Genomic DNA, 72,089 nt, shown 5'->3' on the forward strand with positions numbered 1-72,089 from the left:
ATTCGGGAAGGAGAAATGCACATTTCTACTTGTGGGGAAGTAATTATATACGTTCTAGAGGAACACTTCAAAAATGTAAACACACATAGTCAAATCGATGTACACAACTCATTATCTACAATTCAATGTAAAAAAATATATGCTATTAGTTCTTCACTTGACAGAGTATATATTGTGAATTATAGAGGAAAAATATTAACATGAAAACAGCACAAAATATATCGGTCAACGGAATGGTTCATTCTGGCTTCTACATTTTTCAGCATACTTTTCTTCATGTTCATACAAAATGGTTGATGAAAAAATATCTTTCACTCCTCAGACAATCAATCTGTGCAAAACTTTGGATAACGTGTTGACATGACTTTCATTGTAATGATGTGTATACATAAAATATTTTTTCTAACATTTCCTAAGCCATTTAAGTGATCGGCAAGTAAATTGGGTGAATCCATTTAATGTTTTAATAAATTACCATGTATAATATACTTCAAAGACATATTTGCAACAGAACGAGATTGTATTACTTCTACCCTGATTACCTCAAAGAGTCATAAAAATGATATTATGTAATTCAGGTAACAAAATATGTTTGGGCTGGTTCCTGACATTTTATGAAAACCATTTCCCCTCTGCACTACTTTCGAGTAATTTTACAGCAAGAAAAAATGCCTGGTGCAAATGTAAAGTATCCAGAGATTGATTAATGTGTTGAATTTTAGTAATCATTAACTCAAAATGGAAGATATATCATATTTGCCTACACACCAACTTGAATGCATTTACCATTCCTACTTTAAAGCACCTTCTTGATTCAGGGATAGGTTTAATAACACCCAAAACACATGACGTCCATTCGGGAAGGAGAAATGCACATTTCTACTTGTGGGGAAGTAATTATATACGTTCTAGAGGAACACTTCAAAAATGTAAACACACAGAGTCAAATCGATGTACACAACTCATTATCTACAATTCAATGTAAAAAAATATATGCTATTAGTTCTTCACTTGACAGAGTATATATTGTGAATTATAGAGGAAAAATATTAACATGAAAACAGCACAAAATATATCGGTCAACGGAATGGTTCATTCTGGCTTCTACATTTTTCAGCATACTTTTCTTCATGTTCATACAAAATGGTTGATGAAAAAATATCTTTCACTCCTCAGACAATCAATCTGTGCAAAACTTTGGATAACGTGTTGACATGACTTTCATTGTAATGATGTGTATACATAAAATATTTTTTCTAACATTTCCTAAGCCATTTAAGTGATCGGCAAGTAAATTGGGTGAATCCATTTAATGTTTTAATAAATTACCATGTATAATATACTTCAAAGACATATTTGCAACAGAACGAGATTGTATTACTTCTACCCTGATTACCTCAAAGAGTCATAAAAATGATATTATGTAATTCAGGTAACAAAATATGTTTGGGCTGGTTCCTGACATTTTATGAAAACCATTTCCCCTCTGCACTACTTTCGAGTCCATTCCCTCCTTCATTAATTTTACCTTAAAACCAATATTTAGGAGAATTAAACTAAAATGCAAAGTATTGTATTAATAATGAACAAACGTGAATTTTTCAAATCCAACGGACAAAATTAAATATTATAAAATGAGGGATTATGCCTTGTTATAAGAGAGACATATGCTAGGCACATCATAGCAGGGACATTTCAGAACTAACATCCTCCACTTACAATTAGAAACTAAATACATATTTTTTGACATTTTCAATGCGCTTTCCAAGCATGGTTCCACCCAAAACATCGATCCTGCTCACAAAAACAAGCAAGCGTGACCAATAAAAACCCATTTTTCACCTCACTGTCAATCATTCATTTACCCTCCCCCTCAAAGGATTACCCAGGATACCCTTCACTGCCAATGGACATCCAGAACTTGAAGAAATTATCAATCCGTACATGCAGATTACACTAGGCATCAAAATGTATCTTGACTAAACAGAATATTTTAAGGTAAAAAAGGTAATAGTGTTTCATATCATTTACTATTAAATTTAAAGATGAATTATATTGTGTTATTTTCAATTTGCTCAATGAAGCATGACATGAAACATGATTGTATATTCTAATGAGGTGATAATGATTGATCATTATCAATGATTTTTCTGAATTGATATTTCATGCGCATGTTACAGCCAATGTTCATGGGTTTGTAACAAACATTTATGTAACTATGAGCATCATTTCTTTTATGTATCTTAACTGAGCCTGTGTCTTTGCTCCTCTTTGACGTGCCTTATATCATGTACATACACCACCCACCTGGTATTTTTGTATTGTGATCTATGGGCAAATAAAAAGTAATAATAATATTAGCCACTTGAGGGGTGTTCTAAATTAACTGAGAAAGGAATATGATTCGGTAAAATTCCACACATTTTTACAACATTCAGGACTTTCCTACTAGTTGAAATTTTGGTTGTGAGTTAAACAAATAAAAAGGATTCAGCTAATTATCACATATTTTAAAAAGGACCCATCTGAGATATATAAGTGCAAAACCAATCAACATAGCACAAATGGCATTTTTAAGATAGACTGAAATAATATCTCCTTCTAAGCAAAAGATTTTTTATTTGCAGATGTGAAAAAATCCATATTTACTTGCCAAACACACTTGAATGTCTTCAAATTAATTAAATTTTGCCTATGGTAGAAGTGAAGTGGTTTCCAACTTTTTTTGCTTCAAAATTGTTACCACATATTTTAAAGGTTTAATTGTAATTAGGTCATTCCAACATTAAAATTACTCATCATTCCAATATTAAAATTACTCTCCATATTCTTAAGCATTGATTTCTCATCTACCAGCAAAAATTTCATATTGGAGGGTTAGCATCACCCATCACAAATTAAATTTTTTTCAAATTCAATTTAAAATGATCATGAAATGAGATCATTTAATGAAGGTGAATAATCACAATGATCATGAATAAAACATTGCTCCCAAAATGTGGGATACTAACCCATTACTTTTTACTCCATAGTTTCTAAAGATTTTTTTAAAATTAGCATATAGATGAAAAAATCAATTCTGAATGAATTATTGTTCCTCAAATTGGTCCAGGGATTTAAAATGATTCAATGAGATTTTTGGAGTCAATCTGCCCATTTAGCCACCACACAATCTATGGCTGCTAAATACTTACACCAAATTTTGGCAATTGATAAATGCCTAGAGATGGAAGTGAATTTAACCTTATTTTTCGCTCGGTAATACATAGTACTGAATTTTGTCTAAACTGATCAGCTTCTTACAAATATGCTCATTATTGTGAAAAACTGAAACTCATTTGGAAATGAAGAGTTAAAAGTTTAGTCGAAAACCATACACTCCTCCAGCAAGTAAATAACATACTTAAGCTTCTAGAAAAATACAAGGCATTCAAACATGGTTCTGAGTGTAATTTTGAAATGACTCAAGCCTTAGTGTAGGCTACAAATGCAAAGGGCTGTGATCCTTCTGCATAGAATGTGATTACTTTTGTTAAGATCACAAGTACTCAGATATATAATGTACTCCTTAAACAAGGGTATTATCATATCCTAAGTGAACTTACCATGGCAACATAATGGTATTTTTGGACGACTTGACGGAGGGTACGGAATTCCTCCTCCAAATTGTGAGCCCAAACGTCCCGGATACCACACTCCTCGTTGTTGGGGATGCCTCCACTACTAGCTCCACCTGTAGCCGTGGGCATGGCCGATCTTTCCCCACCTTCCCAAACACCGCCACCGTCACAATCCACCACTTCACTAAAACTAGACTTTTTTCACAGACTGGAGAATGGATCCCCTACAGCAGTTCACCCGTAGTTCAAAAGATTGGCTAAATGCGAGTCTGTTGGTTCAAAACGCACAATATAACCAATTACAGTTTCAAATACTGGCACTTATTTGTAAACCACTGACACACCTTTAAATGTCCAAATGTTTACATGAACATGTGTTAGTCTTAAGTACATAATACATCACAATTTTATGCTTCTCTGAAGTGGAAAGTCCTTATACCGCGTCACTTGGCTAAGTAACAAACATATGTTACTTGATTCCTGAAAAATAATCCTATCATTAGTACAGTGACCATTTTCAAAGCGGAGATTTTACATAAAAGTACTTAACATTACCAAATTGGATTTGATGTCAACACAATAACAACGAAGTGTCTTCTTTCACATATATAAACATCTCCAATTCAGGAGGCATTAAGTGTAACCATGCGATACTTAGCATGTTCTCTTTCTGCAAATGATTTTTACAGCGATATTCTGTTAAACTTAACATCACCAAAACGATAGTCAAAGCAATAAACTTCATTGAACTTCATATATTCTGCATTTGTTCAATGTAAACTGGTGGTATGCAAGGAGTAGTGGTACAGAGACTGCACAAAACCTATGGCATTGAACATGGACCATCATGCATGAAAACTAGCCTACAATTATAGCTGTAAAGCTTGTGTTGTTGCCATGTTGGGGATGGAAGCTGAACAGAATGTCAAGTTTTGTGGGCTAAAATAAGCATCAAAATGCAAACCTAAGTAAAAGAATACATTACAAATACATAAAAATGATAATCTCTTTACCTTTCATGGTTATTGTGGTTTTTCCTATCCCTCTGAAAACACAAACAGCACAGTTTCTTGAAAGACTGTGCACAAATTCGCAAAAGCAACCATCGAAATTCTTCCCATGACTATCGAAAACCGCTATCGTTCCAGGTCGCTACCCTTGTATCGAATGTAGTCACGATGTGAATCATGTGAATGCTATGTATTTTTTATGTTTTTATAATATTTGGGACAGTAAATGTTTGTAATAACCGGTGGAAATATGTAAAGTTAAAAAATATTTTTAAAGATTTTGATTTTTAGGATAATTTCTCCTAATCAAGGTACGTATTATAAACGAAAACTTGTAGTCTGATAATTACGCGGGATGTTTGTATTTAGAGCATTTCTGGTGTAGATTTCCCAAAAATATATTTTCAAACAGGAGACACTTTTTTGGATTAATTAAATGCACGAGGTTCTTTAATGTTAAGTAGTACCGTTTTTATATCCTTAAATGCCAAGGAGACAACCAGCATTAACCGCTGCTGCTAAAGTTATTGTAATACAATTGTAAAGCATTGGGATGAGCTAGACTTTCCCACGGTCGGAAAGTCCGTAATATATTACACGTCAAACTCAACTGTCCCTTTCTAAAAGAGTAAATTTTATCTAATAAGACAATAACTACATAATATTATAATAATTCGAACTTAATTTCCATGGAATTTTTATTTGATTTAGAATACTGTCAGTCTCACTGCTTGTTCAATTCCCTTAAAAACCGTATAATCACATAATATATTGATAAAAATTTATATAAGAGTATCAGCTATAAGATATGTTCAGCTTTGAAATAAGAGGAAATTAACGAGAGAGTATGGAACAGTTTGCGTATTTGAATAACAATTTAAAGGAAAATGGACATAGTAGAGGGGATAATAGAAGAAGAATTGAACTGGGGAAAGAAGTATTTACAAAAGGAAGAGAATTGATGACTAGTAGACAAAGTAAATATGTAAAGAAAAAATTGGTTAACACTTAATTATGGAGTATAGTCCATCATGGATGAGAGACTTGCTCTTCAAGGAAAAAGGATGAGAATAGACTGGAGGTTTTGGGGATATGAATCTGTCAAAGAATGGAGAAAATAAGTACGACAGAGTGGGAGACAATTGATTAACTTTTAAATGTGGTGGGTGAGAAGAGGAAGTTGCTCTGGAAATTCATGAAAAGGCAGGGAAAGTCCAAAGGTAGGGGAATGTTGTAGGGTGCGACATAAGATAGAAAGTAATATAATCAATGAATAAAAAGGAAGTTAATAGAATTTCTAGACAATAAAAACAGGTACAATTTTCAAATAACTGAAGAAGGAATTAGTGTGAGGGCAAACAATTTATTATCATGTTACATAAAAGAAAAGAGCCATTAGGGGTCATCCAAAATATATCTTTAATACACAGAATATTTTGAGAAAAACAGATTCGCCAGTATTACCTGCAAATTGACTTGCTGATGCTCACTCTTCACATCTTCGATCACAATCTCTTCACATTTTCGATCCAATTTTCTGACCATGCTAATTTGGCCAATAATTTCCCTATAATGTACCAAAATTGACATGATATGTCAGATTTCTGAGTTATCTTTATTGGTCAATTGTTGAGTCTACATTGATAACCCATGTTCAATGGAAGTCAATGTAGAACTTGGGCTCTGTAATGGGCATTATGTACCTGATATCATGGGCTAATTGTGATTATATGAAGAATTTGCATGCTTTTTAATGAAAATGTGGTACCTAGAAAGGTTTGAGAACAAGTAGGAGGGAACAAAGTGCCAGGCAGGTCTGAAACTGACCTTTGAATTTTCGCCAATTATTTTCAACCTATTTTCAAACCCTACCTTAGCTGGATTAGAATATTATTGGTAAATAGATTACAAATAATAATAACAATAATTTCCAACCTTGCACATACCTCAGCAAAATATTTATTAGAATGAAAGGCTGAGAAGGTAGGTGGATACCAAGGATATAATACTTGGCACAAGTGAGGAAGAATTAAAAAAAACATCTCATGAAAGGGTACAAAAGCAGTACGTTATGGAGAACTTAAAATTTCCATCAATGAAAGTATGCACTAATCTTAGGATAGGTAATTTCAAATAAAGATCAACTTAAAATTAAGTGAACTTTGTTCAAATCAATACCAAAATGAAGAATACTTTGTTAGACTCTCTTAATACTTTGTGCACAATGCATATGGATAGGTATCAAAATAATCTGACCGCTGAATTTCAATAATCCTCTTTCCTTCAATCCATCTGCACTTCATAAATAGGCCTATGCCAAAATAGTGGAATGGCTGACCAACCCTAAGAATACTTCCACTGCACTCTGTATTAGAACTCTATGTAAGTTGCTCAACTCCATATAGAACTACATTACCCTCCAATTCATTCGTTAAAATCAATGCACAATTAAAGTCCTCTAAAATATATCACTTATATTACAGACCATTATATGCTGCAAAACTGAAAATACGACTCAACATTACATATGAAAAGCTGTCCGATCTTAGAGGAGGTAATGAGATACGACTATAATTTAAAAATGCAAACAAACAAAATTTACAGATACAAAAATTACAATTTCTGAAGATCTCATTACATGCATTTCACTCGTTCTGTATTTCTCTTCACTATATGCTGATAAAAATGAGTCATGGGAGTTGATGAAGTTAAGTAATGTCAAAGGAGACGTTATAAAATTTATCTACTGCGTGTGATATCAAAAGAGGGATGGTTCTTGAAAAGAAAAAATCATGACACAAGAGGTATGGCATCATTTGGAGCCAATACATTTTATTTCAAGTAATGAAATAATATGTCACTCAAATGTATTCCTAGAGCAACTTGGATTCAAATTGTTGAAGAAGAGAAGAAGGAGGTTGATGTTATGCAGCGGTACAAAAAAATACCATCAACTAATCATGCTGCAAGTAGAGCGGCTAATCATTTTCACGTATGAGCGGGAAGGGATAAAATAATAACGAATTAAAATACATGCTCAATGCACTTTTTACCATGCTGATATTTCAATTTAAGTGCTTTCCGTCCGACTAATAGATTAAATTTCGGTTTTCATAATATGGAGATTTTAATAGAGAAGAATAATTGCTCTAATATATCAAAAGGCGAAGCCCTCTCTTTTTCACACGTTACTACACCGACGCCACAATTACGACATTTCGCCGCAATGGTATTATGCTAATCGTCTCCTCGCATCTATATTCTGTGCTGCTCATGATTGGTAATCTTGGTGCGGTGTTCATTAAGTTTTAAATGCGTGCTGCGAAAGTGACGCATGTAATGTTATAATATACATTACATCCATAGTACATATCAGTTCAGTCTGTGGTTGTAGTTTGCACATTTTAAAATGGTCAGCTTAGCTGCCAAAAGGACATTCATGCTCTTGGGAGAGTGTGTTCCCACATTAATCCCAGGAACTTCGAAAATTCGTGTTAAGCGATTGGAATTAGATACAAATCTTTTAATGGTATGTTTATTGATGTTCTTTTTAGATCGACATTGAAAACCCTGCACATGCTACCTAATATTTATTTTCAGTATTTTAAGAAGGACGAGTTTTATTACGTACAAGACGCAGAGAAGAAATGTAAAACTGGAGATGTGGTATTAATTCAAGAGCTTCCCCAAAAACTGACAACGGCCATAACTCACAAAATATTAGAAGTGGTCTATCCATTAGGTGACGTTACTGACCCAATAACTAATCGTAAAGTTGTGGTGAACAAATACAGGTATGTCTGCGGTAAAATATTGTCACCCTTTTCATGCTAATGCCTATTAGATTTCGTTATCATATTTTGAACTTATATTTGTAGGGATGTCATGGAAGAGCAGACCAAACTCTATGGCGAATCAAAAACCAGGTTCGAGTACGAAAAAGCAAAAAAGAGAGGATGGTTGGAAGATGTTAAAGATTTCTCCCATGAAGAAAGCTACATTAAGTATCACGAATCCGAAAACGAAGATCAACCGTATGCAATTTGAAGTTAGTTGTAAAATTTAACAGCGGTTATTTGTTTCGAAGGAAATTGTATAATATGCCCACCATGCCTAAAATAATGTGCATAACTGTGGTGGTCATTAAAAGTTATGTATTCAGAGAATACGCTATAAAATAGTGCTTTAAAAATATATAGATCGTTTATTTATCAAATATTGTCTTTCAATTCAAACTTCCCAATCTTACATGTAACATAGTGAGGAAAATATCCTTATTCCATTTGAAATGCAAACTGTTACCACTGCTTTATCGGTATTTTGGGCCTCTATCATACAGATACGGTGTTGAGGAAATGGTAATCCAAATGTATGAATTATTGTGGGTCATACCTGTGCAATAATGTCTTAGCAATTTTATGCAGGCAACTCTACATTATTCATAATCTCTCCCACACGTTTGTTGGCTCACAAGTTCTGTATCCAGGTAGGTACTCCTTTGAATCTTGAATGAGGGAAATTTGACAATTCGTTCAGAAATTCGAAAGTTCTTTCTCTGGTTTGTGTGCCTGAAATACATACCATAACTCACCGTTTCGTATACTGCAAAATACGTAGGCACTTATGAAAAAAATGATGCCTCATTACTGATAGTCAAATCAAATAATGTGAAAGCGCGAAGTAGTTTAATGTTACACATGAGTTTAAAGTTTTTGTTATTTCACTGTTGTGAAAAAGATTAAAAAGTAAGCGTAAAAATGACGAGGTTCTATTGGAAGCCTGTATATTTGGAACTAATGAATAGGATGTTAAACATGAAACACTATTATGCTGTTCTCGAACTTTTGTACCATTAAAATGCAAATAATAAATTTGCATTTTAATGGTACAAAAGCTCGAGAACAATTAAATAAATATAACTTAGGAATATGTCCACAGATAGCATAGGCAGGAATTTCTCCACCACCCTCCAAAGTCTAATCCTATGCATATCTCCAGTACTAAAATCTACCAATGTATCTTGTATTCCTTTCCACATCTAACCCGTGCCATAACCACTCTCCTTTCTCTAGATTTTCTACCTGTTTACTGCTTGCCACCCCTCCAAATTTTCATTAGTTTTGATAGCCTATCATTTAAGGTTGCTTTTGGATGGACACTTTATGCAATGGTTCAACAGTTGATTTCTTTACTGCTCCTTAAAAACCACAATCTGACATCCCATACTACACTAAACCCTTCAATTCTGCTTACTACGTTCTTCCTTTCTCGCTCGTCTAACATTCTTCCCTTTATCACAGTCTTAAACATCCATTTTCCTATCAAAATGCTCTACATCCATCTTTCCCAACTCCTTTGGATTTCTCCCAACAATCCCCTCTCATCTCACCATGCCTTGTACTTATCTGAATGAAATGGGTAACTTGGGGATTCCTCACAAACTTAATTTAAATACGACATAGGTTTCCATGTCATCATCAACCAAGGTCATATTTTAATAGTTTTTATGGAATTACTAAGTTACTTCGTTTCATTTAAATATGTCGTGTAAATTTCATAAAGTTGCGCTGGAGTCAACAATTTTCAAATGCCTTGTACTTCCTTGTTTGCTTTGTCAGTTTCACTTTTTCCATCCTTCTCGGCCATTCACATTACAAAAGCCTACACCTATCATCTTGATTCAGTGCCATTCAAAACCATGTCTTAAGTTTTGAAAATCTTCTCTTAATACTTTAATTACTCAACTTCCTACTGCTTTCACCATGTTGGTCCAAAACACTGCAGAGATGGCAAGCTATCGAAAGTAAAAATAGAGGAAATCTGGTGGTTAAGAAAATTAGTATCTTTGCGTTGTGGTTATGAAGGTTGTATGAGGGGGAAAAATGAATCTCTGAATCCACTTGCTTTGCAGTTTTTAATTTTTTTTTATTTCTGCCCAACCCGGTAAAATAAATTATTAAGATTATTTCATATTAATGAAAAAACAATATTTTTAAACTATTGATGCAGGGTTATTTGTCCCAAATTACGCATCTTAGGTACACCAACAAAGTTGGCGTATGCCTAAAAGTAAATCCTTTCTTTTATATTTATATCAATATATACATGAAGAAAAAATACCCTTGGGTTTTACCTGGTCAAAAAACCCTAAACCATTAAAAAGTACATATATTCATATAAATTGCCATTTTTATGATTAACTCATTTTAAAAAAGCCTTAGCCCTGAAATGTCCTTTTTATAAAGGCAGATTTATAATCAATATCGGTATAAATTGCTCATTGCAGAATTTTTTCTCATCAGCGCTGATGGAAGAATTACTTTATCATGCTAATTTTAATTACTTGAATACATGATGAAAAAAAATCTCTTTCCATTCCATTTAGTTCCTTTGTTTTCTAGCATAATTTTAACTTTGGAAAAATCCATTTAATTTAGGAGTATTGTGAATTTTGTTATTTCCTCGATTTGGTTTCACGCAGGGTCCTACATAATATAATCAAATTTTAATTTCTAGATGCAGTAAAAAAAACCTGATTTTAGCATAAACAATTTTATTTTCTTCATAAAATGAAGAAATGTTTGACATTACCGAAGTATTTATTATTAACTTATCAATAGTATCAAATAACACCGGTAACTATGGTCTGGTTCAAATTTAGCAATGTTCCCATTTAGCTTTAACCATTTTTAATTGGATCCAATGAAAATAAAAATGCATTAACTCTTTTTAAGGTGAGGAAACTTAAATGTTTTTTATCCTTGGGGCCATCACCTAAGATGCAGCCAAACTTCACTCATAATAGTCATGTAATAGCTATGTGTTATGTTTCGTTTATGTTGAAATATGTTTTTACTCTTGAAAAACGAAATGCAAAATCCAATGTCATTATGCAGTATCAACATGGATCTGTAGACATGTCTTAAGATTACACATAACTTACACTGGATCCACAGTAGGATGGAATTTATTGAGAAAAGTGAAATCAAGACAAGTAAACAACTGTAAAAAATTGAAATAGTAGCTCATTCTAATATTTAAATATCTCTTTAAGATGTGGGCCAACATTTTTTCAATAACATTGAGCAACTTCGTTGCATCAGATGACAGAGGAGGGACATCCCAAACACTTAATCAGGGAATTCGTGCTCTATATTGGCACAACACAAAATTTGGAAAAAAATAATCCATTGCTGAAAAAAAGCTCCTAGTTATTATTTCATGATTTACCTCAAAGAGTAGGGGAGGATAGATGTTCTAACAGAGAAGGTGAGTGGAAAAGAAATGTTCAGTTTTTAACTGCTCCCTGAATGGCTGCTCAATCCGACAACTATTGAGCTTTGCTCTTTATTCTGGTGTTCAAGAAGACACTTGGAAAATGAGCCAGCACTCTTCAACCTTTCCCACGACGGATAAAAATCATTTCATTCCATGACAGGTTTGTTTAACTATCTCCTCCCTTCTCTATCTTGGTGCAAGAGTTTAATTCAAAGACAATCATTTTTTGAAAATAATTTATTAAATTTCATAAAAAACAACTTATTCATCTGCATCCACTGAGTAAGCACAAGGGATTAGAACATCATCTTCATCGTCAATATTTGATTCCATTTCCACGTCACTATCTGCTTCTTCGATCTTTACTTTGCTGTCATGCAACTCTCCCAGTCGTTGCACATACTTCAGAGTGTACTTGTTAAAATCACATCTGAAAAAAAGAGGAATAAATAGAATCAATCAAAGAAACACAACTAAAATAATGGGTGTTTACCATCAAAGGGTAGCCAATTCATCACAAATCTGCTCAATCTATCATTATTTTTCTAAATATCACAGCTAAAATGAAAATTGTTCTCATCAGCAAATTCAGATTCCCATATCATATACACATAAACAAAAAAACACAGTAATCAACCCGAAGGTCTGTTTGGTAGGTGATGGCAGAGTTCACCCAGTACTAAGCCCGACAGCGTGTGAAATTCACACATCAGGGTAGGGGGGCCAGTTCCTTTCCCTGTGCTGGTTATGGTTTCCCAGGAAGACCTGGTACCCGAAAAATCACATAGCTTGGGTGGAGCTGCAGGTGCCCAGAGTGCCTTGCCCGGAAATTGAACCAGGGACCCTCTGGTCAGTAGCCCAACGCTCTACCCCCTGGACTACCATGACTCACACCATATACACATATAAGCATGGAAATCGCAAATTGAATTTCAGGCTTTATCATAACCATTTGGCTCTTTTCCAATGTTTTTCCAGAATTTTTAAAGACATTTTCTGTCAAAATCCTGATTTTTATTGTTGAGCGATCACTCTATACTACTGAAACATACAAAGAACAACTGCTGGTGAGATCACTGTAAGCATTCAGAGCTTAAATAGGATTTTCTTTAGTATTCTAAGAATATTCTTCAGAGAAAGGCTACGCTAAACTAAATTCTGCCTGGAATGCAGAGACACATTAACAGATGGAAGAAGCTAAAATGAAATTGTCACCCTAATCTGCTGTCCTTAAGAGTGTTCTCTTTCTGGGGTACTAGAAAGAAGCATTTTTAGGGACCATTTGACAAGAGATGACTGCAGCAAATGCCTTAATGTTTTGATGACCTGGAAATTATTTCCTCAATCTAGTACTGATGAGGATCTCAACCTTAGAGACCATTGGGACTGAGATATTTGCTTATGTGGACAACTGACATATTTCTCCATCTGTGCATTTCCAAATTCATCTCATTAAGCATACATTTAGGGAAAAAAATGTTGTCTTACTCTTTTGGAAGCCCTCCATAAATACCACTATAATTTAAATTTATAGCTGATTAATTTACCTTGATGTAAATAAACCCTCTCAACTTAACTGGTACTTACAATTTCTGCAAATGCTCTGTTTTTCTTGTAATATTCTTCTGAAGGGTGAGCAGGGTTGGACTGAGGAGAGGGGAGCCCGTCTTGAGCTTCGTGCCATGTACCAACAGCATGTGTCGTACCCAATCCAAGTAGAATTCCAAGTGTGGAGTGGATTCCATGCTAGTGGCAATGAACTTCAGAATTCTTTCAACGTACATGTCTGGCAGAGACTTGACACACAACTCGACTGAAAAGTTCAAAACAAAACCACACTTTAAGAAGGCCAGATATTATAATGTCTCATGAAACTGAAGGTTAACTTCAAAACCAAATGCTAAAGAGCTCAATAACTGTCAGAAGATGTTATTATGATTACAATGCTCACAGTCACATAGGAGCAATCTTATTTGTTTTAGAAAGTTGGATTTATCAGCAATCTCCATGTTAAGTTAACGTTCACATTAACTAACGATTGGAATTAATGAGACATTAAAAAACCAGGCCTTTTCGCAAAGACATGCTCATGAACAACAACTTTTATCTCATAAATAAATCATTACAAAAATAAATTATGCACGCATAAATCAATTATTAATACGACAAAGTTTAGCTATTTAGGCAGCGAGATCACTAATGCTGAAAGAACTGACAGAGATGTAGCATACTACACTAGGAATAGCAAAGGTTTTCTATCAGAAGAAACAACTACTACCTGGAAATAGCACTACCACAGAAAGTGATCTTTTCAAACTTACATGTTAAGTGAAGTATATTTTGCTATGGATTGTGAGATGTTGACTATAGGATCAGCAGAGAAAAGAATATTGGAGAAAATGGAAATGTGGTGCAACAAAAGAATGCTGACAAAGTAAATAGATGGGAATAACAAAAGGTGAACATAGAAGAATGGGTGAAGAGGATAAGTAGGAGAGGAAGGGGGAATTGATTGGACACATCCTCAGACACAGTTGCTTACTGTAGACCATAAGCGAAGGAGAGACAGAAAGGGGAAGCATTATAAAGGATGAACTACAGTAGCCAGACAATTGAAGATGTCATTGCGAGGAGCTATGAGGGAATGAAGAGATTGGCACGGAACAATATACAGATTGATAACATGTGATGATGCAATTATGAATTTTATTTTAGTGAGATGATTTATTTCATTATGGAGGCAAGGCTTCACTATCACTTGAACCTGTCAATATGTAATCTACCTGCAATCCAATGTGAACAATCATTGAGGAAAAGCAATCAAACACTGATGAAATGTTTTCTCCTTCAATGCAAGCAGAATTATATCTTGGGGGAAAATTCATGAGAGAATACCCACTGCTAATTTTTGGAAACAACGAAAATTAAAGAACACTGGTACATTAGTCTTAAATAGTGAATACATAACAAAATATGAAGGACTAAAGATAAAGACGGGTAACAAAATAGCTTAGAGGGCTGCTACAACCCAATCCATGGACGTCGGGGAAGCCTTAGGTTTAATTTACGAGTTTCCTAATCTAAGTCTTTTGTTTTGTTTCCAAATATTTTGATTAATACGATTTGAATCCGTATCATCACGACCATATTTTGGTTATCTGTGTTTTTCAATGATCTGAGCTTCATCATGCATTCATAAGCAAAGACAATCAAGAGTTTACTGCATCATTAAAATTAAGGTAGAATGATGTCTTACTTTCATCAGGTGGTACACCCTCCAAAACCTCCATGGTAATGTTCTGCTCATTCAGCTTCACTGCCATCATTAATGCTGAAAGGATAAAAAAATATCAAGTGAATGAATTAAAACTGAAAAAGCAATGATGAACATAGCAGAAATCACTTTCTAGATCGCACCCACATACGTGCATTTAATGCCCGAACCATAGCTTGTGAGTAGATGAATGAGGTGATTCGTATTCAGGCTGTAGAGGAAATTATGGTCATGTGCCTCAAATTTTGATGCTGAGACACATTCAAGATCATTTGTATGCACCTCATATAAAATATGAAATCTCTTGACTGTTCCCAAATTCCCTAGTCAGGGGTTGACAACTGGGAGGATAGACAATGAGAAAATTGAAAAACACCATCTATCTGGGCAGTGCCTCTTCACTTAGTTCACTAGATAATTTTCAACGAGAAATACACAACAAAATTAAATAGCTTCTTCATCAAAAGGCAAAAGAAAAGCTTTTTCTTAACTGCATACATCAAGACTCCACAAACAAAAAAATAATTTATTTCCACCAGATCTCCTAGGGACAAAAAAAAAGTTCTTTAACAGATGGGATACCAGCTTTTTCTTTCTAAAAGACGATATTTTAAAATTCTATTTCCTTACAAATTAACACTTTCATCTACGTTGGGACAAATTTGGTAGACCTTGAATGAGCAGTTGAGCCTTTACAGAGATTTAAACTCGAACTTGATAGGAGAAGTGAAAAACTCACTTTTTTCCCATCCACTTCTCAATAGCACTAATAAATGGAATAGCAAATTTAAATGTTATTTGTATTCATCTAATGAAAGAGATGTAAGGTAAATAATTATGCAAATTATATTAAGAATTGGTCCAAGCATATTATGTCTGCAGTTGTCAAAACTTGAGCACATATACTAAAAAACTCTAATATTATTTAGAGATTGTGAGAAGAATTGCACTTGATAATGTAGCTTTAAGAAATATGAGGGAGTTTGAAGTTAAGGACTAGAAGTAAAAATGAAAAGATAAGTGACAAATTTAACACGGGACATATTTTTGTATGGTTCTTAAATGGGTACTTGAGGCAAAAGTTTAACTGAAGACTAAGGCTTCTGAGACCATTCAGCATGTGTGATAAGAGTTGCAATTTTGTTCATCAACCATGATCCTAGTTGTACTACAGTATTTCTAAGCCAAAGCAATACTCCAGTGGTCAGTGTGCTTCCAATGTTTCTTCACCAATTCTACCACTTGAATGCTTTGCCAATGTTTGGTTGTACTTGAGATTAGGGTGTGGGTAAAACACGCAAAGCAGGTGAAGTTTAAATCATGTGAGTAAAACATTTATACCCTGTGAAGTGTATCAATTTTACAGTGGCTGATTCCTTTTGGAATCATTTGGTGAGAAACACCAATGGCTGGGTAGTCAGTGGGTTAAATGGATATCCAGGAATTATAACATCTTTTTTTAAACAGGAGAGTATGGCACTTTTCAGTTGTTTTTTGGCAAAATTATGTTTGAATTTGTTAATGGTCCCTTGTTGCCAAATAATCTGTGATTAGAGCGAAGGACATGAAAAGCTATAGAAATTACATTCACAAACATGATTTTTCAATATTTTTTTGCAGATCTTAAACATGTCAGGACGAATCAGGAGCTTCAAATATTTTTTGCACCAATTAAGCATTTAAAAAAAATTTTTTACTGCAATTTCTTTCCTCTGTGATGATAAAATTTCAACAAATTGAGCCTAACATGCTGGGAGTACATTAAAATTTACCTTGTTCATGATAAATGTTAAGTCTTCAAAGCAAAAAAAGTAGTAAACCATTGTTCATCAAGTGAAAGATGTTCATGACTAGAAATTTATTTTTGAATTTTCATTGATATTTATTGGGTAATGATAAACGTGGTGTCGTGGAAATAATATGAGTGGTGACACAGAAATTTTTTATGAGTCCAAGGATGAAAGCCTTTCAACACTAAGCCAGTGCATTAAACTTATAATGGCTCGGAGAGCTTGAGTATGGATGACCACAAAAAAACCCACCTTTAGAGTATTCCCTCTTCTTAAGTGTGCCCTTCACTGTCTCAGGAGTGATGCCTATGTCAAGAAAGAATGGGTCAAACACCAATCCCTGATCAAGTGAGTATATCAGGAGGCCTTCAGTGGTTGCAGCAGCCCATGCTAGACCTAAATGGAAATACAAAAATACAATGGATCAATATCGACTGGCACACTCTTGGACATGTTCAGAGCTTTGAGACATTTATCATAATGATGGATGAAACAGGGACAGACTTAAGAATTACTGAACTCCCAACACTTTTAGACCAATTGACAAGAACTAGCGAAACAAACCAATGCTAATATTTAGAAATCTACACCTGCAACCGCAGATAGTCTCATTCGAAATGATGAAGACAGGCAGGAAATTTTAAGATACTACTTCCGTTGGAAAAAACAAATTTTAACTATGGATTAATATATCAGAAAACTAATATTCATCAGATCACAAACTAAATGAGGCTTAGTATTAAATTTCAAAGGTATTTCCACTGCATCAGGAAGATCAGTTAACTATTAACTAACCTGGCACAAACTTATTTGAAGTCTTTACAGCGTTAAGGATTAGTTGGTATCTTACAATGGAAATTGACAAATGCTTCAGGCTATGGACACATCGGGCTTAGTTGTCAGAGACAAAATACATGGACGATCCTGGAAATTTTAGGAAGGAGTTCAAATTTGGGTTTAATTGAAGAACCCATGAATCATAAGACTTGGCACCCGAAACGGCTGTAACATTATGCGATCAGTTAATGTATTTGTGGATGACAAGACTTTGAAAGTGGACTCATATACTCAAAATGATTTATGTAAATAATTTATAATTAGTGCCACCTCTTCAATTGTACTCCTCACTTGTACGTAACATCTCAGCTATTTTGAGGTTATGACTGTTTACTAGATGCCTATAGCTTTCAAGAACACTAAACGCAACCTCCAGTGGAACCACAACAGGGCAGAAAATTCACATTGAAATTTGTCCGGATTTAAGCGCTGCACCCTGTACATAACTGTTCTCTTGTACCCTAAATGATGCCAATTTTAGTATTGAGAACATTTCTCACTCTAGTGGCAGCTATATGAACCCTGTACATTTAAAGGTGTAGCCACCTATGTCTTCTATTCATGATGAGTGCCCACATTTTTTTTAAATTAAACCTCCGGGACTGATCAAAAGAAGGGAGCTTTGAAAACTTGACCACACTTTGTACTGCACGGGGGGATTGATAGCCATTAAAGTGAAGAGAATTGATTGCTATACGGAGTCGTGGTAGGATTCAGATTTGTCGTTTGGATTAAGATTATAAAATCAAATATGAAATAATGGCAGAGAAAGTAGATCATAAGCAACATATTTACTTCTCATGAACAATACGTGGTAGTAAAAGTTTGTAACTCCTCAACCCCAAAACCTGTTCCTTTACCCCAATATGCTTCTAATGCGACAACTGCATCCCTTTCATGCATATTCAGATGGCTTCCAGGATAGCTTACATTGATTAAATTACAGAATCCTTTATTCTAATCCACAATCCGTTTTCATTATCAGTCAATTGAAAGAGCTTTCAAAAAACAAGGCATAATCCAACAGCAACATGTTAGAATGGCATCCAAAAGTTTGATCTAAATTTGTTACTTTGGTTCTGTCCTTGGCACAATAATCCAAATAGGCCTTAACATTACTCGTCTGGTTTAAAACATACATATCCATACAGAGATGATACAATTCCTTACCTGTTGGAGAGAATTGGAGGGAAAATACTCGCACTTCAGGTTTGAATGACCGAGATGCCATGTCGCCACTCCTCACCCCTGGCAATCGAATTGCCATGGGCCCTCTTGTGTCCTCTTCTCGCTCCTCAACCAGCGCCAGGTTTCCAAATTCAGTCATATTCCTACGATTGATAAAATCCTGCAAATAAATACGCACATCTTAGTAGCCAACCAAAATACATGGATGCATGCCACAAAGATCTATCAGGGCAAGAGAAATATGTATATTCAGAGTACTTTAAATGAATTAAATAAAGCAATGATTTCTTTTTACTATGGGGTCTAACAGAATTTGATTTCCTATACATAACTATGAGCACATTACCCACTGAGTTGTGAAATATAAGAATATTGAATTATTGCTAGTTATGAGTGGTCAATTTCACATTTTTTGGTTCTACTGACAGTTTGGTTTTCAGTTCCAATAATTCTATGAATGTAATGGTATTGAGCCATTGAGTTGTAACAGTAAATAAAAGCTCGATCACATTAATATTGCCACCTCATTAAATGTTTTATGTATGTCTATCACAAGTTTTACAGGCAGCCTCAATCATTTTTTTACAATCAAAGGTAAAGGTATTAAAAAGTAGATTCCAATACTTATAGATGGCTAAATTGCTATGAAAAGTATTATGTTCATGAAAATGTTTTGGGAGACAAACCCTTAGGTTTAGTATTTTACTGCTTCTGAATAAACTGAATCGAGTAATTTTATCTCCAAGTTGTGGATTCCACCGAACATCTCACTTGATTTTAAAGGCACTCTTCAAAAGTTATATAATACCAACCATTATGCACATAAATACTCATTCATTAGCATGAGCATAAGGGTTTTTAAGTAGCATTTCTTCACATAATAAGAAGCCACTGATATCAATTGGCGATATCTCACATGGGAGTTGTGATTCCAAGGTTCCATTGAACTACTGACCCAAGGGCCGTGGTTTGATTGGGTTTGATTCCTGGGCAAGCCTCCCTGGGCACAATCAATTTCATCTGAGCTTAATGATTTCAGGTACCAGATCTTCCTGAGAAACCATAACCGACACAGGTAAAGGAGCTGGCCCCCCTACTCTAAAGTATGAATTCCACATGCCATTGGGCTCAGTACTGGGTGAACTCTACGATCAACAACCAAACTGACCTTTGGGTTTATTACTGTGTTTATTGGTTCTTTACATTGCATGGGTACATTTAGTGAATGAAATGTTCCATATAGATTTTTTTTTTTTAAGTCCCTAGTTACATTTAGGTATGAATCTAGAAAGATTAAAACTATTCAAAGTTTTGAGACAACCCAGAGCTCCAAGAGTTTTGCCGTAGTAAGGGACATGCCAGTATGGTCACTTGTTTAGTTATTTTGCAAGGAGCTGGACTAGAAGTGGCATGATTCCTCCTTCTCATACATCCTAAACAACTATTATTTTACCAGTAGTCGGCCAAAATTGAACATGATAGCTGGCCAGTATTTTACATTACAAGTATGTGGCTGAATTTCTACACCTTGCACTGGCTGCTACGTATACTAAAATATTTTTTGATTTGCATTCTTTTGTACAAATACTTGTATGCTTTAACTAACACCCAAAAGCATTTCACTTCACAGCACATTTTACAGTGATTAATGCGATATTATTGATAAAACCTCATTTCCCTCTTTTATCCAAAGACTTAACCCATTTCAGGGGAATTTCATCTCAAGTTTATCTCAGACTGTAAATGATAAAAATAGCCCATTTATGCTATTATGAATAAAAAACTGAAATCCTACAGTGGAGATACTACAGCACTGGCTCACAAGATTATTGCCAATCTGGATTGAGTTTAAAGGAACAGATGAGGGTAGAGAAAGAAACTTTACACTGCCACATTAAGATTTTATACTTCAAATGACCATGGTTTTGATGCCGAGCATCAGCATCAGGTGATGATAATGCCCAGCATCAACACCATGGTCGTGTGAAGTAATAAATCTTTATGCGGAAGGGCAAAGTTTCTTTCTCTACCCTTATCATGAAGGAATTCCAAAAACTTAAGCCTGAAACAGTTATGTTTAAAGGAACAGAATCAAAGAGAACAAGAACAGCATTAACGTGGGCCTGCGAAGGTAAAGCAAAAGAGTCCATCTAAGTTTAGCCAAATTACTGAGTATAATACTTACATCAACTGCATCAAAAGATCTGTTCTGTGTAATTTCAAACTTTTTCAGTAGTAGAGATTCATTAACACTATAGATGCACACATTTTTGGACATCCCACCAGCCAAGATACACTGCCCATCGGCCGAATAACACAAAGAGTTAAATGCCCTGAAAGAGAGAAAACAAATACGTCAAAGATTTCATACAATGGCCACCTGACAACGGCATAAACATAAAAAATTTGACTGAGTGGCAATCCTCTAGATTGCACTTAGAAATTTTAATATTGGTGTTACCCGGAGAGAATGGAAACACATGAACTGACTTTCAAAAATATTTCTACTCTGTTAAATTCATACAACAACAATTGTATAGGCATTGATGCATAGTTTCTTGACATGTCCGATATTTGCAAGTGGAAACATCCCTGGACAAATAAATGATTATAATAATAATTTGACTACAGTACAGTAAAATCTGGATTAGTCATGCGAATCTCTTCCCAGCAAATCAAAATTTTAATAAAAATACAATTGTAAAGAAAATTAAAATCTTTGAAACACTTTTTTAAAAACACAAGTTTGAAATAAGAGGGGTTCCTTAGAAGTTTTTAATTTCACAAAATCAAAAGTTGTCAATAGTATTTAATGCTTTAATTTCAACATTTTTTTACTACCCGTACTTCTCCGTCATCAGTTTCGTTGCATTCATTAGCCCAGAGAATTCCATATTCTCCTTCAAGGTCAGTATATACTTTGTTTTACTATCCAACAAATAAGTCAATAATTGCAACAGTGGTCAGAAAGGTTATCAGAATCACCACTAGACGTTAGCACTTGCACATTGAGTTCCCCACACAATAATAGGTAATCCTTTATGAGTAAACAAGCTATGTGTCACCACTATGGGGAAAGATCTGTGGTATGGAAGCCTCTTTGTTGTTGTTCCTGTGCAATGATTTGTGAGAATGGAAAAAATTGAGATTCGAGCAGTGATTGAATACTTAGTAAAGAAAGGTGTGAAAGCAAAGGAAATCCATGCTGCCTTTCAAAGCACTCCAGGAGACTCTGCTCCTTCATATTTAACTGTTGCCAAGGAGACAAATGAGTTCAAGTTTGGCCAGGACAGCTTAGATGATGATATGCGTGGTTGTTGGCCATGATGTGCCACTACCCCAGAAATTATGGCAAAACTGCATAAAATGGACTTGGAGGATCGAAGATTGAGAGCTCAAGAAATGGCTGAAGCTGTAAGAATGTCATCTGAACAGGCATATCACATTTTAACAGTGGAATTGGATATGAGAAAATTATCTGCTAGATGGGTGCCGTGACTCTTGACACAGGATCACAGACGAATCAGAATGGAAATTTCTGAATAATATTTCACCCTTTTTAAGAGCAACAAACAATTTTCTGGGCCAGTTTGTGACCACAGATGAAACTTGGGTCCACTAATATACCTTAAAGAACAAAGAGCAGTCAAAGGAGGGGAAACATACTGATTCACCACAAAAGAAAGCAAAGGAAACATAGTCGGCCGGAAATTTGATGGCTTCAGTTTTCTGGGATGCGAAAGGGATTCTGCAGATAGATTATCTTCTAACCGGTCAAACAATAACTAGAAAATACTACGCTAACCTCCTGGACCAGCTACATGAAAAAATGCCAGGTTTGACAAGGAAGAAAGTCATCTTTCATCAAGACAATGCATGCCCACACGCAAGTGTCATTACCATGACAAAAATATGAGAACTAAGATACGAATTGTTGCCACAACTGCCTCATTTGGCTCCATCAGATTTCCATCTCTTCCCCAAGCTCAAAATTTTCCTCAGTGGACGGAGATTCTTGTCACACCAACAGCCAAAGTAGATGGGTATTTTGCAGCCCCCAAGGAATCTAATTTTCGAGATGGAACCAAGACATTGGAACATCACTGGACCAAGTACATTAGTGTACAGGGAGATTATATTGAAAAATAAAAAAGCGCCACTGAGGTTCGTCATTTATTTCTATTCCATTCCAAGAAATTTTCTAATTACCCTCGTATCTATACACTGCATTATTTTAATCGGCATATCATATGATGAATAAGATTCCTATGCTAGTCCATCTGATGCCAATTCATCCTATGCCTGTCATTAGTGTTTTCCTGGGTATTTGAGGAAAATATGTTCCGTTATTCACCATCTAATTCTCTGCTCTAGTAAATCTATAATGCTACTCACATAAAATGGCTGAGAATAGAAAAATATGTACCTTTAATTGCTAAAAAAAAACTCAAACCAATCACAAATGAATGAAAAAGGATGGTTACCAAATATATTCACTGATATAACGACTACATATTTTGGGTGTCCATATTTTTAGATTATCTGTGCTTCATCATGTATCCATTACACCTACACCAGCCATTTGTGAGAACACACAAACTGCAATCCAAAGCAATGGGTTTATGGCTATTCAATACACTTCTCCATGAAATCAAATATGAAACGAAAGTACCTGATTTCAAGAAAAAGCTGTTCAACCAATTAAAAAATAGTATGTTCTATTGTGCAAACGAATTACTGGAATTGTCACTGCACATCAATTCTGACTAAACCAAATAATATGTAAATATTACAGTACAGTGGTATGTGTACATATGTATGTATATAATGTATTTTTTCTGAAATTGTGCAGCTGATATCTGACGTGTCCTATATTTGTGTATGTGTGAATATGCACCAAATCTCAGGACAAATAAATGCATTAGTATTATTGGCATGGATAATGATGGGTTTACTGTTATTGACAAAATTACATTGGTGATGGGATTAAAAACATACTAGCAAACTAGTGTCCACTTACTTTCCTTCAAGATTTTTTCTTGCACTTATCAAGTCTGTGTCCGACACACCACTTCCTAAATCTTTACGCCCTTCAATACAACCAGTCTGCTCAGAAGTACGGACATTAAAAAATGAAATCTGAGCATCCAATGTCGCAACTGCAACTTCTTCACCATCAGGTCTATACACCACCCTAAGGCCTATGAAAATATAAAGAGAATTTATGAACATTCTTTTCATTATTTATTAGTTTGTGTGATGCAAATGTATACCGGCTATGAGAGGCAACTCGTCACAATTAAAATAAGTAAATATTAACAAAGGGTAGAGCTGAACAGAATTTCAGTTTTAATTTATAACTTTGATGTTTAATTCTTACGAATGGAATATTTAAAAGGTAAATGGGTCAAAATACCACTTTTGCATACTTATTCTTGATTATTATTATTATTATTATTATTAAAAATACACATGTGCTGATAGACATTGTCAGGTGGCACACAAGTCCCAAATAATTGCAAAAGATAATACATAAAACTAGACTTCAAAACACAAATCTCTTTAACAAAACAAGTGAATCCCCATCCCATTTACAACCATTTATCAGCAAGAAAAAAAAAAGATAAATTAAAAAAAAAATTAAGCTATTACATATAATACCATACACCACATATCAATCAAATTATTACATATATGCCTTACATCTATTCTTAAAAGTATACACTCTGTTAGGAAAGGGCTCGAATATTTTAGCAGGTAAAGTGTTCCACTCAACAATTGTTCTATTTAGAAAAGAAAATTTTTTTTTATTTGTTCTCTGTGCCCGGCATTTTATCTTAAATTTGTGATCATTTCTGCCTATAAAATTTGGGTTCCCCGCCTCTTTCCTAAGATCTGCCCAAGCTTTCTCCCCCTTCAAAATTCGGAACATCCCACAAAGTCTGCTTACTTTTCTTCTAGATTCTAGAGGTTCCCAGCCCAGCATTTCTAGCATGTCAGACACACTCTCCATCCTCCCATGCTTCCCCAGTACATATCGGGCAGCCTTTCTTTGCACCTTTTCCAGTTTTTTAATATGACCTTCTTCATGAGGGTCCCATACAAGAGAAGCGTACTCTAAAATTGGCCTTACTAGGGTCTGATAAGCCTTCTCCTTGGTTGCTCTAACGCTCCCTTTGAGGTTTCTCATTACCCAATGAAGAGTTTTGAAAGCTTTCTTATAGATGCACTCCACATTTAGCCCCCACCCTAAGTCCTTAGTTAAATATACACCTAAGTATTTGACAGTATCACTTCTAGGAATGACATTTTCTGAGAATTTATATTCCCTATTGTTTCCAATTACCTTATTGCTAAAAGTGATTGATTTGCATTTGTTAACATTAATATCCATCCCATTTTTTGTCACCCAATCTGCCATTTTATTAATGTCCCTTTGAAGTTTGTCACGGTCTCTGTCATTTTCGACTTTCCTGTAGATAATACAGTCGTCTGCAAAAAGTCTTATCTGAGAATTAATATTTATTGTGAGATCATTTATATATATTAAAAACAAGAGCGGGCCAAGTACGCTTCCTTGTGGGACTCCCGATGTTACCCTTGCTTTTTCAGAATACACTTCTCCTAATTTGACCCTTTGTGTTCGACCTTCCATGAAATTTCTGACCCAAGAGATTACTCTTCCATCTGTGTGTAGTGGCAATTGGCCCATCTTAAGCATTAAGAGATCGTGGTCAACTTTGTCAAAGGCTTTTGACAGGTCGACTATTATAGCATCCACCTCTATTCCCGCATCCATAGAGTCGAACATTTCTTGGCAGAACCCTAATAGCTGAGTTTCGCAAGAGTGCCCTTTTCTAAAACCGTATTGGCGACTATACAACCAATTCTCACTCTCCCACAAGTCCCAGAGATAATCAGCCATTATCTTTTCTAATAGCTTGCATACAACTGATGTCAAGCTTACCGGTCTATAATTATCAACTAGTGCCTTATCTCCTCCTTTGAAAATTGGCGTAACATATGCCTCCTTCCAATCATTTGGCAGGGCATTATTGTTTAAGGTAACATTGAATAAATGATTTATATAATTTGAAACTACACTACCGCCCAATTTAAGCAAGTCAATTGAGATACCATCTGGCCCTTTTGATTTATTTGCCCTTTTTTGATTTTTTTATAAATTTCTGCGCTGGTCGTTTTAATACTTTTGGTATTTAATATTTTTTCGCCTCCTTGTTGACTCAGAGATGAATCTACAGGATCCTTTTTATTTACCATAACCTTAAATACACTTGCATACCAATTGTTAAACGTATTAGCCTTTTCCTTATCGTCAACGATTAGTGTTCCATCCTCTTTTTTTAAAGCTATTATGTTTTCCCTGTTGCCTTTCCTCCTCCGGAGGTACTTGTAAAATTTATTTCTATTATCTATCCCGATTATTTTCTGTAGAAAACTTTCTTTGGCTATTTTCTTTTCTCTATTCAATTCACGAACTAATTTTTTGTAAATTATGAGCCATTCCGAGCTCTCGTTCCGTTTTTTGTGAATCACTCTCAGTTTTTTCTCCAAGGATTTAAATTTGCGGTTGTAGAACTCTGGATCAGTATTTTCTTTAAGAATTTTTTTTGGGACAAATTTATTTAATCCCTCCTCCATTATCCCCTTAAATGTTTTCCAGATTTCTTCTACATTCTGCCCACCACTTACCCATTGCGAATACTTTTCCCTTAAAAAGGTCTGGAACCCTTCCCTATCACCCCGTTTATATTGCCAAACTATCTTTTTGTTTACTAGCCCCTTATACTGAGCCCTCTCCCAGTTTAGATACATACGCACAGCTGAATGGTCACTTATTCCCGGAAGGACATCGACTTCCCCTACCCACTTTTTCGGTCTCACAAGTATGACGTCGAGGATGTTTCCCCCGCGTGTGGGTTTTTCCACCATCTGTACAAAACCCTCCTCGTTTATAAGACGACTAACGATTTCTTGGGCCTTCCCACCCCCCACCGTGACCTCGTCTGCCGACCATTGAATACCTGGAAGGTTCAAGTCCCCCGCTATGAGGGTGTGATCCTCAGGGTTAGCCGAGCATATGTCTGCTAATACCTCGACTGCGTACATCCCTTCGTTGGGGCTTCTGTACATAGCAACTATTTTTAAAATTTTCCCTCCATTCCTACCTTTAACATGAACACACATCATCTCACAATCATTTCTTACCCATTCCAATGTACTTATTAGGTTTTTATCTACACATATGAATATCCCCCCTCCACGACCATCCCTATCCCTTCTGTAAACTGCCAAATTTTGAGGAAAAATTTCGTTTGACATAATATGATCACTTAGCCACGACTCCGTACCTATCACAATATCCGGATTACATGCATCAACTAACGTCTCGAAATGGCATACTTTATTTAGAATACTTCGGCAGTTTACCTGCAAAACTACTAAGCCCTTACCTTTCTTTCCTTCGGTATTGCGAGGTCCACCTCTTGTGCCCATTACAGGTTTCCCTGCTCACTGAGCTTTAGTGCGACATTTTTAAACAGATTTGACAAAACCAGATTAAAGTTGCAAGGAGAGTTTATTTTGAAATTTGAGAAGCACAGCAGAATGAAATATTACCTGTTTTAATTCATGACTAATTACATCTACTTGATTTGGGATTAAATAAATTAAGCAGAACTTCAAAAAAGAACAATAAGTATCTCATATTATTACATTAAATACAAATAATTGATAAAATATAGTATTGTTTGGGAATTTTGATAAAAACTAGAATACAGAACAAAACCATTATTTTAAAATCGAGGGAGTGAATAAATTGGAACCTTGAAATACCCTGATTTACAATGAATAAACTCACAAAAAATATTCACACCACCTTGTATTTGGCAAGTGAAACAATAATGCCAGTTTATCTGCGTAAGGAAGTTTGCAATTTAATGCTTTTGATATAATTATGAAGGAATGCTGCTGTGAATATTTGGTCAAAAAATACCAGACAATGCCTAAAAGCAGGCACGAACTGGGAACTTCTGCCAGCCGGCTCATTACCACAAAATCAGCATAAGTAATGTTTTTGGAGCAGATAGAATTTGTCAAATTGTTATATAAATGTTCCAAGTCCAATGCAAAGGTCGAAGGGCTGTTTTTGGACTAATGCAAATTAAATAAATAAGGGTATCCTTTCTCAGTATTACTTTTCTCCACTTTGCTTGGTTCTGTAGGAGGAGGCCATGAGGTTCACTAGCCTTCTTGAGCTGCAGTGAGAGTGTCTTTCATGACCACTAATTCCATTGAGTCAGCAGTACACTGGCACTTTCATAATGCTTTTAGAATTCTCCAACATTGTGTATGCATAATTTTATTAGGTAGTCTACCAATACAGGTACGTTTTCAATGGAGATAAGACTGCGAACCCCTACACTTCTTAGCCTCATCTAACAAAACAGACCCTGACACGGCACACTAAAATAAACTGTTCTTCAATTCCTTGCAATACTAAATCCTTTTCCTACCCCTACCTTGCTTGTATAGGCATCTTCTTTTGTTCAACTCAATAATACTGTCTCTTTTTTTAAATAGCAAATTACATTTTTCGTCCTCCATACTTTTCTCCGAGGTGAATTTTACCAAAAAAAAAGAAGAGACGTTTCAGGCGTGATGTGGTGGAATATCATAATCAATTAATGATGGCGATGATGTAGTTACATTGAAACCAGTCGAATTGATAAATTTTATTTTGTGGAAAATTGCCAATTTCAAATTAATTTACCAGTAAAATAAAAAATATCACCAATAAAAGCAAACAATAAGTATTGATTAACATTCAAATCAACACATAAGTTTCTCAGATTTACAATATGTGTGCTTACTTGGGCGTACCAGGTAAATCAAAGGTAGCACTGGGAAAAAAAACTGGATCCCCATATTACACAAATTGTGGTATTCACCACTATGGGACCAGGTCTAAAAATGATCTGCACCGAACTTATGTAAGAACTAGAACCACCGCACTAGGCCCTAAATCTATGGGTCTCCTTATGTTTAATAAGCTAAATGAGGACCTGAAATCCAGCACAAACATTTATCTATTTAAAAGAAAATTGAGAGCTTTTCTTCAAAGGAATTTGTTCTATTCTATTAGGAATTTCATGGAACATGAAACTTAGAATAGGCATATGTATTTACATTGTGTATTATTGTATATATTGACGTGTCCTATACTATGTGTACAATTTTTTTTTGTATGATGCAGTCTCTGGACAAATAAAAATTATTATTATTATTATTATCCTGTTGATGCATGAATTTCACACACCATATAGATGAACTCTACAGTCACTTATCAAACTTAACTTCAGGTTGATCAGCGTGATGAATTAGTAAAAAAGGGTGATGTTAAGAAAAATGGGTCATCTTATAAAATATTAGGCAAAAGATAACCTTTGGAACTAGATGCTGGGATTGTTACTAGTTGATTATGAAACTTACCATCTGAAGTGAGGAGAACTGTTTCATGCTGAGATCCAGTTTCTATAGCATTCCACAACTTAAGGGTTTTGTCCCAGCTAACAGAAGCAAGGGCAGTGCTGGCAGGACTAGGACTGAATGCTATACTGGCAACTGGGCCCTCGTGGCCACTCATTACCTACAAGGAAAGAGGAACAGTTAAATTTTTATCCATCTCTCATTGGCTCATGAGAGAAAAACATCCCTGCAATTATAACTGTGGAAGTTGACACCTTTTATTGCCATCCAAAGAGCACTTATCAAATTACAGTGCAATGCAAATAGTTCAACATGTCCTTTTCCACAGAGTTTTGACAATCAAGTCCTGGGAACATCAGAATGCTGATGGCAAAAAGTTGAAGTGATATTTGATTCAAAAGTTTCCTTGCTGGTCAACATTTTTTGTAAAATCAAAAAGCGATTGCAGCTGTAGATGTGCACTTTGGAGCACTTACGGAAGAAAACTACAGAGATAAGATAATGACATTCGAACACTGCTGGATGAAATGTATTAAAATAAAAAGTGATTATGCTGAAAAATAAATTTCATATCCTTTTCATCATCAGGTAGAGAACTTTTCAGATTGCCCTCATATCTAAATAAGGTTTCGAACACAAGTCCGGTGGTCAGGGTCTAATTTTTGCATCAAGCAGTCTGATACCACTGCAACCACTGATTCGGACGCAGTGTGACAAGGTTGCCAAAACACTGGTGAAGCAGGCATGCTGAGTGGGTTGCCATCAGAAAGTGTTAAGATTTTCTTCGGGTAAGATTATTCAACTCTTAATCCAATGAAGGTGGAGAAAATATTCACAATGAAAATGATTTGTAACCTCAAAAAAATTAGGATAAAAGCTGAAGTATGCAGACAAGCCATTAGTCCTGAGAAAAGTCAAAAAACAATATCATAATATTTTTGGAGAGATTTCAACAGTCAATGATAATGAATTAGGGAAGAAGAATGGTAGGATAGGGGAAATGGTGACACATGGGATTCGTTTGATATCAAAAGAATACTTCTACAATTGGTGCCAGCTGGACACCCTCTGGATTTTGGTGGCATTTTTACTGTACCAGAGCAGTATGATAACAGGTGTAGTCACCAGGGTAGGGCTGTGAGGTAGTGGAGAGTAAGGGAAGGTTATGAGGAAGAAGACGTATTTAATGAAGGACCAATGGAAAATGGAGAGGAGAGAGTAACATAAGGGAGATGAAATACTGTTTGATGGCAAGGCCAACTTCACAAGGCAAAGAATGATTATCAAAATACTACACAACAGATTGCAGGGAAGTAAGACGGAAGAAGGAATAATATGGAGGGTATGGATGGATCTGTGCGAGCATAAAAAGAAGAGGGAGGGAGAAAATGGGGTCAAGGTCTGGATTTTTGGACGAAAATTCACTTCTGAGGATCAAGGAGATGGTCAATGGACTCTTAAGGAGGTGTAAATTTAGAGAGCATATGGAGTGCTTGGAGTCAATTGAATGCTTGGCAATGCAGGATTCTTCTAATGTGATTCTAGTCTAATATATTTAAAATGAACTAAATATTCCTTGAGTTTAATGGGGAGTTAATGCTAGGTTTGTCCGGTGAATGTTTTGCTGCAGAGGGAAACAGCTACAACATTAAACAGTGGAAACTTAAGCAATGAATCAAGTGTTTGAAGAGTACTGACTGTCTCATGAAAATTATCTTTTATACATCATCAGTTACCAGTACTTTTGGACATAAAAAATTACAATCAATGCATGCATGAACATTGAAATGTATGAAGGAACAAATAATGAGATCCAACTATAGGAAATTTCAAAACTATTTACTACCATGGTTGGTGCATGTCTCAAGAGATGAGTAGGAAGAGACCCTTCCAAATGTTACTTGGATTGAAAAAATCATGAATGTACAACGCTAGCCACTTTAAACACCTAGAGCCAAATGATGTTCTGTCCTTCTCATTAGTTAGGTCACTCTATGAATACTGCTCTACTGTTTGGTCACCTTACTACAAACTACATTTTCATACCATTGAATGTGTCAAAAGAAAATGTGTGCAAAATTGCATTCAAATTCAATTTTCACAAAGATCTTTACAGTTACCATGAAATGTTATCTCCACTCAATTTTCCCTCCTTGCATTAATGTAGAAAAATTAATGACAAAACTTTTCTTTATAAATTACTGCATAACAAGATTGATTCCTTAGAACTCCTAAGGGCAATATCTTTCCGAGTACCATCACATAACAAAAGGTATGAAGCACTTTTTGAAATTAGACACCGTGCACAAAACTACACTAACTACTTGCCTATTTACCCGATTATGAGAGATGCCAACAGTTGTGATAATATTGACCTACTTTCTACCTCACCAGGGTTGCCTAAAAAAATGTTATTAAAAATATCCGTAGAATTTTAGAATGCTAATTATTGCTATGTGGATATCTGTATGTGTCAATATCAACTTTATGTAATTTGTACCCAATTGTAATAGATTTTTTTTGTTTTGTAATTGTGGAACCAATTAATATTTTTTGCCTTTCTTTATGTAAAGGGTTATTCCCATTAAATAAATAAATACATTTATTTCATGGATACCTTTTTTAGACTTTTCCCGAGGAATATACCACTCATTCCTTAACCCAAATGTCCTCCACAGTTTTTAGAATCAGATTATGTATTTTTAGGGTGGATCATCCCTCAACACTTAACATGGCAATTGTATCAATGAAGTAAGTACAGATAGGATTTAGGAGTTTCCAGGATACGGATGCAATATGACCAACTGAAAAGATGAAGCTGATCTCACAAACTAAGAGGAAAGCCCTGATTCCTACATCATATTCATGATTTTCCAGACGGAATGGCTTGGAGTGATGAATAGAATGGATGCATGAAAGTGTTTATATCATTCACATTGAACTTGATTAGGGTGATATGCAAGCAAAAATATATTTAAATTATTGATTCACTTTAAAAATGACTTCACATCATCTACATAGTACATACCAAATTCCAATTTTGTTTTCCCAGAAAACACTTTACCAAAGCCTCGGATTCAGTTCCTTGTCTGCTGTCCAAAGATCACATAATCGACTATTTACAGATAAGGAATAAATTCTCTTAACTCATTGAAAATAGAAAATATTTTTCCTCATCCTTTGAAGAAGTTAATTCCACAATTATGCAACAGGAATAGTTGAGAAAAATAAGTGTTAAAAATCTCAGCATGGGGAGCCTTTGAAGAGCAAGTGGGCTTGAGAGGGAAGAGCTTTTGGTTAAGGCACTTAACATACAAACAAAGACACAAAATATGTATTGTATTAAATTATTCTTGGGGTATTTGCCAAGTCAGGAATGTCAAAATACACCAACATCCTGTGTGAGCATACTTCCATTTTTGAATTTAACTACCAAAAGTAACTTACTATTATTCTACTATATTATTAATTAATTGTGATACCCTGAATATTCAAACACTTACCTCCAACAGTCTTCCCACTTTTAATGACCAGAGATATATTTCAAACACGTCCTGTCCTCCTGCTGCCACAAACTCACTGCTTGAATCCATGGCAACACAGGAAAATTGAACCGGCCGGGGAGACGTGAATGTTCTAAAGTTACGGTATCTGAAAAAAGAAGCAGAGAGGTAGAGGTTTATATAAATGGGACCCATATGATGAGTGTCTCTATTTATGACACAACTGATGCAAAGTCCCATACTTTGAGCAGTTAAAATACTTCCACCAACCATTATCCATGACTTACAAGATGCCGTATCTCCTGACTCATAGGATGCCCTGGCACATAAGATACACTGTGATTTTTCAAAATAGAATGTATACTTGGATCCAATAGAGGAGAATCAAAGTATTTTAATTTGAACACTTCATATTAAGAAAATAAAACCGTGACATTAAAAAGAATAGCAGCTGGATCAACGTTTATTCATTGTGATATCCCAAAAATTTGTAACCACTGCTAAATCATTTCCGCAGTTATTTTTACTGAGGTTGGCACTTTCCTCACACACAATGTCATCTTTACTTCCACATCTTCTCCTGCTGTATCTAGCACATTGCTAATTTCACATTTTAAAAAAGACGTTATGATAGTTTCACTCATTAGTTTCTGCCAGGACTTTTTCAACCAATCACAAAAACTAGAAATCGACAGCCATTACATTCATCCTGTTGGCATGACATTATGAGTTGATGCCTTACACTCTTTCATATTGAAATGGCATTTTTTGTGATATTGCAGTACTAGTATGTATGTACAGACCATTTCTCTTCATAAATCACTCGCAACATGACAATGTCCCAGAAAATATTGTCTATAGTCATACCTATTGCTAATTTTCTTTCTTCAATTAGAATCATTCATTGAAACAGTAATCCCGTTCTTCCCATACTTAATCACCCAGCTCTTAAAATATTCCTCATAATTTGAAAATTTATGAGCACACGAACGTAAAGTTTTTCACTCGTAACTGGATTTACTTAATCCACTTCTTTCCCTAAATTTTTATTTCATTTTCTCAGTTAGAGTTGGGCCTTAACTTCTTTCAACTAATTAGTTTCTGTGTTCTGAAGGGTAATTCACAATTTCAAATTTAAATGCAAAGTTGAATGACAATCTTCAATCTTAAGATCCCACAAGTTTCCCTAATATAATATTTATCGGTCCCAGGACTTCACAAATTTAAAATATATGACAAGTCAGACAATAAAAAATCAGCTGCTTCAGTGTCCTGAAGACTCAAGAAACTCTTCCACCCTAAAATAGCATTTATCTATCAGAAAATGCTTGAGATATTTCTTAAATGTACCCCTAAAAGAGGCTGATTTTAAGCCTGGTGGCAGATACATGAAAATTTTGATGGCATCATCAAAGACTCTTACTATACACAGCAGAAGAGTGGCAGAACAAATGTCCATCAACTCTCTATGCCGAGTATTATGCTGATATACTTGAGCATTGGTGATTTGCTGTTTCAGTTTATCCTTAACATACCAACATAAGTAATAATTATACAGACAAGGTAAATTTAGAATTTTTAATTCTTTAAAATAAGGTTGGCAAGTTTACCATGGGGGTATTCTTGCCATATACCTAATACATCTTTTTTGGATTATAAATACTCGATGGGAGCCATTTCTTAAGGAGGCACTTTTTATGAAACAATTAGTTTCTGTTATTATACTGATATTATCAAAATTCATATCGAAGTAAACCATTTTATACCCATTAAACACACAGAGAATTACATCAAATTAAAACTACTCCCACAAATTAACTAACCTTGTTAAATCAAATGCCCTTACAGTTCCATCTAGTGAAGCAGATATTACAAACTTCCCATTGTGGCTGAACTGGATTCCGGAAATGCTGGCAGAATGCTCACTGAAGGTCACAAAACAAAACCCACTTGCCGTGTTCCACAGCTTCACCTGAAATAGGAAGGCAAATGAAGAAAATTAGATCCAATGATTCAGGTCTATTAATGATTTCCATAAAAGAAACTTACTCATGCAGCAACAAAAGAAAAGCTGGTCACAATGAATAAAACATATATGAATGTGGCAGTCCAGAAGTTAGGCTATTATCAAAGGCTGATTTATGGACAGCAAAAAATTCTATCAGTCATCAAACACCCTTTTAACTCTTATACCTACCATGACATGAAATATATCAGGAGCAATAATGGCAGACATGTCCAAAAATAGTACAAAAAATACCAAAGGCAAGAATACTTTTAAAAAGTATTTAGTTTTTATTACAACTCCTTACAGTTATCATTATCACTTAAAAACACAAAATGTCCTTTCAAAATGAAATCATTCATGTATAATTAAATTATTTTTTGGCTGGTTCACATCTTTACAGTCTCCATAAACATACCACAGCCAGAACCCTAATGCACAAATGAAAAGAAAGACAATCACAGAGTACTGAATAGCCAAAACCTTTAATTTAGAAGTATAAAGAAAAACCCTAGCTGATCTGGATCCTCATATAATCCAAACAGAGACCAGTCGTGTAGTGCAGGTGGCTTATTAATAATAATACGTCCATATTGGGGCAAGATTGAGACTAGATAGATAGGTAGAAGAATATCAACAGGCAAGCTCAGAAAATTATAAAGATATTCGAGATGAGAAACCGGAAGAAGCTGTCCACTTGTGGTACTTACAGCAATGAATCATATGGTGTAGGAATGCATAAATATTCTCTGCAATACTCACTAACACAGTCACCATACCAGAACCAAGTTAAACCTGCATATCACATACAATTGAACCAAAGCTTGAACAAGCTTTGGAAAAAAAATCAATGAGACTAACCTATATAATCTGATAACTAAAAGGCCTTCTTCAGGTGCCTATGTCTCTTGAAAGCACTATCACACACACAGGGCACACAAATGATTTAATTTGGTTATAATATTAAGACAATTCTTCATTCTAAATGTAACCTAACACTCAAGTCAGGAGAATACTTAAAAGGGATTGAAGACCCTTCAAAATTGGAAGAGGTACCTGCCGAGGGAACTATCTATAACTTATCAATAGCATTGTGAAAGATGATGAATGGAAAATGGAATGGGAAGACAAGCACAAAAAACCAGACACTTGAGAGTAATATGGATACATGTTTTCTAAAATAACAAATTACTGTCACTAGAAAGTGATTTCATGGATATTAAGAAAACTGACTGCTAAATAATAAAAAAGCTGCCAAAAAGGAGTTTTAGAGGAATATTAGTTCAAAAGATACATTGTAATATTATTAGCTTAGTTTTATTTATTACATATAAATTGTTTAAAACTGAACTCAAACTACATTGGCAATAGCATAAATAACTTGCTAAATCTTAGTGAATGCCGATAACATTACCTTACTCTCAAACAGAGTGTGACAAAACTTAAGAGAGATAGCAGGAGACTGCACTGGAATAGCAGGGAAGTTGGAGGAGAAAGAATATTAAATGTCAGAGCTGCCATGAACGTGGGATAGTATTTAAGCAAACCATTTTTCCATGGCTGACTAAATGTGCTGAATAAAAGGGGTCAAAGTGGGAGGAATAAAACAGTCCAGCTCCATTTTAAGACTTTCCACAAAGTATCACGGGACTGGTTGTTGATACTCTTTGAGTCGCTGATTTTAATACATTGGTATCAAATTTAGTCCCTGATAGATTGACAGCTTATCAAACTACTACTATTATAAGACGGTTACATGTTTCTTAAGTGTTGCTTTGCAAGACCAATCCCTGAATGGCTATATAAAATGACAAATAGGTAGGTGTTAGGGATGTTGTGGATGAAGTAAGGAATTAGAAATGTAGGGTCTCTTATGAAATATAAAACCTAACAAATGAAAAAGGAAAGTGGCAACTTCGAGGAAAGGTACGGGAAAAGAGTGATTAGGTGGTGCATATTCAACAAGTCCACAGGAACAAAATGTACACTGTCTTGGATGGCAAACAAATTAAGGAAGCCCTTTGACCAGCAATGAAACATACTGCTCCCTGCAATGACCAATGGAGAGGGAAGACCAATCCAATGAAACATGAAAATCAGGCAGTGGAATGCCAAGGTAATATATGATGAACAGTTAAGAATTGGACTGACTAGAATGGTGCAGCTTGGCAATTGAAAATAGATTGTGGTGGATTACTGGAGCAGACTAATATTCTAAAGACAAACTGCTAATGATTATTGACAGTGCCATACATCCAGTAAGAAAAAGTGTAGACATTCAATAATAATATGGATACATTTTTTCTGAAACAACAGATCAGAATTATCGTCACCTGAAAGTGATTTTAAAGATATTACGTCAATTGATTGCTAAAGAATAAGAGACATCAAAGAGAAGGTACACAAGAATATCACTTCAGAAGGTGCGTTTTAATATTAGTTGCTTAGTTTTATTTATCAAATCTTAATTCTTTAAAAATGAACAACACTGAATGCCATTTACCTTTGCATCATCGCCACCAGTTGCAATGAACTGGCCGTCTGGTGAATAGCAAAGGCATTCCATATTGTTGTAGTGACCCTGTTGCTTCATGACATAAGTCTCGCTCTGCCATTCCCACACAAGGAGTTGACCCAAGCCTTTGCATGCCAGGGCTATCCAATCGCCCGTTGAGTTCAGCCTTATTGATGAAATTTCATCGTGAGATATACTGGAGTTTTCCACCAACACAGGATCAGGAGAAGGAAAAAAAAAAGATTATAAATTAATAAGATTAAGAGTTACCTAGAACCGTACACACAGTGAAATCTTTCTCAATGAACATCCCTAATGAGTAAAGTTTCCTCAAAAACAAAAATATGCATACACATCAGAGAATTATATTTTTTCAAACCTCCACTCCTAAGTTTTTCACCGTGGTACACCCAGGAAACAAAAACAAAACTAAACTGGCACTCCCAAACTAATATGGCTTAAACAACTTTAGGAGAGGAAAAATGGGCTACTTAATTTCAAGCCAAAGGAAGATTTCATTTAAATTGAATGAAAGGGTTGTCCAAATGTTTACCAAAATGTTCCGCCTTTAACTGAGAGAGGCAATCTCTGAAGACTATCACAGACACTATCACCAATCATTACTAACTGTATGAATGCTTTGACATAATACACACTTGGTTCTCCCATCATCTATTGATTGTTTTCATTTCCACACCTGTAATTATTTTCTTCATTTATTCCTATTTTCCTCTGTTATCCATCCTATTCAGATTTCCTTTTACAATTCATTCGTCAGCTGGTGCGCCTCAAAATATTGTTGGGAAGTAGGATTAAATAGGGAAGTCAACCTATTGCTGAGGTCATTTTCACCATTAAACAGAGTCGAAAGGATTCAACATACAGTAAGATTTCTGGGAGAAAGGAGATGAGAAAAAAGTGGGAGAGAGAAACCTGGTGTGTCAGGATTGGACAACTAACTACTGCAATTAAACATTTAATTATCTCTACAATTAAATAGCTCATCTGTTGAATGAGATATTAACCTGGACTTTCGGAAGTACTGCCCCCATGACATAAAAGGAGGGATCAGAATACTGGCAAAAAGTATTATATCCGTCCAGTCCGCCACTGCTGGTATTCAAACACAAGCCACAATGGTGTGTCTGGCGATAACACCAAACTGATCCTCCTAAAAATGTCTAATGAATTATTACCTCATAACTGACTCAGTCTTTTTTTGGGATGTGACGATGTGGTGGTGTTCAACTACTGACTGTTGCAGTTGGGTTAGGTTCCAATTGATGCTGGACACCCATTGCATTACCCTAGCTGCATAATTTTTAAGGAAATAAGATTTCCACCAGAAACAGTGGCAGAGCAAAAGCATCTCATCAATCACATAGACTGCTCAGATGTATCACATAGAACTAAACCTCTGTGGAGAAGGATCATTCCAGGAATACATGTTTATCTAAACAGTAGTGTGCCTACTTGTACGTGCCATGCCTTGTTATGTAAGGACCAATAAGCCATGGAACAATTGAAAAACTTCTTTGGAGAATGTTTTCTTTGAGAATGAACAATCATTAATGGTCTATCGGGTGCATTCAGCAAATATTTATTTAATTCCTATACACGATTACCACCTGTGAAACTAACAAATGACACTCTTGAGCCAATCTGTAAGATGGAATCATTGTCTTAAATGATGCGAGTTCACTAATCTTCCACAAGGGAAGTAGCTGAACAGTCCCCGGCTGTTTATTTCAGTTTGGTGCATGGCAGTGGGCCACAAGCTTTACCCTGAAGTGTATGAATTTCAACATGCTTTTATGGCTTAGTATGAAGTGAGTTCTACTCTGAACCATCTCACCAACCTTAAGTTTGATCAACCGCACTAATACACCTGAAAGATGATTTGACAGCCGGAGAAAGAGCTTTTACCTCACCAAACACTAAAAAATAAGCCCTATAAAGCACGTGAAATCCACACATAGGCAGTTTTAGGAGTCAATTTTCTTTCCTTGTGCAGCCTGTGGTTTCCAAAGAAGATTTGCTATCGCACAGCAGAAGGGTTCACCCACTGGACTACCATGATTTTTTAGGGTTGATTACAGTTGCTTTAATAACTATTTTCACTAAACCTCTTTCTTCCACTAACTTCTTAAAATTGCTTTGTGAGTCCTTAGATTCAACCAATTTATATCTATCCCTTAGGAGCCATACTTCCACTGCCTTTACATGCAACTCTTCAATTTCTTGCTTCCATTCCCTGACTTCTCCAGACAATCATGCCATCTTTTCCCACATTTGTCTCCAGGATATTTGATTTCAGATAGGCAAATCTAGTGAATTATCATTCATTATCAGTTGAACAAGCTACCGGTATCAACAAAGTTGGCCCTATTGTAGCTGGAAGGATAGGCATGGCTTTCTTTTATTTTTCCAACTGTTTGATTTATTTGGCTTCTTCATTTCAATTTGAAAACAACACTATATGTGTATCAGTCAATGGCTATATCTGCCAAAAGGCAGCTTTTAGTCTTTCACTTGATTTCTGATTATCTGTCTGTATTTTGTCAACATGAATTTTCTATATGTCTTCTTCACATCTGCGCTTTTCAATCTTTAAGGTAGTGTGTACCACCGCATCTCATATAGCACACCCTTGTACATTTTTCAGTCCACTTTCATTACATTTTTTTCTTCTTGCACTTTATTCCAATAACGTTGACACAATTTCCGAAGGCCATTAAGGCTTTCTTCACCATTTACATAACATACTTCCTTGGCAACATCATACATTTCTTCCACTTCATTAACATTTTCATAGCGCATTGAAGTCAAGCACATATGCATCACAACAGTGTCCGTAGGCTGCTTCAATTAAAACCATAACTATCTAGTTGTAAACTAGACTACAGCAAGTTATCCATAGACATTTTGGCACTCTTCCTGAGAATTATCCCTATTCCAGCATTCATATTTGTAACAATTATGATCCTGTACCTGCTGTTCATTGTACCTGAACCAATATTTTCTTATCAAGTTCAGATTCTCTGGTCTTTCATAGATCTGAAATGGAGTATAATACTAGGCATCTATCCCAAGTTGTTAATTACACTTGATATATATACCTAATCAAATACTCTGAGGGGAATAATCTTAATCAGGGACTTGCTTACATGCAAATATTTTGCTTGAAAGAGTTCCATCATGCCTTATCTCAATAATAATGCATGGAAGAAAATTGAATTGCTGCTCTAGGGATTAATATGTTTCCTGTACCTTTCACGACACAAAGCTGAATTTAATAAAGCTAGTTTCATCAAACAAAAAATTATATGAGAGTTGTAGTGGCCATTGGGATAGATTGATAAGGTGTTTTATAGGGCATCAGAATAAAAATTAAAAGTCATGGAATATACTTTTAAGAGTTTATTTATGAATGGCCCAAATAATGATGTCAACTATGGTTATAGCCAGTTACTAACCAAGCCACGATTCTCTTGTTAGATTGTGCAGCGGTTTCAGGTCAACTTACCCAAGGACACACCGCTTAACCTTTCAAGTACTGATGCTTATGGTCACATTCCCTATTTTTAAGTATGCTTGCTCCTTTTGTCATCAACTTTTCAACCTATAGATTGAACCATCACTCCCTTCATAGTTAAGCTCAATGCATAAACTTTATACTTGCATTAAAAATCAATTTTTAAATGTAACTGCTGTTGATTAAGACAATAATTTTAATCTAAATTTAATTATTGAGTATGTAGATACTAATCAAATGGTATCGTACACATAATTGTACGAAAGAGCATACATAAAGAAATGCTTCACTACCTGAGAGAATGGATAAGGGTCGCATCTGGAAGTTCATGAATGAAGAAGGAGCCATTTGAGAATCCAGACACAAGTATCCTTAACTGCTGATGGTATGCAGTTGATGTAAGTAATGGGGACTTCCCCTTTACCTGTGGCTGAATGAAATAACGGCCAAGCCTTTTGTAGGACAGTTTATCACCACTTGATGCTGAAGATTTCTCACCTAATGAGATGTACACAAAAAAAATATATATGATTGTGTGAGGTTCAACATATGATGAGCAGATGGTTTGCATTTGATTATTTGGTGCTTTAAAACATTTATAAAAAAATATTTCACATTTATGAAAAATGCATTCAGATTGACTACTGAATTTTCTGATGCATATAAATGGGACTTAATGAACTGCATAGTTATGCATTTCAATCTCAATTATGCATGCTAAGTGTTGATACATTTACAACTCTCAGGGATTTTAAAAGAACAACAAGTACAGATGAATTATCAATGAAAAATGCTACTACATGATTGCAGTCACACACACACAGCACCACAGGATTTCATATTTAGTTTAGGCAAATGATTTTTCAACTGAGAAAGTCCTTTTATTTGTAAGCAAACCAGAAAGTTCCCATCTTTTCCATTATATTTCTGAAATTTTGCTAAGAGAATATTCTTTCTTGCAATGCTACTTCCTCAAAGTGTTCCTGCTCTACGATATTCCTAAACTAGCACTAATTTTCTTGAATTTTAGTTAAGGATTTGAGAAAAATCTAATTTTTCATGGAATTTGAAAATTATTCTGGAAATTCAACCAGTTTTACTGATTGAAGCAGCGGTTGGGATGAAAATTACAGGCATGTACTTACCATCATTGATTATTGGAGTTTCATTAATATCCTCCTTTTCCTTATCTGGAATCACAACATCATCTTCGCTGTCGCTTTTGGTGTCTTCACGTGGTTTTTTAGCTGGTGCTTCTATGGGTTGCAAATCATCCAACTCATAGTTGGCTTCCCAAACACACAATTGTCCATTTCTGTGAGTTAAAACAATGCATCATACATTAACAAGATGGCAAAAATAAAACTTAAAAAAATATGTACTCCATTAGTCTTTTCGTAACATTTTCATGCACTGATTACTGGCTGCCATCAAATTTCTTCATTTAACACACTTCCATAACATATTTTCCAAAATTGAAAAATGCATCAATCAAGCAATTTAAGAGCAATTCTTCATGCACTAAGTTTGGTATAAATTTATGTTAATCGGTTCAATTAATGTAAATTTTCTTGCGGCATTTTAGAGTTACAATGGAAGCTATATGACCATCTCTTAAAAACTATGCACAGAAATTATTATATAAAGTTGAATATCACAAATTCACTCAATAAGTCAAGTTGAAATACTTTCAACTAGCTCTGACTCATTATTTGAATAATATATTACTGACATAAAAGAAGTCTTTCCCCTCCTTATCCCTGAATTTTGGATGGTATCAAATGATTACCAATGTATTTCTAATTCATTTGCCCTGTTTAACCAATAGGCACTCCAGCAGCATGTGGGCCTCTTGAAAGTTCCTCCATGCCAATGGAATGAGGACTATACTCTTTGGGATCAAAATACCACAATAAATGAGACTCCAAAGAAAGGAAATTTGTTGGGAATGTGAGCCAAAGGTCTATCTCTCTATCATTCACCACCATCATTTACACTATACCCTAACTTCTGTCCTGATTATATCAGATCTTATCTCAGGATTTTCTCTCTTTTTGATTGTTTTGCCAGGAATGACATGAAGTATTTCATAAAAATCATCAACAGTAATTATAGGCCATCTGAACTTCTACCTCTTTTCCCTCTTTGAGGGCCTTCGAATAAAATGTGGTTGAATTACTTCTGCCAATGTGTCATCACTTGCCTCTCTATCACAATTATGCTAATTTATCTTTAGACTTCCATCAACCTGTAATGCAATAATGAAAAATGCATTCGTCAATAAGACCTGAACTGCTTCAAAGATCTCATACCATCTATATCTACCGTGTTCTTCCTCCCTACTAATTTTCTTTGAATATTCTTCTCCTTTTCTAATTATTCTGTCTTCCTCATTTATGTGAACTGAACTTCATTTTTTATGTGGTGCTGTTATTTGCTATCTGTTAAATTTTTCTCTCTGCCATTATCCCTTATTTTTATTTGTCCAAGGTAATTGGTATGATACTGCCTTTGGACTAGATAAATAAAATTATCTTTAAAAAACTGATGAATGCTACATTTGACAGGACCGTGGAAAGAGACATGGAAGGAAGGGGGATTCAAGGAGGGGGCAACCATTGTACATGGGCAAATACAGGATCAGATCCCTAGGTATGCCAGCTCTAATTTTATGCTCAATAATTTAGCACAGAGCTTTGCTTGTTAAACCTATTAGACAGTCTACTGCAGGGACTACTCAGAGAAATGTTGTCCATGAAATATGTTATTTCCAACAAACACATCTCAGATCTTAAACAATATCCAAGGTCTCACTATTACCATGCTCCCTTATAAAAAAGTTAAACTATGCCTCTTTTTAACCACAACTTATTTAACTTTAATCATGAAGAATGAATGACATCCTATTGAAACTTGTTACGAAGAATGTCCTTTCGGTAAAGTCAGGATCTTCCAAAAACCATACTAAAGCAAAAAAGGTGGAATCCTATCAAGAGGAAATTTATTAAGTTCATATCAAAGAGAGTTAGTTTTTTAGAGGTTGGAATGAGTCACTCTTCAGATTGCAAAATTAAGATTCCTCATGTATCAATACATATTTTTGGAATCTTTGTAAATGTATAATTTATATCCAAGCCAAAATCATATCAGCAATTAAATTGAAACTAGAGCTATAAAAAACTATGTGGACCTCTTCATATGCCAAATTCAGCATTTAAGTGTATCATAAAAAATAGGTCACTTATATACCAAGCAGAATAAAATTATTTTGTAAATTGATACATATATTTGCAGACAGTTTTTAATTTTACTAATTTTATAGAAAAATAGACAACTTTCATTCAATGAACACAATAAATGAACAAGAACAGGAGGATATGCAATAATTTTTTAGCTAAACAGACATCTTAATTGAATAGAAGTAAATGATTATAATTTTGCTGGTGTGTACCATATTTGAGCTGGATCATGAACATGATTTTATTGAAGCTGAAATGATGGAATAATGTCAGTTGATTTTACTTTTCCTACTGCTAAAAAATGAGGGCACACTTTATTGAATGTGATTTTAAGTAATTAAGGTGTTTGGTCACAAAAGTTGAACTGCAGTATAGAGAATTTAATTATTACACCATTTACAGTTCTGATGGGTAAAATATATATGTAATTCCTAAAATGTGAAACACAAAGCTTAGCCACTAACAATATCGAATAATATAACAAGAGGACTGCTAGAATTTCTTATATTTATAACATTTATTCTTTAATATATACAAACGTTCATTAAGCAAAAATTATCACGGGTCATATTTAAATGCAGAATTAAATTATTTAGCCAGCCTCAGTGGTAGCAGGAAACAATCTTGACTTACAACCCATAGGCCGTGAGTTTGATTCCTACCTACGTGTATTTCCCTCATCTAAGGCTAATGTTTGTGGTCGTCGTTATTTTATATTCATAATCTGATGTGAAAGGACCCGACTCTATTGGTGGCAAATAAAAAAAAAATAATGAACCCTTGGAAGAATTAGAATGTATTTACTTATTATATTTTTATATATATGTGGGTCGCAATAGTCCAGCGGGTAGAGCATTGGACTGTTGACCGGAGGGACCCGGGCTCGATTCCCGGGCAAGACACTCCTGTTCCTGGGAAACCATAACCGGCACAGGGAAAGGAACTGGCCCCCCTACCCTGATGTGTGAATTTCACATGCCATATAGGGCTTAGTACTGGGTGAACTCTACTATCACCTACCAAACTGACCTTTGGGTTGATTACTGTGTTCATGGTTTATATATATATATATATATATATATATATATATACATATAAATAAATAAATATATATATATATATATATGCATAAATATATGTATATATACACATATAAATATATATTCTTTCTGAGATTTATCACAGTAGTTATCATTTTGTGGCAAACTTAATAGAATACATATTAAAAAAAAGTTTTTCAAAATCTACTGCCAGCATCTTCTGCTCAGAAATGACATTTCAGACTCTTAGTAGTTGACAGCTTAGTGTGCTAAAATAAATGTTATTACTTAAAGTTTCACAGGTGCTATCCCATAAGGCATAATTATCAAAATTTACAGGTTTGGAATCATCAAGCAAGGAAAAAAAAGAGATTTTAAAAGACAAACCTAAATTACCAAGATGATGTGAAACTAAAAAAAAATGGGAACATTTTAAAAAAGCGGGGAAACATTGTGCATATACTTCTCCAAAGTGTGATTTATCCATTATGCCATTGCAAAGGGTTTGCACTTTAATCGAATTTAAAAAAAACAGCACAAACAGTAATTTAAACACGTTTGAAGTATCTGTGCGATCTAAGCTCAATGCTGTTTTTGCCGCCCTATGGATTGCTTGCGGAGCAGAGGAGATTACTCTAATGGGCTCAGAAGTAGAAGCTTTTCAACTGGTATACGTTGAAAAAAATACTGAATAGTACCGCTGACGTTTGTCAATTCTGAGCATGACAAAATACAACTTAAATTTTTTTCCCCATTTATAACACGATGAATATGGTGGTGAATGATCCTCGGTCCACTTCTCGAAGTTGTAAGTCAATTGACAAGTACGTACCCTGAATAAAGTCTTAATGTAATATAAACTTTATAAATAGCAAAACGTATAATGTAGGCAATTAATAAACACAGGACCATTTATTACACGTTGATATTCTCCATAAGGAGAATATCTACGCGTATATTTCAAGGATTTGTGAAGTGACTTCTTGACTCCTGATCGATCACCTCCAGTACCCTTTATGCCCACTCTTTCTCATTATGGCAAATACACGCCTCCATCCGTCACGTTGACGAAGCATTTGCCGTCCGTGAAGACCACGATGGACCGTTACGGAGACGCATTTCCGTGTCGTGAGAAAAACCCTCTTTTGTGATTCAAAGTGATAAACCACTTCCATTCTGAACTTTTGCGTAAACACGGATCACGGAATCACGAGCTTTTTATCTGATACGCAAACATTTCTGTTGGTCACGAGCGTCATTGATAAGTTAGCCACGAGACCAGCCTAATTTTCCATTTTATGAATACAGGCGCTATCTAATGATACTCGCCGGGGAAGAACGCGAGCAGGTCACGTCCATTTCCACGGTAGGTGACGATGCGTATCTTCCGATTTTTATCAGCCCGTAATTAAAATACCTCGATACCACACTGAGGAAAATGTGACCTTTTTCGAAGGTAATGCGACGGAGGGAATAAAAATGGCCTGGACCATGAGAGGGGACGCCAAAGACGAGCGACACAAACGCACGAAGAGCGATAACAATGGCACGTTGGACAGAACAACAAAAACACGGAGACGTTTCTAGGTGCCGCCGAAATAAATAATTATGGTCACCCCAATTGGTACCGTAAATTGAAAACCAAAGTAGCCGTTTTCTGTAAGGAAAACTTTGAAAACACGGTGTCGCCGAGTAATTCTGTTTTAACATATTTGGCCAGGATATAGTCCGAATACGAGAGGGTGAAGATACAACAACAGTGCCCATGGCTTGTGAGATTCACACAATAGTTGTTGGTTGTGATTACCAGGATGCAATTCTTTTTGCAATTTCCCTCACCGGTCGGGTTCCCAAGAAATTACAAGGCCGGATCGGGAATACGTCACGCAACACCCGTAATTGAAATCGCGCTTTTAGTTACGTTTTCCAGCCGAAGAATCAAGCACCTTTAAGGCCATTACGTGCCCTGATACTCTTCTAACGCATGCATAACTATCGGGTGTTACATAATATCTATTTAAGATGCCCTTTGCTAGGGTTTAATAACTAGATACATCCACGGCGGGTGAAGTATACCAGAGCTTACATCTTCATTGATTAAGAAAGGTATGTCGATTAGCTAAACATGTATTTGAAATTGATTAATTAATAATTTCCATTAGCAATGAAATGCGAAACCATGAGATTTTTTCGCGAAAGGTTTGAAGACAAAAGGAATAAAATATAGATTGAGAAAGAAAGTGATCGAGTAGGCTTATGTTAGCTTTCTGTAGATGGACTTGTGATGTCAATACCATGGATTAGCAGTTTATCATTTATAAATAAAACAACTTTTTACAGCAAAAAAAATTGGAACAGAATTAAGGAAGAAATCAATGCTTCTCGGAGTAACATCGCCTCATAAGGACACAAAACGGACAATAATGAAGGAAACAATACTTGGTCCATTCTTTGCTGTCTTCGAAATTTTAAGCTATTGATGAATGTGTTTATGGTTTTTTGTGCATATTTTTATTGGCATACCAGAAGACATAGAATAATGCCAAAGATCTAATCCATAGACCAAATGGGTAAAATGTACAGTAATGACCCCTGCAATGAATGAAAATGACATGTATAAAGAATGTCAGTAGTCTGGTATAATGAGCAAGTGTTGGTAATCAAATAAACAACAACTTCTATGTAATGCTCAAGACTATTACAGGAACTAGGGTAAAAACCACTCACAGAGACAAATTACATATTAAAGTCTCATCAGCAATGATATTCAAAATGCATTAGACCTATCTTATGTGTACTATGGCATGAGAGAGAACGTAAATAAGATTAGAGAAATCAAGTGCAGAACTGACTGATTTGATAGCAACAAGAGATCAAAATAACTGCAAATGACAGCCATATGGGAAAAACAATTTTATTCTACTCTTAAGTAGCCTAATATAATGTCATTATATTTTATAAATCTTATTTTATTGTCCTTGTTGCTGGCAGATCATCATACATGCATATACAATGATTTTGCATTTATATACCACTGTGCATGTAACTACAGTTGACATTAAAAAACCATAAACACAGTAATCAACCCGAAGGTCGGTTTAGTAAGTGATGGTAGAGATCACCCAGTACTAAGCCCTATACGGCATGTGAAATTCACTCATCAGGGTAGGGGGGCCAGTTCCTTTCCCTGTACCGGTTATGGTTTCCCAGGAAGATCTGGTACCCGAAAAATCACATAGCTTGGGTGGAGCTGCAGGTGCCCAGAGTACATTGCCCGGGAATCGAACCGGGGCCCCTCCAGTCAGCAGTCCAACGCTTTACCCACTGGACTACCGCGACCCACACAGTTGACATTATCTACATTATTTGTAATATTGTAAATATTTAATGGTAACTAACAGTTAAGCAAAGCTTAAAATTGATTTTTTATGTCTGTGTAGAATCACCCCCTGCCACAAACCCTAGCAGTGGCTTGCAGAGGACCATGTAGGAGTATATATTCTAGAAAAAGTTATCTCCTCGGTATGAAACTGCGATTCCAGCAAATCAGTCCTAAAAGCATAACACGGACAATATTGGATGGCAACTGTAGGGTTAGAGATAGCAAAACTCTTACTTGACACCCACAGCATTTAGGGTATTATTAGTTTTCACTCAAATGCTTGCACTTTCACTAATCTCGTGTTTTTTGCCGTCAAATCCCCTCCTGCATAACTGCACGGGACTGCCATGTAATGGCTGTAGTGCTTGGGGCAACATTGCCTACCCTGCTTAGTTGTTTTCAAGCTTCTCCTTCCATCCCTCTCTGTTGATTCTACACTACACTTTCTAAAAGTTCTGACTTGTGGCACTATATTACACACTATCCAATAATATACTTTTGCCTTAAAGATATTATTGTCTTAAACTTTCAGGGAGTCCCATATGAAAGGTACTTCCAGTGATTACTCAAATGTTACTTATGAATGGCCTTTCTCCATTTGGGAGAGAATACTTGTGCTTTGGTCTGCCGGAAGTGAACGAGATTAGTTTTCAAAGCTCTTTCTGAGGAAACACCAAACATTAACCCTTTGAGTGTAATTTGCCTCACTTTGTACGAAAATTGCCAAGCTATTTTCAAAATAAATGTGGAATTTATGAAGAATATTTGTAAAAACATTATTTATAATAGGGGATGAGGATGGTGCGGTGGCTAACATACAGGCTTCCTACCATGAGGGCCCGGGTTCAAATCCTGGAGACAAAAAAATATTTATCAGGGGGATCTCAATCCCTACTTGAGGTGCATTGTGGTGGGCACTTAGAGTGAGTACGATATCCATCAGATGGGATGTTAAACTGCAAAGCCCTTGGCGCCTTTTGACAAGAGTTGGCTAATGCCAATGCTGGGTTTCTTTCCACCCTTCCTTTCCCATCCATCCCTAATGGTGCACATGACCTTAGCTGTTGGTCCCCTCCCATAAAAACTACTACTATTTATAATAATTCTCTGATAGGTAATAAAACACACAATGAGTTGCAAAAAAAGAGAACAATTAATAAAAATAAGCATAATTCAACTGTTATTTTCTTATACAGCCATAGAAAATAAGTCACCTAAAGCAACACTTGCATTTTCAAGAAAATTCATCAGCACCACTTGACAGTATCTCTGTCATTTTAAGGGTTAACAGATGAACTACCTCTTGATCTTGATTAGTACTGCAACATATTTTGTTATTTTATCACAATAGAGCGAAAAAATTACAAACATGACTGCAGTGAGAGTTTAACAGGTAGATTTCAAAGACATAGAGATGAATCTTTAGGAGGTGGTTCTCCAAAATCACTTGGTTATCTGCATCAAGATGACCTTCAGGCCAAAGATTGGGATTTTGTTAAGTTCTCCAAACATTCAAATGATGGTCAAAACATCAGGCAACTGGCTATTGATTTCTGACAAAAGGGTGAATGTACTTGCAAACTTAAGTAATCAAACAATGTCAGTTTGTGAGAATGAATACGATGTACTACATAAAATGATAACAAATATTTTTAAGTATTAAAATTAAGTACAAGAATTTAATAGGAAACAAAACAATTAAGAAAAAGGAAACTCTGATAATTCTGATGATAGCACTTTGAGAATTGGCTCTGAAGCATATTTATCGACAAACATCCTCTGTTTAGAGTACTAGAGAAAGAACAACACTGACTCATACTCTTGTAAATGATGAAACTAACTTATAAAATACCTTCAAGCCTACCAATTGGACTGGTGACCATGTGAAGACAATAGCCTTTAATGTTGAAACTGTGAAGACAAACTTGTTTCAGAAATCATTGATAAAAAGCAAGAAGGAATTTGAAAATAACTTTAAATCAATACTGTACTGAACGTTAACCCTAATTATTGAAAATATTTATTATTTGGGGGAAGAATGGCCAATAAAACATAGAAAGGGAACGAGATGGTGCGGGGGCTAATGTACTGGCTTCCCACCCAGAGGGCGTGGGTTCAAATCCCGGCGGTGTTGAATATTTTCAGTGGTATCTCGATCCCTACTTGAGGTGCTTTGTGGAGGGCACTTTGAGTAAGTACGCCGTCCGTCGAATGGGACATTAAGCTGCAGACCCCTTGGTGCCTTTCGCCAAGAGTAGGCTAATGCCGACGCCAGGTTTCTCTCCGCCTTTCTTCCTTTCCAGTCCATCCCTATGGCACAAATGACCTCAGTTGTCGGTCGCCTCCCCTAAAAACTACTACAACTACTATAAAACATAGAAGCATGCTTCTCTTTTCTTTAGGAGACTATTTCAGCAGATGACATAATCAGCAGACAGGGCGAAAACCTGATTATTCCCATCAATAGGGCAAGGACGTTACTCCACCCCGGTGGCAGCAGGGTAACGTCCTCGCATGCCAACTGAGAGGTCGTAGATTCGATTCCCGCCTCGGTGGGTTCACCTCCACCTAGGGCTTGGGTGCATGTTATTGTGTCAATTGTTTTTCATTGTTCGAAGTGCTATTTTCGGACTAATGTAAAAACAAATAAATAGATAGCACTTTGAGTGAGTACGCCGTCCGTCACATGAGACGTCAAGCTGCAGACTCCTTGGCGTCTTGCATTAAGAGTAGGTTAAAGCTGGCACCGGGTTTCTCTCCAGCCTTCACCCTTTCCTGTCCATCCCTAATGGCACAAATAAACTCAGTTGTCGGTTGCCTCCTCTAAATACTACAACTACTCTTTAGACATCCACTTAATTCCTCAGATATCACTTTCTATGAATGGTCACAAATGGTGATGGAAGTGGAGCATAATGAATGGTCAACTAATTGTACTTTTCTATCAACAAAAATAATTTACTTCGGCCAAGGGAACTAACTATGCTACGACATCATGCCATTCTTTAACTATAATTTGCAATTGTGTTCACTGATCACTCATCAAATGAAGCTAAGATGTTTTAAAATTAATAGTGAGTAATGTTTGAGTTGTCTGTTAACTACTAGCTAATAATAAATGTTATCTTGTAAACTATTAATAGAACATTTAGAGCTAGTCAAACGATTAAAATTGTCATGAGCTAGCTGCTTAATAGCTTTGAATGATGAAAAACTATTATGCTAAGCTCCTCTAAATATCAAGATATGAAAATAAAAAGAACTTACCTACTAATTGTATTCAGGTCCAATGAATTTTTTTCAAAATAACATCCCATGATGATGTCTGAGTGACTCGCCATGGAGTAAAATTGAAATTTTGAAAGCAGCTTCACTGCATACAAACGAGTGGACATGTCCTTAGATCCAACAGCCAAGATCCTAAAAATTAAATATATTTACAGACTTATGTAATTAATTTTTATTAAAATAATAATAATTATTAATATTATTAAGTTAATATTCATATTAACATTGGTCTTAAAGCTAGGTACAGACTTACAAAGAATTGCTAGACCAATCAATCCATGTAACATCGTCAAAAGCCCCATGAAATACCCTCTCAATGACGAAAGGATTGAAACTATCCAATAGAAGTCCAGGGGCCCTGAAGACAAAGGCTAGAAAATGAAAGAAACATAAATCTTCGTCAGCATTATAACACGAAATGGATAGTTATGAACATTGTCAAAAACCCAAACCATAGAACTAAAATGCTATGCATGCATATAGAAGAATACTAACCACAATTCCCTTTTCCAACTGAGAAATATTTGCCATCTGGACTAAAGCACGCACATGCAACAGTACCATTGAACCTATGTTTATGCAACACAGATTTACTAACAAGACTGATTAAATCGGCCTCCCCCTCTGAAAAGTTAAATAAAAAAATTTACTTAGTTTATTGACACAACGCCTAACCTACAGGGAGAGTAAATTTCTAACGTAGGAAAGACAAATTTTAAAGCCAAACCAATTATGAAATGCCAACAGTACCTTCGTTAATAGCAATGAGAGTGCACCCATTCGGAGATATACATAGCGTTGTGTAATTGTATCTACTTTCGACTGGTAGAGTATAAGATTTGTTACTGAAATAGAAAATGAACTAATTAAAGTTAGATTGTTAAATCACAGGGTCAACTAAATCTGGCCAATTTTAAACATGGTGCATACTTTTTTACATCAAAAAAACTTATTCTATTGCCAACGGGACTGATAACCGAGTTTCCATCTGGGCTAAATAGCAGATCACCCTTCCGATAAAGCGTCCCAAGAAGATTTGAGAACTAAAATACAAACAACATTGCTACATTAACACAATAACTACAATTCACACATCTTGCAGTTATAAATTTGCGACGAAATTATTTCGTGATTATCAATGCTCTTATAATTATAAGACAACAAACATACCTTAAAAGAGAACTTCATTTCTAAACGTTTTCAAATTACGTACACATGGTTCTCGCACATGCGGTATTTCGTCTTTCGTATGCTTCTGATATTTTGAAGCGACTCGCTACAGCTCTACTTAAGCTGAATTTCATGAACTACCTTGCTTTTCGCGCTGTCTAGTGAGCATATTCATAGGAGGTCTAGGCAAATCAATTTTCATACCATTGCCCCCATTCGCTGTTCGGGTTGCCTCGGCGCTGTGATCACCAATAGCATTGCTTGTTACTGAAAACCAGACGACGAAATCTTTCTCATCACATGATCCTCTCCACAGTAGGCCATATTTGACAGTGCGCTACTCCGGTGTCGTGTTGTGTGTGAGAGATTATTGTGTTGAACGGTTAACTTAGACCTGTAAATACTCCCCTCATCAAATAATCAGCCATGGATTTGGATGAATTACACCCCGTTTACGGACCCTTCTTTGGGGTAATGGGTGCCGCGTCTGCAATTATTTTCAGCGGTGAGTTGCGGTATTGATTGTATGGTCGCCGAGTGGTGATTCCTTCCCATTCGCCAAATCTTCACTTTAAACCTTTCCCCTTGAATTAAATCGGTCACCTAATTTAATAAGACATGGTTGCTTCCACGGAAAAGCTTATTAATATAATTGTGTAGAAATTATACAACTCGGTTTGGTACCTCACGAAAATGACAGATCCTATTCTGCTTGTATTTAATTCCGTGACCGCTGGCAAGTCCATATGAATTTAATTCTTCTAGGAAAGACAAATTTGGTGAAAATTTTCTGTTAACCCGTAAAAGAGTTTTCATTTCGCATTTGCCCTAATATTGAAAACTAAACTCATGTTATTTTATTGCAGCGCTTGGTGCTGCATATGGAACAGCGAAGTCCGGAACGGGTATTGCTGCGATGTCAGTGATGAAACCCGAATTGATTATGAAATGTATCATTCCCGTTGTTATGGCTGGTATTATTGGTATATACGGGTTGGTCATAGCGGTTTTGATTGCCGGAGGATTAGAGCCACCCAATAAGTACCCACTATACAAGTAAGTACGTTTTTTGTTTCCATAATTTTATCGTAGTGTCGTGATTGTTGTACCTGACTCAAGAATTGTTAATTTTTGTTTGGTTTGCACGTTAATGTCGATGATAAACGGTCAATTGTGAGTAACAGGAATGGTTTTGCACAGATTTCTCGTAAGTAGGACGTAGTAGTGTCGATTTTTTTCGGGTTACCATATCACGGAATGCCGCTTGATCGATATAAATTTCTGCCCCTAGGCGGCAGCAGTTGCCAAGTGCAGGTAGTGGGCGTAGTTCACTTATGTATAATATCATTTAAGAGGCTTGTACATGTCTTAAAAGAAATTTAATGTCAAGTGTTCAAGCACACTCGCGGTATGGCCTAGCTGACCCTAGGTGCAACCTGCTGACGTCACTAATTTTCATGCATCTTCAGTGTTGCCAGCTTCTCCGTGTCCAGCTGCACTGGCCGCTTTGTTCCACCGTATCATTGCTAAACATGGATACGAATGATTTATTTTAAAGCAGATACACGCGGAAAACATTAAATGAGAATCTATGTATTTTTGGCACGGATGAATAATTAATTTCTTATCAGTATGAAACATACCCGTGATGTTACCCGTGTTAAGCGAAACCTAGCAGTGCTAAACGTTAAAAGCTTATGGAAGAGTTGAAATCTCTTTGTTGTTTTGTAATGCCTTACTTTACTTAGTACCTTAATTTTTCGTGGGGTATGTTGCAGTTCTCGAAATATATAGTTTTAATTAAGAGTCGTATGAGTGATACTTATCGTAAACTCACTGAAAGAAAGTTATTATTAATAATTAGTAATACACATTATTTCCGCTCATTAATAATTTGTGTAGTTTTAGAAATAAAATAGAAAAGTAAATTATGAATTTCTCCGATGCCATTCATAAGTATTTTGCTGTTAGTGTTTCATAAACCTTTTTTTTTTCAAATATCTCCATCAGTTTTTTTACCTTAATACTATGTTTGCATAGATTCAGGTTGATTTCCAGAATTAAGCGTTGATGAACGAGTAGGTAATTAGAATCATGATTATCTGCCCATAACTCAAACTCGGGAGGTTTGAAAATAAAATCCACTCAGCTGAGAAGGTAGATAGCTGGTGGGAATTACCCCATTTTTGGTCGATTTAGAGGCATATATTTAAATGGTCGATTGATTCTGAAGAATTTAAATGTCATTTCGCTACCTTTGTTTCCTCTTAAATGTTTTAAAAATCGTCAAGCAAATCTCCCTCCACGAACAACCTCATGGTCACTTCCCCCAGCTGTCTCTTCTCAAATGAATGGATTAGTCGAGAATAAATTTGTTGTGGGGCCCATGGTAAGCATATATGGTTGGTTCTGCATTCTTCAGGGGCTTCCTTCATCTGGGTGCCGGTTTAGCAGTGGGTTTCAGCGGTCTTGCCGCAGGATTTGCCATTGGAATTGTTGGCGATGCTGGTGTGAGGGGAACTGCACAGCAACCCCGCCTGTTCGTCGGAATGATCCTTATCCTGATTTTCGCGGAGGTGCTCGGTCTATATGGCCTCATTGTGGCCATTTACTTGTACACCAAGTAGGCAAGATACAGATTGAAGATAAATAGGGCTTGGGACATGTGTTTTAAAAAAACCAGTACTTGGAATCCTTTCCCCCCCTTGCATCCTCCACTGAATCCTAACAAACCCTTGGTGAGGGAGTGCTGCCCACATCATTGTTTTTCAACCATCTTTGCCTTCTTCAAAAGAATAATTATAATCATCATCTGTAATCGTACGATTCTTCTTGTCACCCCTTCCACAACCATTATCGTCTCTCCTTATCCCATCCTTGATGCCAAAACCAACCTATTATCTCATAACTTTTCTCTCTTTGTCCACGTTCATTCCTCCCCTTTTTATGTATATTCCAATAATACTGGTGTTGTGGTTTAAGGGAGTTGATGGATTACGAGCTGGGTTTCATCTTCAATTGTCCGTTGTCAATTTTTTGGTACTCAAATTAAGTGAAAAAATGAGCGGAGTAGCACAATTTTTCAATTCTGATTGTTTGGAGAATTTGTTCCCGTTGTGGAAGTGTGTTGTCTGAAAAAAGCTTGTCAGTGACGTTTGTTATTAGATCCCATGCAAACATATCAAATGCTGGGTCTGAAATGTAAAGATAATTATTTCATTCATCAGTCCGCGACTGCATTGTGAAGTTGATTTAGTATGGGGGCACGTTCATCTTCATTTGTGTACAGTGTATCTAGAGAGGAAGCATATTATATATACATAAAGCAGCTTGTCTTGCCCACTGAGTGGGCTGATCAATAATATTTTTGTCAATCAACACATTTCTGGCATAAGAACAAATGCTTCTTGATTTCCATTGGTGTACAGTTTTTTTTTAATTTGTTACCGTGGTGGGTGGGGGGGGGATTCGATTTAAAAAAAAAAGTTGAGAAAGGTTCTGGAATAACGGAAGCCAAAAGATGTTTCAATTAAATGCAACAGTTTGGTCAGTTGCTCTGTGTCGTGTTCTCTGGGTTAGCTTCTCTGAGTGTGATGTGAGCTCTTTTGAGGTATTTCGGCAAAAGGAGAGAGAGAGAGAGGATTGTAGTTCAATAAAAATACCTTAAAGGAAAAAGACTTGTTAATATCTATAAAATTGTGTGGTAGTCTGTAGTTTTAACTGGCACCCAATACTTCCCTTCACCATCGAGTGACCGTGGGTTTTAGGAAAACACTTCGTACATTCCATGTACTTGCCGCTTGAGGCAAAAAAAAATTTTGAAAGAGGCGCGCGCGAGGTTTGAGGTAAAAAAAATATATATATGAGGTGAAAACAATGAATCACAAGTGTTTTGTCTGCTTAGGTGATGTACAATACAAATTTCTGGCACTGAAAAAATAAAAAACCAGTGATGTAGTGATTGCAAAAAAAAAAATGAAATACCTGTCAACTTCTGCCCTGCTTTTTATGTAGAACTGAAATATTTGTATTCCATTGTATGGGAATGAATAATTTAAACAAATTTGAGTGGTTTGCAAATTGAAGATTGCTGGATGATCCCCCTTCGATCAATTTAAAAGGGAGAAGATATATCACCGTGGAGTAATTCGAGTGCTCTTGTGGATTCTATGGGTGTCACTTGAATTGCAACATTCTGTAAATTTTGAAATTTCTGTCAATTCAGGAAAAGCTTATTATACATTGGGATCGTGCTTGTGAGGAAGGTGTATATGTTTATCAGAGAGGACGCTAATGGAAGGTCAACTTTATATCTTGAAACCAAAAAAAAATGAAAAAAGCCTTAACCTCTCAAGGCCAGCAATCTTCTTTGCTCCTGCAAGTCTAAAATCTTGCATAATGTAAGCCTCTAATGGTTGTAACAATCTTATTGTGTGAATATTGTATAAAAGTACGGAAACTTCTGCTGAGTTATTTCTTCCCCCCTAGCCATTAAAGAAAATCCTGTTGATATCCCCAATCCCCCCAACCCAATTGTATGCATAGGATGTTTGTTATTGGTGTATGAATGAGATTATTATGGATAATAAAAAAAGTATGTCAAGTTAGTTTTGCATTTAGAATTGCACAAGGTTCCCACACATTTGGGAGATGTTTGATTTTATACCGAAGGTAAAAAAAAAAGCCCAAATGATTTTATCTTCGCCCGCAGGGTTATTTATGGAAGAATTTGTGCCATTGTACAAAATTGGCTAGTAGAGAAGAAGAAAAAAAAAGCTTAAAATAATATTATCTACGATTGTGTGAGGTGCGAGAGATGGCTCTTTTTTTAAGTTTTTTTTTTTTTTAAACTCTTTAGCCAAGGATTTTTACGTTTGTTATTAATCTATATTGCCTTCATCTGTTAAAAAAACAAATCAAAGACGGTATTAATTGTAAATAGCTCTATAAAAGTAATTGTGTTATAAAAGACAAATGCATGTTGAATCATGTTTGATTCTAAGCACCCTTTTCAAGGGCCATGTTATATTGATAGAAGTATTTTACTAAATGGTATTGAATGGTTTACATAGTTTATATAAATTATATACTACTTGCATATGTGCACTACATGTGAGAGAGTGTATGAAAGTTATACTTGAAGCAAGTGCAGTACCGATATATATATATATATATAGGGAACAACAAGCCTCTGGTCCTTCTACTAATCCCCTCAATGTGTAAAAAAAAAGAATAAATTCTCTTGTGATTAAATGTGAATTTTACATTCCGCCGCAATATGTTTTCCAGATTTGTTTTGTAACTACCATCCTGGAGCTCTTTGAAAATATGAGAAGGTTAGGTAGGGACAGAGCTAGGGAACGCTGATCTTCTTTGAAGGGTCCTTGCATTCCCTATGGTTTTGAAAATTAAGAGAGGTTGTACAGTTGACAGTGGTAGTCATTCCTAGTTCTGTATTAATAATAATTGATGATGATGATAATAAAAAAAAGGATATTTGGTGAGGGGGAATTCGATAGTTGCTCTGGATGAATAGCTACTACATTTTTTGTGTTAGCAGTTTACTTAATGTCACTATGACTTTCGCCTACAAATGTAATTGTATAAGTAAATTATACTATTTAAAAAAAATAAACTGAAAAACTGCCTGCTTAGTGAGTTTTATTGGGACAAGAGACAATGGATTATCTGCAGTTGTATGGAGGTCATTGGTTTAATGCCTGGGTAGTGTAATAGTGTGCATTTTTTTAATATAATGTAAGGTCATGGTCAGATTTTAGTTGAGGAAGTTGTGGAGCGATGTGGGTGGGGATGAGATGTGAATCGAATGATTAGAAAGACGAAAGTGACGACTTTGTATACATTAAAAAAAGTTTTTTTTTCATTTACAAGCTTTGATTTTATTTTTCGTACTTTTTAATTGCTGTCCATGGTTAATGTTTTCTTACCGGATTATTCTCCTGAACCTGGTGAGTTGGAAGTAAAAAGAAGGCACTCGTGTCGAAGTTGTTCCCAATGACTTCTTAGGCCAATTGTCTCCCTTAAGTTTTGAGTTAACCTTATTTGTTTGGATTGCTAGGGAAGATATAAATGAACGAGATGCAACTCTATTTCGGTGTTTTTTCAAGTAACGGATGGCTGAAGAACTGCGGTGAATCCGTTAACGATTGGCTGTTAACGGGCGGTGGATTTCGGGTGAATTTTTTTATCCAGGCGTAATTTTCACTGTATGGCAAGATTTTTTTCTTTCTGTTCTTTCTCTCTCTCGCCCAGGTGGCAAGCAATGCTCTTGAGATAACTTATCAGTTAAAAAAGTGTACGTCCCAAGAATGTTGTAGTGTAAAACTTTGAGCAAAATGGTTTTTCGTTTCTTTAAAAGAATATATTGAGGTAAGTTCGTGAATATCGATCGCTTTTTATTGTTTTTTTTTTAGCTTGGTGGTAGATAGGTTGGCGGTTCAATTTTTCAGACGTGCCGAAGAGACTTCCGGACTTATTTCAAACGGGAGTTGGCCTCTAATGCGGATTCACTCACCCGAAATGCCGGTTTTTTTTTCTTGGTGCTTATAAAACTCTCTGGAATTCGCGTGGGTTTTGGGAATCCGAGATAAGTGATGCCGCAGATGAATACAATGTATAACGCAGAATTTTCGACTGTCCCGCTTAGGTTCGCATTCATTTATATGTAAAACATGCGTGAGTAATGCCTATATACCGCGTTCGCGTCGCGCCACGTTGCATTCGACTGTTTCCCTTCTTTAACGGCGAACTTCACGTTTCCCATTGTTGTCGTGTGATGGTTTTCGTGACGGCTTCATTTTCCCCGTTGAGTTTTCTCGTTTAAACCAGTTAACCTCATTTCGTTTTGTGTCGATTTCCGTGCGGTGCATGTATTTTTCCCTTATTAAGAAACTCGGTAACCACAATTAATGAATGTCATTGATTTTTCAGTTTGCCAGTCAGCCAAGAGGTTGCGAAGTGCTTTACATGCCGAGTACATTGAAAAGTCAGTGCGATAGGTATGGGATGAGAATATTTTGAAATAAAACAAAGTTCATGAGGTTTTTCAGAAAGAGAAAGCTAAGTTTAATATCAAAAAAGGAGTTCATAAACTAGAGCAGATGCAAAAGTTTACCCGTCTCGGAAGTGTTTTGGACCGAAATGGTCATAGTGGGGACATAAGGCAAAGAAGCTTTCACAAGGAGGGATTTGATGACGGGGACTTTTGAGTAAGGCTGTTATGCAATAGCTCGTTAAAGCTATGATATGGAGCGTAGTTATGTACGGCGCGGAAACATGGTCATTGAATTTTGAAAGATAGGCGTAGATTGGAGGCTTTGAGAGACATGTGGGTGGAGAGGGTGAGGTGTACAGAGGGGAAAACAAATGAGGAGATGGAAAGAAAGTAAAACCCAAAGCCGTACACTTAAGGGCACTTATAGGTGGAATATAGAAGGGGGTGGGAAAGTTATTGTTTGGCGGGAAGCCAGAGGCCCGTGACCCGTCACTCAAACAAATGAAAATTAAAATAAATAGTTCTACCAATTACTCCCTTGATCAGGTATTTGCACACCAAATTGACCTTCACAAGTCGCAACCACACACACACGCAGGGTTTACGGGGCGGGAAGCCCGACGCCAGTGACCCGTCACTCAAACAAATGAAAAAATAAAATAAATAGTTCAAACAATTACTCCCTTGATCAGGTATTTGCACCACAAATTGACCTTCACAAGTCGCAACCACACACACACGCAGGGTTTACGGGGCGGGAAGCCCGACGCCAGTGACCCGTCACTCAAACAAATGAAAAAATAAAATAAAAATTATATAACACTTACTCCCTCGCTCAGGTATTTGCAAACAAATTGACCTTCGCAAGTCACAAACACACACACACACAGGGTTTACGGGGTTGGAAACCCGGCGCCAGTGACCCGTCACTCAAACTCGGACGACACAAAAGTACAGTGCTGGAGGGGAAAGTGCCGAAAAACCTGACACCAGGTGTTTCGCCTGCTAAGCAGGCCTCTTCAGAGAAGAATGATTAGTCGGAGCCAAAATATGTAAGTAACAGTTAAGTAGGGGAGGGGGGGCATGGTAACGGACGGGGGAAGGTTATGGGGGGGGAAGCACGGGTGGGTGGGCGAGGGGCCAACAGGAGCAGGTACGATTCTTGGGAAATTTGAAGGTCGAAGGGGGGGGGGGGTGGTCGTTTGACCGTTGGGGAAGGGACGGTCATGATTCCGGAAGGGAGATTGAAAACAAGGATGACGATATTGGGCCTTTGTCACTGTTCATGAGTTTTTCTTTTGTTTTGTTAATGTACAGACTTTCGTAATGGTCGAGTAGGTGATTAGGCACATGTTTCAATAGCTGTAGGTCTTCAATTGTGATGTTGTGTGAGTTTTCGTGTATGTGTTGGGCGACGGATGATTTGTTGAAATTTCCCAGTCTGTAACATGCAGCGTGTTCTTTAAAGCGTGTGCGAATATTTCTGCGAGTTTGCCCGATGTAAGAAAGGTCACAATGTGGGCAGGAGATTTTGTAAATTCCAGATTTGTCTAGGGTCTCAATAGGATCTTTTGGATTAACAAATAGGTGTTTCAGTTTAGTTTGACTAACAAATGTGGGTGTGTAATTGATTTTTTTGAAGATAGAAGGAAGACCTTTTGTTAGTTGTGGGTGGTGAGGTAGTTTGACAAATTTCTTGTCACCTGGTGTATACAGTGTGGTGTTATTTTGGAGATGTCTTTTGTTCCTGTGTTTTTTTAAGATGTTATCAATGAGCTTTTCTGAGTAGCCGTTCACCACAGCCGTGTGTTTTATGTGTTTTAATTCTGTTATGAAATCCGCTTTGGACAAAGGTACATTGAGGAGCCTATGTACTAGGGAGTGGTAGGCAGCGAATTTGTGTGTTTTGTGATCGAAAGAAGATTCGTGTATGTAATTGTTGGAGTGGGTTGGTTTCCTGTAGATGTTGAATGAGAGGTGGTTGGAGGGGGTTCTGGATATCTTAAGATCAAGAAAGGGGAGGGACCGATCTGTTTCAGATTCGACTGTGAACTTGATTGAGGGGTATTGGCTGTTAAGTTGGTTTTGGAATGCTTCTAAAGAGCATGAGTTGGTATCAAAGACTGCGAATATATCATCTACATATCTAAACCAAACTTTTGGGAAGTAGGTAAATTTTCCTTGACATTGCTCTTCAAAGCGGGACATGAACAGGTTTGCTAGAAATGGAGAAAGGGAATTTCCCATCGTGGTGCCGAAGTCTTGTTGGTAAAAGGAATTGTTGAAGGAGAAATAGTTGTTACTCATAACAAGGTTGGTCAGGAGGATGTATTCTCTAATTTCTACCGGGGAAATGTTCTTAGACTGGAGCCACTCCGCCACAAATGTTATGGTATCCGGGATTGGAACACTTGGAAAGAGTGACTCTACATCAAAGGACACAAGAATCTCATGGTCCGTAAGAGTGATGTTTTTGATTTTTTCAATGAAATCGATGGAATTTCTGATATTGGATGAACTTTGAAACCCAATCTTGGAGAATTCACCCGTAAGCCACTTGGATATTTCGTAGGTGGGAGAATTGATGGCGGACACAATGGGGCGCATAGGGCAATCTGTTTTATGTATTTTTGGGAGTCCGTATAGGCGTGGGAGGTGTGGGTTCGAAACATTAAGTCTGAATTTAAGTTTTTTATCGATTAGGTGCTTGCAATTAGTTAATGCAGACTTATAGCTTAGGATCATTTTGTTGAGGGGGTTTTTTAAGATTTTGGTGTAGGGACCATTGTCAATAAGAGATTGCATTTTTTGAAGATAGGTGTCTTTGTCTAGAATAACACAGGAATTCCCTTTGTCAGATTTTAAGTAGAAGCAGTTTTTGTTACGAAGTGAGCGGATAAGAGGAAAGAGGTTTCTCGGAGGTTGTACACTCTTGTTGGGGACTTGCGTAAGGTTTTTCCTAATTTGGTTCCCACAGCAAGTCCGGATTTGATTCTTGGTTCCCATATCAAGGTATTTAATGGCAGATTCTATGTGTGCAATGAGATCATTCAAGGGTGGTTTTGGGGGTTTAACACTGAAATTCAGGCCTCGGTTTAGTAAAAGTAACTCCTCACGGGAGAAGCTGGTCTCGGAAAGATTAACTACAAAAGGGAATTGATCCGCCTTGGCAACATGAGGATGGGTGCTTTCGTCCTTGAGGGAGGAGAATTTCTTGGAAAGTGAGAATTGTTTTTGCCGTAGCTTATGGATGCTGACTGAATGGACTTTCCTATCATATTCTAACCACTCGGTAAATTCAATTGAATCCAGACCTGCCGTTAACTTAAGATGAATACTGTAGGCTTCAATTTCAAGTTTTGATCTTTTTGCGTAAAGGAATTGGATTTCAGACTTCAAAATACGGTTTTTTATCATGGAATCATAGCGGGAAAATTGGTTTTTTCCGAAGGTGGTCGAGGAGATGAATCGGGGGAGAATTCCGTTACTTTGGCAGTTTTTGAGAAAGTTAATGTCCGCACCGATTTTAAGGATGTTGGTCTTAAGCCGGTGATATCGATTACGTTCGGTTGACTTGGAGGCCATCATTAATAAATAGATAAAGAACGTACTACGGCCGAGTGCATGGAAAGAAAGTAAAAAATTTAATAAATGAGGAGATGGTGGGGTAGGAGAGGATATTGCTGGGAGGAATCAAATAGAGGCAGGGAATTTTTATTGGCATTCGAATGTCGAAGACCGTTACAGAGGGGATATTGGTAGGAAAACGAGAGTTGGGCGAAATTAGGGGAGAAAGGGAGGATGCGGAATTAAAGAGGGGCTTATTGTAGAGTAGGATGTCGGTTGTGTATTGTTAAGAGAAACAAGAGAATTGTCGCTCTACCGTTTGGCTGTTTACCTACCTTAACCGGTAGATTAGCAATAATAATTATTGATTTTGCAGGCTCGTATGGAAGATAAATGGTTCCACTCTGTCACAGTTCCCCTCGCGGTATTTCTTCGGCCAGCCGAGTGGCCATCTGGCGTTACGTAACCTCTCTGAACGTTACAATTTTCCAAGGTTTGCTACGCGCGCCCTGTTATTATCTGAATTGAGTCTGTAAGGAATATCTTATCTCAATACGGAGGCTTAAAGTCGGGTTTGTTTCTGGTAGGATACTTCTAGGTCCGCAAATATATGTCTAGAATGATAAATAGTTCAAAGTTAGTCCAACTTAATCTTTTGAGGTAAAGCTTAAATAAGTAATTATGGCTTCAGCGTTGACTTAACCATTCAGATAACTGTCATTAGGAGGGAATCGTGGATTGGCATGGTTCGGTGTCTAATTCATTGGCTTCGGATCTCGGAGGCCCGAGTTCGAATCCCGGAGGTGCAGGATTTTGAAGTGGTGTCCCGATCTTTACTTGGAGTGCAACGTGTAAAGAGCACTTCAAGTGCAGTACACCGTCCGTCAGATGGCCCTTTAAAGTATGGATCCCACGGTGTTGATCGTTGGTTAAGTTGGCTAATATTCGACGCCTGGTTTAACTCTCTCCACCCTATCTATCTAACCGCGTGCCTAGAACCTATTCAATTTCTATCAATTTTCCGCCCCGTTCTCCCTAATACCGCTAATCATCTCAACTTCCGGTCGCCTACCCTTGTATCTACTATTATCAACCTGTAAAAATGGTAAACTTAACTCTGAGAAAACCTTGTAATGTCCTGATATTGTGTCTTTGTCTGCAACAGTGCGCATATGAATGCGAAGGAGACAAAAGAAGCTTGTCCGAATAAGGTGTAAGTAAATTGGAAAAAATGTCCCAAAATTATAAAAATTCAGGGTTTTCTCATGAAGTAGGCTAATGCCGTTGCCGGGTTTTTGTATTTACTCATCCTACATTCCCTTAACATGCAATTCCTACAGAATCTTTAACTTAAAGAAGTGCGTAGTGATGAATATTTGGAAAAAGAGTAATTCCCTTCAGAATGCCTACTGCATCGGAGACACCGAAATGGAATGTGTAGAGGCTCAATAAAATACCTAGGAGTTATTCTCACTCACGATCTCTCTCCTGGGTGAAACACGTACGGGGAATATGTGGACAAGCAAACGAAAAATTAGGATTTATTAGGAGAGTACTCGGTAAATGAGATGAAAAGGGAAATGTTATCTGTCTCTGGTTAGGTCTCATTTAGAATATGCTTCAAGTACGTATATATGGGGTCCTCACGAAGTTAAGTTTGATTAATTGTCGAATTGGATCGCGTGCTGCGTATAGGAGCTAGATTTGTAAAGCGTTATTATGATAAACTTAGTAGCGTATCCAAGATATAATATATACTAGGCTGGGAATCAACCGCGAAGAGAAGGTTAAATTAGAGATTAAATCTCTTGTATAAATTGGAAGGAAGTCTCTTAAGCAGTGATGTTGAAAATGTATTATTAACCCCATCGTACTACGGTAGGAGAGATCATGCCAATAAAATTAGAGAGATTAAGTGTAGAACACATAGATTTAAGATGTCTATTTTCCGACGAATGATAAGGAATCATAATAACATTATCCGACCGCGGTAGGTTCATATTAGGGTCAACTTTAGTCTGTACCCCCCCTGCCACACCCCCTAGTACTTGCAGGGTGCTGAAATAAATAAATAATCTCAAACCTCTTTGACACAAATTACCTTAATTTTATTTCGGATGGCAACGGGGCAGAAACGTGAACTCGTAAATTTCCCATTGAATGACATTTTTGATTATTTTATATTTGGTAAATAAATAGCTGAACACGTTCGCATTGAAACCAATTTTTTTTATTTCTGCAATTGGGGCAGAAATAATTTCACTTCTATCTTGAGTACTTTTTTTAACCGTGTTCAGCATTGCTATTGCGTATTCATTCTGATCATGCATTTCTCGTGAAATGTTGGATCAGGCCCACGTTCCTCGGCGCAATGTCATCATTTAGTATTGCTTTAGGTGTCACATTTTCGTTTTCTTCTTGCATATTGTTCATTCTGCTGAATGGGGTATTCCGCCATCTTGCCGTAAAACTGGCATCTTTGCAACGATTATCGTTGAAATAATATTCTTCGAGATCGCAATATTATTTTGCTAACCTTTGTCTGGACGGTTAAGGAAGAATGTAGGACCGGGTCCAGGGCTGTTGCGGCTACATAAAATCTCTTAAAGGGGGGGAGGGTAATTTTCGTAAAGACAAAAATGATCGTATAACCTTTATTATACACAGAGAGCCGAAAATCCTGCTGAATTTTAAACTAACATTGCTGATGTAAGGACCTTCTTGCGTACCATTCAACCACGGTTATCATTCCCGACGGTTGGTTTCGGTAGGCACTCGCCTAGTACCAAGCCCAACGGCGAGTAAAATCCTAATCAGGGGGTCCAGGTCCTTTCTCTCTGCCGCTTATGGTTTCCCAGGAAGATCTGATACTCGAAATTTCGCGCAGTCAAAGTGAGGCTGAATGTGCCCAGAGGCGACCCCGAGGAATCGAATCTAGGCCCTCCGGTCAGAAGTCAATAGCGCCCCATTCACGACTACCGCGTCCATCGTTACGCATCCTATGATAAACAATTTAATGCCCGTTAATGTAAATAATTATTCAGAAATAATATTAGATAAATATGTATATCCTCTATCTATATCTACGTGGAAGAATACACACACACACACACACATATATAAGATATATATATATTACACAGTAACAAACAATATAGAAACACAAAAAAAGGATCTCTCACACGAATTATCAAGAAATAACGTGTGAGTGATCCTTTTTTTTGTGTTTCTATATTGTTTGTTACTGTCTAAGGTACTATTCGGCACTTACGTGTTACGTCTACGAAATCATATATACAGGGTTCGTCCGGAAAATAAGTGTACTGAGCTCAGGAAAAAAAATTTATTACACTTTTACATATCTTAAGCTAATATTCCTCAAAATAGGACCCTTGTGAGTCAATACACTTGTTCCAGCGGCGTTCCCATTCCTGGAACGCTCCCGCGAAGGCATCATCGGGAACCTCTCGAAGACTCGTCGTCGACCTCTTCTCTGCCCTCCACGAACATCTTGTGCCACCGAAAGATCATGTTTCTGGACATGGCTGACTCCCCGTAAGCCTGGTTAATCATACCGACAGTTTCGGTAGACGATTTCCCAAGCTTTACCGCAAATTTGATGGAATAACGCTGCTCCAAAAACTTCGGCATCGCGTTCCGTGACGTGGGTCGAGCGTGGAGGTTCGCGTTAACAGAGCTCCTCACTACACCACAGCTCAGAGCCGACTGCCTTTTTCAGCGTCGCTTGCCAACATACCCCCCTCCAATCGCAGCCCGTCGGAGCGGTGCTGGGCGCGCCCAGCCCAGGAGTCAGTACACTTATTTTCCGGACGAACCCTGTATATATATATATATATATATATATTTTTATATATATTTTTATATATATATATATATATATATATAAACCATATACACAGAAATCAACCCGAAGGTCGGTTTGGTTGGTAATGTTAGATTTTAACCCAGTACTAAGCCCTATACGGCGTGTGAAAATTCACACATCAGGGTAGGGGGGCCAGTTCCTTTCCATGTGCCGGTTATGGTTTCCCAGGAAGACATGGTACCCGAAAAATCACAGTGCTGGGGTGGAGCTGAGGGTGCCCAGAGAGCCGTGTACTCGTGCATAGGGGTATGATTAGTACTTTTGAAATGTCACAACCAGAAATATTCCGTAAGGGCATGGGGCTACTTCTCCAGGGATTGCTAAATTTTTGAGTCTTGCCTAACATGGCACTGAATGCATGAATCCATGCATTGCATTTAAATGTCTTAAAGCCAACGGTTTTTCGACCCCCCTCCTTTCCGATGCCTACCACTTTTTCCTACCACCTCCAACTATCTCCCTACTGTGGTTTGGTAGTGTAGTGGATGGAGAAATCGTTGGCAAACTGTTTTCGATACTCATTGACTTTGGTCACCCTCGGCTACACCCAAGCCATGTGATTTTTCGTGTATGGCAAAATGTTGGTGGGGAAACTCGGGAGAAGGACCTTGTCCCCTCCCCCACACATTATTACCACTTGGATGCTTGACTTTCAGGCTCCGTAGAGTGGTTAGGTCTAAGTGAGCTCTACCCTAGTCTATCAAACCAACTGGGCTGTACAGTATAATTGGGTGGTGGTGCTGGCGGCGAAACCGTGGTCGTGAAAGAGGTAAATAAAAAATTACTTGGTCCAATTACAGTGATTTCATTTGTATCTACCATGTTAATGTTTGATTTTCACTCGCCACTTAGGGTGAGGGCAGTCCTCACTTGTCTGAGTAACCTCGCGTGTTGTCGTTTGTGTTTTGTCAATCAATTTTTATATGCTTTCCAGTACTCGTGCCTCGAGACAGTGAAATACCGCTCCGGGCGATGGTCAAGGCCTCCGCAGCGAAATTTATCGTTCGATTGGTATCGATAGAAATGGTGTTCATTGTAGCAGGGTGTTCAGTCATTCTTGAAAACCTGGAAAAAAATCTTTGATGTGAAAAACCTCGAAAACTCGTGGTTAGCGGCGGGCAGTGAGTAGGAAAACCCAGGAATTTTGGAGAATTGACGTAATTTCATGAGAAACTTAGATGTTGTATGGTATAAGAAAATTAATATTTTGAATTTGATATGAATTATTAGTCGATTTAAAAAAAATGGGTTTCAATGATGTATTCTTCGAGAAGTTGAATAATTATCTGTCACTTCTATGCATGCATCGATCATTCGTGCAGTAAAGGATTTAGCATCGATGTAAATACATTATATATATATATATATATATATATATATATATATATATATATATATATATATATATATATATATACACTGTTGTGAAAGTCTAACGGATGTGAGTAATAATGTATATGAAGTAAGCACTAGCGAACAAAGACGAAATCGCAGAAACGCGCAAAAAAGAAAAGAAACTCACTTGTGTGTGAGTTTCTTTTTTTTGTTGTGTTTATTGTGTATTTACGAATAAATATATATATATGTATATATATATATATATATATATATATATATGTATATATATATTTTTTTTTCTAGAAAGAAAAAGGCTAAGCTTAACATTAAAATAGGAGGATAAAAACTAGAGCAGGTAGAACAGTTTACGTATCTCGGTAGTGTTTTGGATTAACACGGCCAAAGTAGTAGGGACGTAAGGAGAAGAATTGCGCTAGGCAAAGAGGCTTTCACAAGGAGGAGGGAGTTGACGGGGACGTTGAGTAAGGATGTTAAGAAAAGACTCGCAAAAACTTTGATATGGAGCGTAGCTATGTACGGCGCGGAAACGTGGTCATTGAAGCAGGAGGATAGAAGTAGATTGGAGGCCTATGGAATGGGCGTGTGGAGAAGGTGAAATGGACTGAAAGGAAAACCAATGAGGAAGTGCTTGGTACAAGTATATTGGTCTGAGATATTGAATATCTTGTTCGGTGCGGGTAGACTAGTACGAAAACCGCTTAACCCTCGGGAAATAAGAGTGAAAATAAAAGAATCTAGTCGGTATTTTCTCTTATTGCACATGCAGATACGTCGGCATCCCTTGTGCGATTTAAGAATCTTGTCCAGAGATGAAGTGATCTTTGTAATATCATGTCTAGTTCTTTAGGTTTATTTTTAGAGACAGTACTGAAATAACATGTTAAGTTAACATCGGAGTGGAGATACCATTGTTCGGGTGCGAGGATAGTGAGTAAATCATTTTGCAACTTTTGCTTATGGTGGGATACATTGATTTAGTTGCATATCATATGACGGACGCGATAAATATTGTTTATTATGGTTATGCCTAAACTTCAAACTGAATCACAATAATTTATTTAGGTTGCACACGATTTCAATTGAGGAAGATTTTCTTTCTCACTTTTGCCAAAAAGTATTCTGTTCTCGAAGAGTATTGTTTTTTTTACCTCAAAGTACAAGTTGTGAAGAACAAGAGGGTCGTCATCTTAATTCCACTTTTGAACTACTATCATGTTCTTGTTCAATACTGAGATGCCATCGGAGTCTTTTTTTCGATCGGGGGATGAATGTAAATTTTCAATATTGTCTGCCTACTTAGTGCACATACCGTGTTTGATCGAGTGAGAAGTATCACTTGTAGAGACGGAACAGCAGAAGCTCAAGGACTTATTTTAGATAGAATTTTTCTAAATCTGCATAATACCCCGCAAGCCGTCACAATGGCGTGTGGTGGGGGTTATTAGGTCACCACCCGTAAAAGGGAACAAAACCACATGCAAAATCAACACGGCAATGCAAACCTACTCCCACAGTGGCGTATACATTAATGCAAAAACCCTTTCAACTTACACGCATGCAAATACGTACACTATCAAATGACAAACAATTTCACCTTAGAATGGAGTAAAAATGTATCTAATTATGTGGAAGCTAGAATTTGAAAAGTAAGAAGGCGAAATTCCACTACCACATGGAAATGCAACATAAAATGGTCCCCCCCCTCCAAGGACACAGGTAGCCAATGTGACCCAACGCTGTACGTAGCGGGAGGGGTCCCCCCACAGGTAGAGACGAGGAATGGAAGGAGTAACTTTAAAACAGACAAAGCAGAGCTCTACATTTTTCAATGGCAGTCTCATGCGGTCATGCGGAAAGAAAGGCTTTTAACCACAAAACCCACGAGGTTAGTGAAAGTGCACGCGATTGAGTTTAACTATTAATTATTCCATAGACGCTGAGGGTGGCTAGTGGGATTTTTGCTATCTATAACCCTGCAGTTGCAATCCCTTATTGTCCGTGGGAAGAAGGAGTCCTTAAGTCTGCTAGTTCTGGCGTATATTTCTCGAATTTTATGTGCATGATCCAAACCACCAATGTACGAGGGTCATCCGGAAAGTAGTACCCGTTCGTGAAATAAAGACACAAAAGTAAATATTAACAAACATAAAAAATTTTATTTGAAAGAGGATACTTTAAACTACTTCTCAACATAATCTCCAAGCAAATTAAGGCATTTGTCATAACGTGTGACAAGTTTCTGTATTCCTGCTGCATAGTCCTTCGCCGCCAGCTCATTGAGATACGCGAGGGACCCATCTTGCACAAATTTTTGCATAATGCAGATGGTGTTTAACAATTTCATGAACAATTGTTCGAGAAACATTGGGAAAATGCTCACAGATGTCATCAATTGTGACGCGCCGATCGTTCCTCACGAATTCGTCAACTGAGCTCACCAGTTGGTCTGTAATGACAGACGGTCTCCCCGAACGCTCATCGTCGTGTGTGTTCCCCCTCCCCATGTTGAAGTTGCGACACCACCGCCGAACAGACGACTCGTCCATTACATTTTCTCCATACACCTCCTTTAATTGGCGATGAATATCACATGGGCGAACGTTTCTTGCATTGAGGAATTTAATCACTGCCCTCACTTCACAACTGGCGGCGTTCTCAATTTTTTTAAACATTGTAAACAATCACAGAAACAACACAGGCAATGCTAGCGTCACGCAACTTGGCTCAGAGAAGGCAGACAAGCCACTGAAGCTATCTGACCTCGTCCAGCGGCTACTCGCGTCGTCAGCACTTCATGCGGCACGAACGGGTACTACTTTCCGGATAACCCTCGTATGTTGGAGTGCGAATAATTTGCGAAATCTCGGTGCTGAAACATGCGGATCTGAATTTATTTAGTAATTTCAACCTAGCATTGAATCGTCTCTCCTCTAATGATCTCCAACCCAATTCCAGAAGCATTTCAGTGATGCTTTTCGTTTTATCGTAAGAATAGATTTTGTGTCGAAGGTAGATTATTTCTTGAATTGAGAAGGGTGATGGATGATGGTGGCGTAAGCACAATAGCGCGCGGGGATCC

General features: G+C 36.6%; 4 protein-coding genes across 5 annotated transcripts in view; 2 read left to right on the top strand and 2 right to left on the bottom strand.

Moving 5' to 3' along the window:
* The window catches only part of Pop2 (CCR4-NOT transcription complex subunit Pop2), an 18,316-nt gene extending 13,560 nt beyond the window's left edge, over nt 1–4,756 (bottom strand). The window contains exons 1-3 of one of the 2 annotated variants that reach the window (XM_071589479.1): nt 4,634–4,756; nt 3,965–4,100; nt 3,606–3,844 (exon numbers count right to left, since the gene is read on the bottom strand). In XM_071589479.1, the coding sequence (XP_071445580.1) occupies nt 3,606–3,749 (144 nt within the window). In that variant the 5' untranslated portion in view covers nt 3,750–3,844; nt 3,965–4,100; nt 4,634–4,756. Of the gene's footprint in view, nt 1–3,605; nt 4,101–4,633 lie in introns of both variants that reach the window. The other variant, XM_071589478.1, reaches the window with a different exon arrangement.
* Nucleotides 4,757–7,855: 3,099 nt separating this feature from the next.
* On the top strand, nt 7,856–8,846 carry mRpS17 (mitochondrial ribosomal protein S17). The gene is made up of 3 exons (XM_071589457.1): nt 7,856–8,159; nt 8,231–8,424; nt 8,509–8,846. Exons 1-3 carry the CDS (start codon nt 8,040–8,042, stop codon nt 8,675–8,677), a joined length of 483 nt encoding a protein of 160 aa, XP_071445558.1. The 5' UTR covers nt 7,856–8,039; the 3' UTR covers nt 8,678–8,846.
* Nucleotides 8,847–12,169: 3,323 nt separating this feature from the next.
* LOC139691548 (periodic tryptophan protein 2 homolog) lies at nt 12,170–53,261 on the bottom strand. The gene is made up of 19 exons (XM_071589420.1): nt 53,184–53,261; nt 52,944–53,056; nt 52,764–52,858; nt 52,509–52,637; nt 52,267–52,384; nt 51,993–52,145; nt 42,210–42,379; nt 41,358–41,562; nt 37,518–37,725; nt 34,833–34,981; nt 33,010–33,157; nt 29,510–29,666; nt 24,018–24,198; nt 21,183–21,330; nt 18,980–19,157; nt 17,225–17,368; nt 15,165–15,239; nt 13,496–13,721; nt 12,170–12,338 (listed from the first exon to the last, which is right to left on the bottom strand). The coding sequence occupies exons 1-19, from the start codon at nt 53,199–53,201 to the stop codon at nt 12,170–12,172; spliced, it is 2,784 nt and encodes a 927-aa protein (XP_071445521.1). The 5' UTR covers nt 53,202–53,261.
* A 202-nt stretch (nt 53,262–53,463) lies between these two features.
* Nucleotides 53,464–57,790, top strand: LOC139691583 (V-type proton ATPase 16 kDa proteolipid subunit c). The gene is made up of 3 exons (XM_071589475.1): nt 53,464–53,688; nt 54,050–54,239; nt 55,606–57,790. Exons 1-3 carry the CDS (start codon nt 53,610–53,612, stop codon nt 55,808–55,810), a joined length of 474 nt encoding a protein of 157 aa, XP_071445576.1. The 5' UTR covers nt 53,464–53,609; the 3' UTR covers nt 55,811–57,790.
* The last annotated feature ends 14,299 nt before the right edge of the window (nt 57,791–72,089 follow it).

This window comes from Hetaerina americana, unplaced genomic scaffold (genome assembly GCF_022747635.1).
Source record: "Hetaerina americana unplaced genomic scaffold, ioHetAmer1.1.p SCAF_38, whole genome shotgun sequence".
Taxonomy (NCBI): Eukaryota; Metazoa; Arthropoda; class Insecta; order Odonata; family Calopterygidae; genus Hetaerina; species Hetaerina americana.

What these genes read in the sequence shown, in the direction of transcription:
- LOC139691583 (XM_071589475.1), top strand. Translation starts at nt 53,610, where the DNA reads ATGGATTTGGATGAATTACACCCCGTTTACGGACCCTTCTTTGGGGTA. An exon ending in GTCTGCAATTATTTTCAGCG is followed by an intron (nt 53,689 to 54,049) that starts GTGAGTTGCGGT and finishes ATTTTATTGCAG; the next exon opens with CGCTTGGTGCTGCATATGGA. An exon ending in AATAAGTACCCACTATACAA is followed by an intron (nt 54,240 to 55,605) that starts GTAAGTACGTTT and finishes TGCATTCTTCAG; the next exon opens with GGGCTTCCTTCATCTGGGTG.
- LOC139691548 (XM_071589420.1), bottom strand. An exon ending in CTGGTGGCGATGATGCAAAG is followed by an intron (nt 34,982 to 37,517) that starts GTAAATGGCATT and finishes TTCCTATTTCAG; the next exon opens with GTGAAGCTGTGGAACACGGC. An exon ending in AGTTCTCCTCACTTCAGATG is followed by an intron (nt 24,199 to 29,509) that starts GTAAGTTTCATA and finishes ATATTTTCATAG; the next exon opens with GCCTTAGGGTGGTGTATAGA.
- mRpS17 (XM_071589457.1), top strand. Translation starts at nt 8,040, where the DNA reads ATGGTCAGCTTAGCTGCCAAAAGGACATTCATGCTCTTGGGAGAGTGT. An exon ending in TAGATACAAATCTTTTAATG is followed by an intron (nt 8,160 to 8,230) that starts GTATGTTTATTG and finishes ATTTATTTTCAG; the next exon opens with TATTTTAAGAAGGACGAGTT. An exon ending in GTTGTGGTGAACAAATACAG is followed by an intron (nt 8,425 to 8,508) that starts GTATGTCTGCGG and finishes TTATATTTGTAG; the next exon opens with GGATGTCATGGAAGAGCAGA.